Raw genomic sequence first — 69,188 nt, 5'->3', positions numbered from 1 at the left:
GCATTTTTCTTCTTGAGCATCAAGATCCTTTTTATTATCCTTCCATCATTATTTGTGAATAAGAAGATAAAAACCAAGAGGAAAGATTAATATTTTATTATTATTTTTGGCCAAAGTATCTAAATTAAGTCATTTTCATCATTCAATAGAAAATATAACATATTCCAGTAGTATATTTCCCAAACTTTCACATTTGAAAAATATACTTCCCATACTGAAATTGATTAAAAAAGAAATTACATTACCAATGGTTTTTTTTTTACAAAACTTATGCTGTCTTTACAATCTTTCTTTTTGATATATTCAACCCGCAATGTTAGCGCGGGTCTTTAAACTAGTATTATATTAACTATAGGCTATACAAAAATATTAAATTTATGAAAAATACACATAAATAGATTATTTACAAGATTTATATATACCAATGCATTTAGAAAAGAATCTGTTCATGTATATATACATTGATGCACTCTTTTGTTTCTTAAGAAATTGGATGGCTATTAACAAGCTCTAACATCTATTTCTACTTTCTTTGATAACCGAAAATGAGTTCTTTGATTATGAATCAAACTTCAGTTAACCTTGGACTAGAAAATAGTCTAGTTGCATATAGTTCTCAAAGAAAACAAAAGGGAACGAATATGAAAGATTGCTTAGGAATTGGCCGCTTTTAAAAAAGAGATTCAAAAATTTCTTATTGTCTCAACTTATAAAAATTAAACTAAAATGAAAACTAATTTAAATAATCCTATGTTATCTCTTTGAAATAAATCCTTTCTAAATAAAACTCCTAAACATAATAAAATAAATATAACTACGGCCAATTGTCAATTTGTTATATATTGAGCCACGATTAAAATTTTAATTTGTCCTATAATTACACCCAATTAAGCTCAAGATCATTCATATCATAAAAGGCAGACCCACACTCTAAGCTTAAACACCTTCTATTTTTATCTTCCAATAAAAATTTTATGAATTTCTAAATTTTACAGTCTTGCCCCTTTCCTTACCAAAACTCCACTTTTGAATTTACTTTGTAACACCCTATACCAACTATCGATACGATGCGCTACAAACAGTTACTATAGACAGTACCTGCACTTAACGAGGTATATTAGTTATTATAAAATACACTTACATGACATCAGGTACAAAAAAAGGCTTGGAGTTAATCCGTTTTCAAGACGGATGAAGTTGCCTATATATTCCCATAAGTGTATGGGGAATTTAAGCCCAACCTGATGGAACTTGATAGATTTCACAATGAAAATAATCCCTATGAAAAGCTAGGATCTTCTTGATTTAAAATTATTTGGGAATAAACAATAAATTGTGGAAGCGTACCTGCACTTGAATCCATTGATGCTAATGATTAGGCCTTGTGATTCTTCTAACGGATCACATGAAAAGAAAGGAGATGGGAACCCTAATTCTAATTCTCAAATCATTAGTGTGCTCAATCAGGACCACACCCTATTTATAAGAAATCTTTATGGGGCTAATTTTAAGTCTGACCATCAGAGACTTGATGATTTTGCCCCGATAAATTCTACACATCATTATTATTATTTAAATCCACGTATTCAATTTTAGATAATTAGGACCATATCCAGACTTTATTTAGATCACCACAATTGGGCCCATTTAAAAAAAAATATGATAAGATATAAACAATTATAAATGATATTTGTGTACGTCTACACAACTTGTGCACATAAATCTTTAGATCCCTACATAATATGTGGTCCAAAACCAAACAATCTCCCACTTGGACCATACAATTATGTATCTTCAGGAATTCAAAAATTTGTGTATAAATTACCATCAACAACCAAAATGTGATAACAACTGAAAAATTAGCTAAATCAAAATTACCATTAACCTCATAATAGGGACGCAAGTGTACGTGCCGATCATGAAATAAAGTGTGTGAAAGCAGGATGTTAGTCCACAGGAAAGACTGAGATTATTGGTAGTAATCCTAGTTCCAAAAATTATCCTAAACAATGAAGTGATATGTGTAACAAAAGAAAGTAACAGCAGGAAATATGAAATAAAGTAGGAGGAAAATCTAGAGAAGAAACGATGTCCGAGCATAGCAACCCTCTAGAGTTTTATAAATTACAGGATAAAGATTGTTTAGATATGCAATCCTATTCAGTAGAGGGTGAAGAGTAACTAAATCGATGCAGAGCTGATACAGTTATCCACACAATCGCATTAACACTTTATGAAACCACACCGTGGGCTAATGAGAATCTCTTAAGTAGGTAATCTCTCTTATGAGGAGAGATTCCCCTAATCCAAATACAGACTTGAGACATGATTTCTCCTAAAATCTACTCCATATGATTGCAAAGAGCATGAAGATACTCATTAACTCACTCGGGAGTATTGAGGAAGATGGTGTCTCCAAAGTACCCTATGTCTAGGTGTACTCATAATTCCCTCTAATAGCAGCATGTCTATGTTATGTGGGAATTTCTTCTCATCACAAAGCACATCAAGTATGATAACTAGAGCTTTCGCTATAATAGCAATCAAGCATTAAAACACGCAATTAGATTCAAATAGATTAGATTGCCATAAGAAAAACAAGTTATCACATAAATCCAACAACCAAGGTCAAAATATAAATCCTAGAGTTCACTATGCCCACACATCTAACAAATTAACCCTCCATTAATGGAGGGTAATCATTCAAACAATAAGACACCATAAGAGAAATTAAAAATAATAAAAACCTCCTCTCAATCGTGCTAGAGATGAATCACCAGAGAAACCCTAGGTAAGATTCCACGAACGCTGCCAAGATGAGCTTGACGGCTACGATCAACTCTCCCCTTAAATGTGGATCCTTTCTCCCCTTGAGTACTAGAGATTTGTCTCCTTTCTCTCCTATCTTCACCTCCAAGAAAAAAGTAAAAGAAATCCAAAGAATGCCCTAAAAATACTCATCAGATCTATTTATACTCGGCTGCTTATGGGGTGCTTATGGGCGTAAGGATGTGGCCATAAGGAACTAGAGAAGATGGGTCACAAGCCTTATGGGAACACTTATGGCCATAAGTCCCATCCGTAAGGTCCCACTACAAGAAAATTTCATTTTACCCACGGTAATTTACCCAGGGACACATTTCGTGGGTATATACACAGAGAATACCCACGGAATAGAAAGGAATTCATAAAATAAAATATATCAAATTTACCCAGGGAATAGATTGGGATTTACCCACAGATTTACCCAAGTAATAAACATCCTTGGGTGGTGGGTAATCCCTGGGTAAATTACAAAGAATTTAACTTTGCAATATTACCCACAAATTACCCAAACATGTTATTCGTGGGTAACATATTTGTGGATAATCACTGGTTAATCAACATATTTTCTCTTAATATATTATTTCAAATTTTATTTAATTGTTATATTTATATTTGACTTAACATAATATTATCAAAATTAAATTTTAGATTTATATTAACAATCATTATTAAATTAAAAAATTAAACATTATAAAATAAATATAAATAAATAATGTCATAATAATTTATTCTATAAATTATATGAACATCATGAAAATTAAGATGACAAAAAAAATCAATTGGATATATAAATTAATCAATTAATTTACAAACTTATGAGAATTCCTTAATTTACAAACAAATAAGATTATTATTTGCACTTCTATTCAAAATCTCAGTAGACAAACTATATAAAATATAAATAGTACATATATGAAAAAAATTAAAACAAAAACCAAGATAGTTAAACATATATAAACAAAAAAAATTAGAGTTAAGTCCTAAATAAATGCGAATGAAATCAATCAACTTGTTATTTTATATAAATCAAGTTATTACATATAATTTTTATGTGATTATATAATTTAAGATAAATAATTATGTATTAAAATAGGTTTTTTTAAAATATTAATATTCACTATTAACATTATTAAAATAATGAATGTGTATTTCTTTTTTGGCCAATAATTATTTTATTTTAATTAATTTTATAATATTTTTAATTGAGATCAGTTAAAAATAAATAAATAAAATTATTGTAATTATAATATTTATAATTATTATGCATATCAAATAATAATATGAATTTCATGATTCAAATTAAAAAACAAAAAATAGTAAAGATTTAACAAAATAGAATCAAAATATTTAATTTTTTTTTAAAATATAAAAATCACATTAAATATTGAGAAAGTAAACTAATATTTGTTTATAAGTTTCCTGATTTGGAACATTTTAATCTAAAAGAATATTCTTTTAATATTGATTTCATAATTATCTTTTATTTTAAAAATTGACCCGAGCAGTACTTCATTCCCCTTCTATTTGTAAAATCAAATAGTTTCTTGAACCAACGCTAAAATTTTAAAAATTTTTGAATAAAACATAATGATTTAAATACTTATTTCAAAAATTAATACTCATTTTATTTAAAAAAATAAAATTCTAAAATACCATAAAAAATTAAATTTAATTTAAATTTAAATTTTAAAACAGCATATAAATATACTCATTCAAATTTTGAATCTTAAAAAGTGTGTGTATATATATCTTATTATAAAGGAAAAAAAAGTCCATGATAAAATGTGATTTTTAGGAGGTCATATTAACAAAATAACCCACTTTTGTCCTTTTTTTTAGTTCATTAACCCCCCAACCAAAAACACTACCCTCAATTCGTGACTGCTTTACGGCTCATTTGCATCGCCTCCGCCGCAGACTCTTCTCTCTCGCCGGAGTGCCGCTCCGCCACCGCCTCGTCATCATCGAGGAAGACCATCATCGCCTCAGGTCCCTAACTCTCTAATTCCTAATTCCCTTACGTTCCCATTTATGAAAACCTCAAATCCCTAATTCCCTTCGCTATCGCGTTCTCTACTGCGTTCCTCTCTCTGTTTAGGACTCACAGGAGTCACCATCGGCATTGTCGCCTCCTCAAACCTCTCCGGCGTTGCCTCATGCCTAAACATTGCTTCAAAGCTCATCTGATTCCTGTACTTCATCGGCATCGGTGGTATGACTTTCTCCTTGATCTCTTCTCCTTCTTTTCTTCATTACTGATTCGCTAAACTAACCTAGCAATTCATTTAGCTTTCACTATCACGGAGAAGACGCGAAGAGGACTGGAGTTCATCGGAGTTCGAGAAGCCGCTGGTCGTGACTGGTGAGATCTCAATCCTTCTCAACAGTGTTTAATGTATGAATGAACTCAACGACAAGAAGAAATATTTTGCAATGAAACTGATGATCTGTTAAAATTAGCGAGGTTTGTCTTGGTTTGTTGATTAATGAATTTTATGCGTTGGGGTAGTTTTGATCTGGATCTTGGGGATGTGGGATTTACTGTTTTCCTTTTGATTTGGTTGGCTTTGTGTGTCTTCTTGTTTAATTCTTGATTTATTGATGTTTGTTCTGTGTTGCAGTTTTTTTTATTGCTATGATGTTTGTTCTGTGTTGCAGTTTTTTTTATTGCTATGATGTTTGTTCTGTGTTGCAGTTTTTTTTATTGCTATGATGTTTGTTCTGTGTTGCAGTTTTTTTTTATTGCTATGATGTTTTGTTACGTAGTTTGCGTTTTTTTATTGCTATGATGTTTGTCTCTTCAGTTAATTTTCATGAAATTAAACAACCCCAATGATTTTCTTAGATGAGAACTAACTATACTTCATGGTATATGTTTCTCTTCTTACTAGCATTAAACAAAGAGTTAAAAAAGAGAACTTTTCCTTTGATGAGCTATGTATGGTTTATGAAACTTGTGGTGGAAACAACTCTTTTCTTTTTCCCATTATAAGCAGCATCTTATAATTGAGACAGAGCAATTCTTCAACCATCCAACTAGTATTAGAATAAAGTTTTATTCTTTCCATTTTTTTGGTTCTGCACTTGACTTCAACTATTTCCGCAGATTGCTACATGCTTCCTCCGGTCTTCATTTATGAAATTGCTTTCCATCATCATATCTTGAGTGAGATCCACATAAATTCACTTAACATCATATTGACACAATTAACATGATGTTAAGTGACTGTTTTCTTATACATGACATGGAATTTATTCTTTTGCATTGTTGTCCAAAATAGTTTACTCAACTTTTTCGGTCTCCTCATTTTGAACATAACTGCAAGATTCAATAAAGTTCAAAACCTAGTGTCTAAGCTTTTAGTTCTATTTGATTAGTAGGATTTTGACTAAATCTCAATTGCTTTTTAAGTCAGGAGAATGCTTGTTCAGTCAGGTTTTATATTAAGAAAAAAAAATTTTATATCCTTTGATCAATATGAAAATTTGCATTTTTTTTTTGAATTTTGTAATTATAATCTTCACCAACAGTTGTATATGCTAATTTCTAACATTGCTTGGCATATGAGAGCATGTGATGAATTAATTAATAAAATCAAAAAGCCAAAAAAAAAAAAAGATCTCAGTACAATTAGTGTGATCATTAGCTTTTTGATTTTTGATTTTGAAATTCATACTTGTCTTTTTTTTCTTACAACTGGTGAGAAATAAGAAGACGGTGGCATATGCCTCCTAAAATAAATTTATGAAGTTAGACTAATGTTATATTGAACTCTCTGAGGTTTTTTTTAGTTCCTATTGCTCACTATGTCTTCCCTACAAATACCTCCTCTATGTTATAAATCTAACTCCAGTAAGAGATTAGCCTATGTTGGGCAGACCACATCTAAAATGGCATAACTAGGTGTATAAAAGATTAGTGATTTTATTATTTTCTTATAATTGTGTTTTGGTGTTTAGTGACATAGTCAAAGAGATTAAGCTGTTCCACCAACTCTACTTTAATCTCTGTTTTTTCTAAAATATTGCATTTAATTATGGTTTATTCATTTTATAAATAAAAAAATAAAAAAGACATATAATCCTTGTGATTATTCATAAGTTATTAAAAAAATAGAAAAACTAGGAAATTTCAATTTTTGGATATAAACTCCAATCTAATGGACAATATTTTAAATGAGACGAATAAGAGAACGCTAGTGAAAGAGTTAGGTGATCCAGGTGGCCATGAACCAACATTACTTCCTTACTATTACGTAATTGACTAATCTGAAAAACGTATTGCTTGTTCTTCTCTGTTGGTATTGGCGTGCACGCACAGCAACGTTTGCTATGATAGGCTTCCCATAATATATTCACTTTCTTGTCTTGCAAAAGTTTATATTTGTAACATGTTTGAAACTTTGAAGTCTAGTCCTAATCAATGAAATAATTAAATTAAATTTTTTTTTAAAAGAATAATTCGTTGGTTGTGATGTAAATAAAATAATAAATTTATTTTGTAGATCATGATAAAACTTTGATTTGGAATTGAATGAAATACTATCTTGGTTGGTGCCGTAGATTCTCATCTTGCTTTTTTATTTCATCATCATCATCATCATCATCATCATCATCATCATCATCATCATTATTATTATTATTATTATTATTATTATTTCATTAATGCTCACAGCTTTTTGTAAAAGTACGCCAAGTTGTTTTCATAAAATAATACATTATTTCAATGGGATCCAAATCAGTGGCCCAAAATGATAAGGATGCATTTGGCAGCAATTTGCCTTTTTTCCCCCCTGATTTCTTATTCTTATAAAATTATAATGGGATACTTTTTGCAAAAAAATTTAATATCTTGTCGTAGGCACTTGCAATGCTGGTGTGTCACAACACAAATAGGGTCAGCGTGATGACTGTAAGCCACATCATGTTACACACTTGGATAGAATAAGTTTGAACCATGAAAAAAACAAAGATGCGCGTTAGAGACAGACAACAAGGTAGGCAAGATCACATGCGCTCATATGCTAATTTCTTGCATTTAGCTCATACATAATAGAAGACTGGTTAGTTGTTGCAGAGTATTTCAACAACAATTACTTTGGGATGAAAGTTAGAAAGAGTTTTAAGAGAAGCCAATGTTTGTGACACTTAGTAAGGAATGACTAATCAATTTTACATACAAAAAATTACAAATTAGCTTTATAGGGCAATAATAATGACATTTCAAAATTCCTTTCCTTTTTTAATTCCTTGCTATGATCTCCTTGTCATATCATTAATTTCTTTTTCCTATTGCTTCTATATGGTAATACATTTACATCCAACTCAGTTTGTGAATCTTTAGAGAGCATGACAAATACATACAATTCATGAATTGTTTCTTTTTATTAATTACTCTCTCCAAATTAGCTTTTTTTTTATTTTTGTGTATGCTATAGGCATCTTCATTAGGCCGTATGCCTACACCACATGAGTTGTTTCTTTTTACTCACACTAAGAAACATGATGGACAAATTTTTATTGATGAAAAGTCTAAATCACTCAATGTAAGTTTTTAAAGTCTTTTAAATCATTAAGATTTTTCATTTTTCATAGTTTATTTGTAATTATTTATTTACATATTTTATATTATGCATATAGGATAAAGTATTGAGCTTGAGAGATGCACCTCAAACAATTTCTCGATCTAGAAATGTTAATTCTCAACCAATAGATGAGGTCGCACTTTATTATGAGGCAGTTGGTGGTGAAAAAAAGAGAAGGGTGTATGGTCTTGGATCTCAAGCATCTTATTATTGTGGTGGTAATACAAATGCAAGCAAATCAAGTACTAGCTCTTTTGAATCAAAAAATCAAGAGGAGCTTCAAAATGAGTTGGCAACTATGAAGAAGAAGATAGAGGCTCAAGATAATTTGATAGTTGATTTGCAAAGAACAATTGAGATGTTGTGTAATCACATTGTTATGCCTCCTCTACATGGAACACAAAATGCAAGTAACAATCAACCAGAGGAGAGTGAAGGCACAAGAGATGGAGATGGAGATGGTGGTGAAGATCCTGGACTTTTATAAATATTTGTGCTTTAATTGCTACTTTTTGCTTGTCTAACTTTGGGTATTTTTTTGTATTGTTACTTGTTGTTGATTTCTTACATTCTTATGTAGTGGTATTGTTGATATCCTAAATACTTATGGATTGCTATATTTTATTTATAGTATAATTTATAAAAATATTAGAGATTGCTATTTTTAAATTATATTGAATTTGGGATTGAATGGATGTAGGTTCAATTAATTGCTTATTGAATGCCCAGGAATTTTAAAATTTTAACATTAGAATTACCCAGGTATTACACATGGAATCTATATAATTCACAAAAGAGTTACCTAGGGATTACCCAGGGATTTTATATTATTAATAGGATACTTACCAAGGGATTTTCTATTATTAAAGATATATTTACCTAGTACTTACCCAGGGATGTTTCGTGGGGACATTTACCCAGAGGTTCCGCAGGGATTAATCCATGAGTAATTCCTGGTATTTTATTAAATCCCAGGAATTAATTAGCTAGGGATATCAATTAGGTACTCAGGGATTGATCCGTGGGTAATTTACCTAGGGATAAGAAATTTCGTGGGTAATGTTTTACCCACGAGCGATTTAGCTAGGGCCTCAAATCCCTGGGTATTTCCTGGGTAAACAGATTTACCCAGGGATTTTTATAGTGTTACCCACAAAATTATCCTTGGGTAAATTGTTACTTTTGCAGTCCAACTTACGGCCGCAAGTACTAGATAGTAAGCTTCACTGTGCTACACCTTGCGACCACACTTATGGGCATAAGCTCTGGTTATAAGATCCTCTAGTTGGTCATTATGGGTGTAAGTCATGCTCATAAGGTCCTCTGATTTGGCTCTAAACTCCTCCTTACAGGCATAAGCATGCCCGCAAAGTTCTTTGGAAAGTGCTTAGGGTCATAACCCAACCATAAGCTGCTTGTAAGCCACCCAGTTTGCCTTTTCCTTGTCCAAGTGATGCCAAGATAGCTCCAACTTCTTTGTTTAAGGTATGGAATGCTTATTTTATTTCTCTCTCATCTTTAAGTGATGCCCGAAACCTAAGAATGCAAGACACACTGGATTTAGCATCGCATTTCACTATATAATCCTAATACAAGCCAAATGAGTGTACAAAATGATATGAAATACATGAATGTTGTACACTCATCATCTCATCTATACATGGAATAAAGGGGCATTCATCATCAGTATAATGCAACTAAACCCATAATGATGGCATATATCGACTTAACTAACGACATAGATCAATTGTGGATGTCTAGCATGGAAATTACAAGCTAATGTGATCTACACTTGTCTATTTCCAACTGGTCCAACTTTAAAAAAAAAACCTTTATGAGATCATAGTTCATAGTAAAATAATGAATAAACTAGAAATTTCATAAAATTTATTTAAAAAAATATCATCAAATTAATACAAATATTAAGCTAACATAAATTCCCACTGATCAAAGCATCTTTACTTATGGTGACCATATAAGTAACATGCTTGTTAAAAACTATACGCACTAACGTAAATGGATCTACAATAATGGATTTTATTCCTATAAGCTCAATATTCATAGGACCACTCTGAACTCTTTCTCTTCTAAGAGCTTGAAGATGCCAAATTAGCACTATCAACCTTATGTTGTTTCATCCGATTTTCCTCTTATGCTAAATGTGAGATGAGTTCATTTCTTATCCATTTTTCCTTTTGACAATTATAATTCACTTCAAACCGACTAAATTGATAAGGAAGAAAAATCAACACCATATGCACTAGAGCATCTTCTAGTAGCTCAATTTTGAAACCCTTGAATTTCCCAGCTAGATGACACATAACAAGGACGTACTCTTGTATATTCTGGTCATCCTTATAGCTCATAGAGACTAGTTTTCTTAGGGTACACTAGCCTCTACCTTATCATTTCTTATGAAACATTCTTCTAGGGTGTCGAGGAACTACTTAATATTCTTTTCATTAGACATAATGTCCAGAAAAGCCTCTGGGATAATATTCTTCATGATAATTAGACCTATATGGTTTGATCATTCCCACCTCTCAAAGGCTCTCTTGTCATGATTAGAGCTTTAATTTGTCAGAGGTGTTGGACATGGTTCCCTTAACGCATAGTCTAGATCCATACATCCCAAAATGAGTGTTATCTTATTTTTCCAAGTCTTGAATTTTGTATAGTTAAGCATGGGAATGTCATTGAGTATTATAAACACATTATTAACAGTCATAATGTCAACTGTATAGAGAGCAATAATCAATAATTAGTTCAAAATTAATTAACCAAAGGTCTAATAATCAAAACATACAAATAACAACAAACTCATCTTCAAGTTAATTGAGTGACATCAAATCTAGTCTTTGGATAGATATTCAATTCACTAGGAATTAGCTTGTTGTAGTAATCATGTTTTATAGTAAGATCCAGTCAAGTATAAAGCCTTCCTTTGGTCTAACTAAATACTCATAATAGACACCTTATAAATATAAAAAAAACTTATTACACATATGTAAACAAATCTCTAATAGACAACAGTCTTCCTTTAGGCTGACATGTTGGTTGCATGAGAATAAGCATGCATTAACACCATGGTTATTCACAAACAAAAGGATTTGTAACAGAGGTCACATTGGTGATGATGATGCTTCTACCAATTGTAGTAAATAGCCAAGAAAGCTTATAAAAGCAACTCTAAGTTGTTATTTTCCTAATGATTATTAAAACAACCTTATAATCATTTACAAAAATTAGATTCATGATAATATAAAATAAATTCTCAATAATTAAACTAATAATTCAAAATTCAAATAAATTTAAATTAATATAAATTATTAAATGTTCTCCTGAACTTTGATTTTGATAATCATGAAAAATTAATTTAATTAAAATTTATATAAACATATATTGAAATCTGTGAGCATGCATGATCTACAAAAAAAAATATGATAATTTATAAATGCATATAGAAACTCCAAAGGATGATATTTTAAAGATTTGATCTCAATAAAAAAATATATACATTAATTAATTAAGATATACAGACATATAATTTTATCCAGTAGATTCTCAAAGTCTTGAAAACTTCCTGGGAGACTAAAGAAAATTAAATTTAGCATATATATATATAAATCAATCTGATCAAGAGAACCATATATATATATATATATATATATTAATCAAGAAATTCAAGCATTAAATTTTAATCCAAAAGATCTAATTAAATATAGATCTTAGATAACTCCAAAGTAGGATGGCTCTGGTATCACTTGATGGAACTTGATGGATTTCACAATGGGAATAACCCTATGAAAAGCTAGGATCTTCTTGATTGGAACTTATTTGGAACAAAAATAAATTGCGAAAGTGTACCTACACTTGAATCCATTGATGCTAATGATTGGGCCTCGTGGTTCTTCTAACTGATCATATGCAGCGAAGGCAGATGGGAACTCTAATTCTGAATCTCTAATAAGTGCTTGTGTCTTAAGAATGAGAAGTATTCTTTCCTTATGATGAGCATGACTTTTGTCATGTTTAAGCACTAATACATGTGTATTTGTGTTCTTTTGCGCATGTAAAGTTGCAAAGCTAAGTATTATAAAAAAAACCAAAAGTAGGTCGTGAATGCACTATTTGGTGGAATCTTGGAAGCATCAAAAGCGAAGACACAAGTGGGGCTCTAAGATACGTGAATGTGTGCCAACCTCCATGTATTCAAGCCATTATAATGAGTTGGAGGGGCATGAAGGCAGTCACATTTCCGTTTATGTTGCCTTGATGAAAAGTGGATTCAGGATTATTTTTGGCGAGGGTATTGTAGCAGGTTATTATAACAAATCATTGTAGTAATTTATTGTAGCAGTTACTGTTCACAGTCAGCCGAAAATCAGAATTCCAGAGAATCCACACTGGCGTGTGGAAATTCCACATGGGCGTGGGGAACATCCACAGGCTCGTGTAAATGCCCGATTCTAGCCTATTTAAAGCCATTTTTTAGCCCGATTTCAGCATCCTTTGTCTCATCTTTCTCCATCTTTTGAGAGCCCGACAGCTAGGGTTTAGAGGGGTTTTGGTAAGGCTTTTGGAGTGGTTCTCCGGCTTTGACACCGTGATTCTCTTGGAAAATAGTTATTGGGGGAGCTTTCGTCGACACCGATTCGGCGAGGTGTGCCCTAGGCTTGACAAGGGGACCTTTGGAGAGGACGAGGCCACTCCACAAGACCATTGACATGAATACTGAGGGGATTTTCCTATGGATTACTTATTTTTACTTTTGATTTCATTATTGATTGTATCTTGCTCCATGGAGAGCTAAACCCCTAGTGGGTATTTGAATTTTGTAAACCCTAGGATGTTATTGCTTCTCTGACCTTTTATTATGCTTTCCTTAATTGATGTTTTAATTGAGTTCCAAACTTGAATGCTTATTGAATGATTTTTCCCTTAAAGTGACACTAGGGTTGAGAATCCATGTTGGTAATCTTTGTGGATAAGTGACACACCATGAGGGTTAGACAAAGCAAGGTTGGAGAAGGTTGAGAGGGTGAGTCGAGAGGTAGTGGAGCGTCCCCTATCCCTTCCGATGTGATTTATCCTACCTCCACGTTCCAAGGGTTCTTTACGGTCATAGTAGAGTGAAAGGCTAAGGGATGAACTCCGCTGGGGCTTAGTTGTGCGAGCAACAGAGTGAAGCGTTGAAGTGACTTTAGCAACTGGGGCTTAATTATGACTAGGGATCTTTCGCCTGGACCAAAGGGTTAGATCTACACATAGGAATAGGGTCTATCACCTGAAATCCCTAGAGCGTCTTGCAACTTTACACAGTGTGAGGTGTTGAGACTGTTTAATTTCTCCACCGGGGCATAGGGTAGAGTTAGTCACGGTTGACCTTAGGTTTGGGACCGTGTATTCAAGTATGTCCACGACTCATTAAGCATCAATTAGGATACATAATAGTTGGTCTTGCACTTAAAACATTAGTCCTAGGGGGAGCATTATCTGAGTACCCCACTTCTATCGATTGCCTTTTCTCTCATTTTATCGTGCCTCTCTTTCTTATTTCTTTCAGTCTTTTCATATCAATCTTATTCACACCATCACTGATTCATTCTCATCCTAGTTAAATAGCAATCGTTGTATTTCTATTCACTATTCCCTGTGAATACGATACCCACTCACCTGGGATTTATTACTTCGACAAACCTATGCACTTGCGGGTCACACGCAAAGAGCATTGTCAATCTCATATCATTAGCATGTTCAATCAGGGACCACACCCTATTTATAAGAAATCTTTATGAGGCTAATTACAAGTCTGCCTATCATAGACTTGACGATTTTGCCCTAGGAATTCTACACATCATATTATTATTATGTAAATCCACACATCTAATTTTAGATAATTAGGACCATATCCAGACTTTATTTAGATCACCATAATTGGGTCGATTCAAAAATAAATATGATGAGATATACACAATTACAAATGTTATTTGTGTACATCTACATAACTTGTGCTCATATATCTTTAGATCCACACATAATGTGTGGTCCAAACCCAACACAACCTAGCTCTTACATTCAAAATACATTAGAACCCAATAACTAATCATGCATAAATAGTATCATAAGTTCAAATGTACTAACATGAATAACCTGACATGCGTTAAATCTCTCTCTTGTACTCAAGTCCAAGACCTCTACATGGGCGCTATGATATCCATATATGCATGTTCTACTAGCATAGTATTCCTACATTAAACCTTAAATGCCTTTACTAAGCTATATGTACACATGTATAGTATACAATGCTTCATATGTGTTTCATACATAGATAATGCTAATCAAATTGTCACAAATTGGGCATGCATGTATACCATGTAACTGATACAGAGATACCTATAAGCATACATTCATGTCATTTCCAAACTACATGCACTCTGCATATATGCATATATATCTTGTATCCATGTTTGGCATACAAAAAAATACATGCCCCTCATATTTATATATATATATATATATATATATGTATTATAGATGAACACCAACACACATATAGACATATACACATCTACACATATTCACATATACACATATAGTTTGACATATATATACATCTACATGGCTACATATACTCATACATGTCTATATGCATATACACATATACAACTATACATGTACACACACATACACATTCACATTCACATATACAACTATACATGTACACACACATACACATTCACATTCACATATACAATTTGCACAAGTAGATCACACATGCACACACGTATACACATAGATCATCTATGCTTGTCATATATGGGAATAGACATACACACATACACATAGACACGCACATGGGTACATAAATATAGGTACACATTCACATGTCAATACATATACAAATCACACCCATTTATACTACTAAGAATCTCGCATAATACACAAATATTATAGTATCTATCAAATGAACATTTAAACTCCAATCCGTACCATTTTAACCAAGGATGGATCCAACTTGGAATTAAATTTAAAAACCCAAACTTAGCTTCCTACTTGATGCCCCCGAGCTCTCTCCTCCCATATTCCTCTCCTTTCTCTTCTTTTCCCCTTCATCTTCTTCTTCTTCCTTCTTTTTTTCCACTCTCAAGGTTTCACTTATGGCAACCCTTACCTTAGTCCCTATGAAAATTAGGATGTTATATACTTTGACTCAAATCTCCAATTTATTCTATAAAACACAAAATATAATTTTAATCCATAATTACAATCACCTTATCAATCAAAACATAGGGAATTGATATGAAAAATGTGTATGCATGTTATTAGGCAATTAAATTTGGGCTATTTGAATATCCTAAGTCAACTAGATATAATTTACCACTTAAGATTTAAAAAGCTTTGCAAAGCTAATGTGGAAGTACACTCACATTATAAGTGGAGCTTTCCTAACTAATTTTTACATATACGAAATGTAAGTCAAAATCACATGCGCCATAACATTTAGGGATAATGTTTGCTTTCTATTTTGGTAGAGGTCTTGAAATTGTGAAGAATTAATGATAAGAATGTGTGTTCTATTAATGATGTCAACACAATCTCAAAAGAACAAACATGTAACATTTTGTTAATATAAAATTAGTAAAAAAAATTACATGAATGTATAATAATTCATAATATATATACCTTTAAAAATATTGAAAAATGGGAAAGAGAAAGTATATATGCTATTTTGAATAATTGATGATGTAATTGTCAACAAAGAATATATATATTTATAAGTAAGTTGATTGGCAGCCTTAAACACTTTCCTAAATAGCAACCAATTATTTCTACCAAATATTAATGTGGACCCCACCATGTTATTATAATTTTAAATAGCATGTTATACCTTATCCTTAGCATCTTTTTTAAAAAATGTTTTTCAAATTTTTTATATTGTTAATTCAAATTCCAGCCACGTCCCACAAGCCACTCGCTTCAACGACCACACCTTGGGATAAGAAAGAAGCACCTATAACGGTTACCCTACCTCTAGTTTTTTGATCTCATATGCATAAAGGAAGAGAGGAGTTTCTTCATTCACAGCATTGGATTTTTCTCCACAAATTTCTTCTATGGAGAAGAATCACATGTGTGTATGGTCTACATTTTTGCTATTAAATTCATAGTTATATATGTTAGGTTTAGGGTGGTATGGGTTGTAATTCATTAGATACGAACTAGTTTTTCTTGATCCATGCCTTTTTTTTATTGTCTCAACTTGTGCACCATGCTAGATTAGGGCTAGGTGAAGCTTGTGCTCATCTGCATAAAATTTCCTCTCTCAAACTTAACTAGGGCAATTTGATATTATTTTAGGTAGACAAAGAAAGGTAAAATTGCTAATAATGCATAGCTTTTAATATCATCTCTTCATTTCTGTGTTCAGAGCATTGTATTTTATTTCTGATTATCAAACAATGACTAGCACACTTATATCAAATCCATGATCTTTTCCTATAGGGTTAGTGAGTGCTTTGGAGTTTTCAATTTGAGAGGATATTATTTATATCTCAACAGTGAAAAGAGTAGGCACTTTGGACTCAGTTTTTGTTCAACATGACATTGCTTTAATTGTATGTCGTAATGGTGATATTTTTGTTGCTTAAACCTATGCCTTCTTTTTACTTTGAATGATACTCCAAACCTTCTTATATTCTTAAAGAATTGGTAAGCCTTAGGTGTAGCCTTTTCAAGCTTGATTTCATTTCTGAATGTTATTAGTTCTTTTGAATGTTTGGGCTTAATAGGTGGGACCAGTTCTTCATGGCTAAATAGTTTATTGCTGGTGATTTTTTAAAGGTGGCATCTATCCATCGTTACAGTGACCTAGTTAGAGTATTATTGTTTTGTTAAAAAATTCCTGGCAAGCATTCGGCATATTTAGATTGACATGGTTTACAGATAGTTGAATATTAGAAATATTGAAAATTTGGAATATGTTTTATGATCATAAGAACTTTCTCAGAGCTTTGATCTTAGTGTTCGAGTTGGGTTTTCTAGAATTTAGTTTCAAATTGGATTCGGAAAATTAGCGAGCATTAGGTAAGTAAACCACATATAAACCTTTATATATGTTTATATAAAAATTATGGTTATCGATAATGATTTACATATTATTTAATTATTTTGGGTTTTATTGTTTAAAACCATTTCTGATATAATATTGAAATGTTTTGGGGTTTTAAATAATATGTCTTTCATTCATTTCAAAACTTATAGATTTTTATCTATTTAATTGTTTATTTAATCTTTTGGTTATGCTACTTTACTTAATTTCATATTGTATGTTTAGTTTGGCAGCCACTATGCTTATGTAAATTATATTTTATTTTGTTTTCACTTGTGAACTTCTCGAAGCACTTGTTACTTTTGTTACTTAAGTATTGAATGGTTTGCAAAAATCATGATTTATAACCTTAATTATGCACACAATTATTGATTACTTATATTTTAATTATTATTGTCACATGCTTAATTAAATTCTAATTATTCTTGTCACATATTAGCATTATCTTATTTTAAAATAATTGGAATTATTTTCATTAGAAAAATGGGATCATTGAATTTCACTATTTTGGCGTTGACAATGATTTTAGACGCGACATATTTTGATATAGGAACTTGTAGTGCCCAAGTTAACTTGCAATAACCCTGTCATTGGGTATTAAACACTGAAGATGCCAACATGAACCTCTGGCTTCAATAAGAAACTATATTTTCACATCGTTCGGTTGGTGGAGAATAATGGCCTCTCATAATCTGGTTCGGATCACCGAGAATAAATAAATGAACTTTGAAAATCTGACTCGGGTCATCGACTTTAAATATATGAATTTTAATGTTTTGTTTTCGGCATTAGTTATTTGGGGGACATATATACTCATTTATTTGGAAAATTATAATTGTTTAAAATATTCTGAATTTTGGTTTTATTTCTGATATTTATTGTATGACATTACACTTGAGCTTCTTACTTTCAAGTTTTGAGTTATGTGATCCCGATAATTTTGTTTTAGTAGGTGCTTACTGGGCTATCAAACTCATATATAGTTGTTTCTTCCTTTTCAAATCATGAGTAAGTATGTGGTGGATTGCTTAGCAGGGACCATTGAGAGAACACCAGTTGGTTATCATGTAAATAGTTCTTCTATTTGTGAATCTGAAACTTGTTATTTGTTTAAAGCTTTAACTCTTGGACTTTTAGTTTTTCGCTAATCATAGTTGTAAACCTGGGTAATATACCCCTTGGATTCTTTTGCATTTGTGAAGTTGGTACTTTGTTATACTTTTTTTGTGTGAGACAGATATTGAGGCCTTGCATGCCCACTTGGCCTCAGCCTTGTGGTTATATTGTCGTTTGTCGACACATTGAGCGAGTGAGCCGAGTTCAAGGCGTGACAAATCTAAGTGGTATCAGAGCCTCTCAGTTAATTTTGACCCTAGTTTTTGAACAAAACCTTCTGATTTAGAGCATTAAGGCGATCTAACTTTAGTTTAGCATGAAATCCTTATAGGTTAGTTAATTCGACATAGTCATTTTGTTTGTCTGACGCCAATTGGGTTTACCTCACAAAATGTTACCTCATAGAGTTGCTAGCAGAAGTGTTTCCGAATTGCTGGGACAAGCATCTACTGCCAAGGAAGTTACTGCTGAAGGAGGGACAAATACAGTGAGTAACCAGGAAGTTATACTGGATTTTATGAGGGAAGTGGTAGTGTTGGTAGGTGAGCAAAGGTAACACCAAATACCAGCACTGCCCCCACCACCTCCTCTTCCTCCGGCTATAGAGCCAAAGGAGAAAACCATGATGGAATTCAAGAGATCTAGTCCACCACCGTTCGAGGGCACTACTAATCCCAATGAAGTGCAAGTTTGGGTAGAGAAAATGGAGTAGACGTTCACAGTGATGAAGTGTAGAAAAGAAGAAAAGCACAAGTTTGGGTGTACATGCTCAAGGGTTCGGCGAACCACTGGTACCAAGAAGAGCTTCGCATTCATCAGGGATAAGAGTTTGAATCATGGGAGAAATTGAGAGAAGCCCTCTTTTGTAAGTACTTTGCCCGAGATAAGATGGTTCAGTTTGAAAGGAAATTCATTAATTTGACTCAAAGAAGTATGACTATTGATAAGTATGAAATGGAGTTTGAAAGACTTTTCAAGTATGCTCCAAAGTTGGTAGATGATGATCAGAGCAAGGCCTTGCACTTTGAGGGAGGCTTACAAGCACATATTCGTAGAGGGTTGGCCGTTTTACACCTGACCAGTTATGCAGAGGTTTTGAGTCATGCCAAGTCCTTGAATACTGTATGGGGTGACACTAAAGATCATAATAGAAAGTTTCAAAAAAAGAGGGATAGATGCTTTAACTATCAGAAGACCCGTCAGTCTGGAAGTGGAAAAAAGCCTAAGTTGGAGGTGGAACAAGGTGCATCTTAGACTATCAATAGTCTACCAACACAGTGATCTCGAGGGTTGACACATGTTCCTTCCCATTCTTGCTAGAGATGTGCTACTTGTGAAGGTGCACATCTGACCGCAGATTGCAGATTTACTACTATAGCTTGTTTCATGTATGGCAGTTTGGAGCATCGTATTACCAAGTGTTTATATAAAAAATTTTCATGTCCTAATTCAAATCAAATCAAAATTTTAAAATCACATATAGCCAAATCATAATCGAATTAGGACAACATGTGGTTAAGATAAATACATTTCATCACATTTGGATATATTCAAGATCAGCCGAGAACACATTTCAAGATGATCTAAATATTCAAATCTAAAGATTAGCCTAGAGCACATATCTCGAGGCGATCTAAAATACAAAAAACCCAAGATCAGCTAAGAGCACAGATCTCGAGGTAATCTAAAATATTCAAATCCCAAGATAAGCCGAGAGCACATATCTCAAGGTGATCCAAAAAATTTAAATCTCAAGATCAGCCACGAACACATATTTCAAGGCGATCTAAATACACAAATATCAAGATCAGCCGAGAGCACAGATCTCTAGTCGATCTAAAATAGCCAAGAACACATATTTTGAGGCGATCTAAGTATACAAATCTCAAGATCAACCGAGAGCACAGTTCTCATGTCGATCTAAAAATATCCAAATTCCAAGATCAACCAAAACCACCGATCTCGAGCCGATCCAAAATATTCAAATCTCTAATCAACTATGAGCACCGATCTTGAGACGATCCAAAATATTCAAATCTCAAAATCAACTGAGAACACAGATCTCGAGGTGATCTAAAAATACTCAAATTACAAGATCAGCCAAGAACACATATCTCGAGTTGATCTCAATCCCAAAATCAGCCATGTATACAAATCACGAGGCAAATATATATATATATATATATATAATAAATTAAATTAAAAAAATTAAAATTAAATCTAAAAAATAAAAAATAAAAAGATAAAAAGTAAAATAAAACAAATCAAATAAATCAAATCAGATAAAAAAATATATAACAAAAAAACCAAATCAGATAAAAAAATTATATGATAAAATAAATTAAAATAAAATAAATAAAATCTGATAATATATATATATATATATATATAATAAAAATTGAATAAAATAATAATAATCATAAAATAATAAAATAAAATAAACAATCAAATCGGATAAATATATGTATATATAACAATAAAATAAAAAATTAAATCAGATATAAATTATATATAATAAAATAAGATAATAATAATAATAATAATAAAAATAATAACAAATAAATAAGTAAAATAAATAAATAATATAATATAATATTATATAATATAATATAATATAATATATATGATAATAATAATAATAATAAATTAAATATAAAAAAATTAAATAAAGAAAAATTTGTTTGTCATGTGGCCTCATGGTCCAACGCAACCGCTTTACGACGACGTAAAGGCCTCACGATCAACCTTTACGATCAACCACGACATACGGCTTAAAGATTATAAAAGATGAGGAGAGATCAGAAGAAGAAGAGGATGAGGGGAGGACCCGACGACTAGAAGAGGAACAGATCTGAAGAAGAGAAAATCAAGGGGAGGACCCGGCGAGTAGAAGAGGAACAGATCAAAAGAAGAGAAAGACGAGGAGAAGGAACTAGCAGCTGTGAAGCTAACAAAAGACAAAGAGTCAGGGGAAGGAGAGAAAGAACCATAAGATAAAGAGAGAGAGAGAGAGAGAGAGAGAGAGAGAGAGAGAGAGAGAGAGATTTAAAGCAGAAGATTGAAGAAGGAGAACGAAAGAAGATCAGAGGGAGAAGAAAAAGAAAAAAAAGAAGAAGTCAAAGTCAAAAAAAAAGGAAGGAAAAGTCGTTGATGACATCGCCGTCGCTGCTAAAGTTGCTGCTCGCCATCGCCGCTTCCAGCTCTAGCGAGGTTGGAATATCCCTCGCTAGTCTCCCAACTCGGGCTGTCAACTCATTGCTTTCGCACCTCCCTTTTGCTACTGCTTTGCCATTGGAGAATGGTTGCCACTACCATTGTCATTGTCGTTGCTTATCATCATCACTGTTGCTACCGTTTCTTTTCTCTTCTATTCTGTCATTGAGAAAATATTAAAGCTATTGGTACACCCTTCCCTCATTGCAATCGAAGACTGATAGTTAAGTGGACACTAATTGCTGTGATGACGTCTATTAGGCCAACATTTTGGTGGCACGAGCCATTATCGATGCCGTGCACACTAGCCTCAGTCCCCACGATATGGACAAGATGATCTGCTTCCCATCCGGAGACGTCATCATCACCAACAATGTCTTTGAATGGAGGTGATCATGCTTTAAACCCGAAGATACATATTCGTCGAATCCCTCGAGACAGAGAAAGAGGGTCAAAGCTGAGACAACCAGAAGAAGGATGGTAGTGCCTTTACTTGATGTGGGGGATGCAACAAGGATGTCCCTGTTAGGCATATATATATATACATAAAGTAGAAAGAAGATCGCCGCCGCATTCGCCACTATTACTACCATTGTTGCCGCTGCTCATCATTGTGAAGATCTATAAGGTACCAGTGGATGCATGATGATACCCATGCTGCTAAGATTGAGGCTGCCAATGATGCGGTAAATAAAGCTGAGGTTGAAAAGGATACTACCCATGTTGCTACTTTATGCGATCAAATAAATGGGATATTATTTTGTGTTGCTGTTTGATCTGTTGCTAACTAAGAAAACATTGGAAGCTTCTATTTAAAGCTGAAACTAGGCGAAGATGATGCAATGTGCTGCCACAATGCTGTCTGCTCCAAATGACGCTCCCACGCAAGCCTCGTTGGCTATGGTTTTTTGCCAAGCGGGTCAGACATTTGCACGTGGAGGCCAATGGTTCTACAACTCATACACTAGCCTCGTCAAGTAGATGCGGATGAGGGCGACAAGTAGGAGAGTTTCTTCACTTGCCTGGGCAGAGGTTCTATGATTTCTTGGATATTATGAGGGAAATCTAGGTTAAAAAATAAAAAATAAAAATAGAGAAGCAAGAGGAAATAAGGGAGTTCTAGACAAACAGATTCGTTTGAAGATATTCTCACCCAATGTTCTAAATATTGTTTTGGCTCATGATCTGCTTGGAATGACCAAAGTGTAAATCGGAGAGAGTGAAGAGACAAAGCAAAATATGGAAGGTTCAAGCTTAGTGCTCAAACTGAAGATGACTAGAAACTTGTATTAGAACTTGTCTTGATAAAAACATACATACAAACTTCAACCTAATATAAATAACAGAAGATAAAACAAATTGGCACAATACTCACATATTAAATATTAGCATAAGACAAAGGAAAAATAACTTTTCCAGATCATTTTCCATCCAATCATGCATGCCCTAGTGGACTTATCCCATGTATGTGCACATCAAGCCTCCAATATGCAAGTTTTCTGAGCGAGTCTCAAAACAAAGTGCTTGTTGATGACCAACCAAGTGATATCGAGTGAAAAATATGAATCATGATTACAACCTACATCAAACATGAAACTTACATAATCCTAGCGGTTTCACCATCAAATGCAGATTTACCAAATTCTAATGTACTCCAAATGGCAAGGACTATCTATCCAAATGGTTCCCGGACTATCGATGTCATTACAAAGTTGGATATAATGGACAAAGGTACTAATGCGCGCAATTTCTTAATGGGTAAGGTGATCCCTCTAAGACTTGCTTATAAGGATCGTAGTTAACATGATATTAACCAGAACCGAAGTATCAAAGAAGCATTAGCCAATGAAGAAAGCCTCTTTCGCAGTCATCCTATATATCATGGCCTGCCTCATTATTATGGATCCCATGGTTAGCAAAGAAACTGAGAACCTAGTTGATGGACCATCTTATAGTGTGCTACCGAAGAAGGAAAATGGCTCATGAGATGGAGGTAAACTCAGGACAGTGGAATCTAAAGGATTTGGGGATTGTAGATGTTTCTCATTGATGCTCAAATTTTCATGTTGTATAGAAATGAAATTTCTCTTCAATAGCAATATACAAACCTTTAAATGAAATTTCATTAATATAAATATATATATATATGATAACACAAAGAGAAGATGCTTCAATCCTTCCATTGGATAAAGAATGAAGCTATGAAATTCTGCACTAAAATCTTGCCCCTTAGATAATTATCCATTGTATTATTCATATACATCACAAGTCCAAACTATATATATATATATATATTCAAAATGATCAAGGCTGTAAAAGATTAATGAGAAGACTTTGATGTTGAAGTTGAACACTACTATGATCGATTGCAGAGTAAAGATTGATATGTTAAGGGAGCAATAAAGTTAGCAAATGATAAATGGGGTTGTTTCAAGATTATTGTGTTAGAGAGAGAGAGAGAGAGAGAGAGAGAGAGAGAGAGAGTGGAACAAGTCCTCAAGTCCTTGAACAACTATCATTGATGATCCATGTGTTTACATATAGGAACAAATTGATAGCATATACATACAAGTATACATATACATCTAACATATACATATACATATAAGAATAAATATACATATACATCTAACACCCCCACCACTCTTCAAACGTAAGGTGGATCGTACGCATTGAGTTTGGATAACATGAAGAGATGCTGATCATGCATCTACGCTTTAGTGAAGAAATCAGCCACCTGAACCTCTATGGGAAGATAATGAAGTGCCACTATCTGAGTGCGTACATGACATCGAGTGAAGTGAACATCCACACCAATGTGTTTGGTTGTGTTTGGTCAGCTCATGCTTAACTGGATCGACAGTAATCTAAAGAGCACCTATACTGTCATAGTGAAAAGGAGTGGAAGAAGGAAGTAGTACACCAAAATCTTGTAGGATCGAACGAAGACAGAGTACTAGATCATGTATGCTCCGGCCCTAAGAGGAAGAATGAATAAAGATTACTAGATCATGTATGCTCACAATGAAACCAGCAGCCTCAACTACTGTGCTGAACCGCTCAAACCAGGCCCTTGGAGCCTGTTTGAGACCATAAAGAGCACGGTGAAGGCGACAAAAAAACCCTGGAGGCACTCAAAGGCCGGGAGGAGGAGTCATGTAAACCTCCTCCTTCAAGTCCCCGTGAAGAAAAGCATTCTTCCCATCAAGCTGATGAAAGACCCACCCACGAACAACCGCAACAGCAACCAAAGTATACAAAGTGTGCATGTGGGCTACTAGGGCAAAAGTCTCCTCATAGTCATTGTTATACTCTTTCTGAAAGCCATAAGCAACCAAACATGCTTTATAGCACTCGAGAGATCCATCAAAATGAGTCTTCACCCTATAGATCCAACAACAAGTGATGGGAACAACATGAGAAGGAAAGGGAATGAGATCCCATGTGTGAGTCTGAGTCAAGGCATTAAGCTTCTCTGACATAGCAGTCTGTCACTCAGGTGACCAAACTGCTTCCTTGTAGGTATCTGGCTCAAGGACATCTGAAACGCTAGTGTTAGCGGAAGCATAATGGACAGGGAGATACAAAGTGAAGTGATAGATAGACAATAACTGGCTACGGTGAGGCATAAGATAAAGCCATGTGAAGCGAGTGTAGTCATCTATAAAAAGAACATAATAGCGATGACCACCTTTAGAGACAAAAGGAGTGAGACCCCAAACATCAGAGTGAATAAGTTCGGGCAGTAGTCTGAGACACACTCAAAGGATTAGGATATTAGAGCTGCTTACCTAGGTTATATCCAAAACAGACAACATCAAAAGGAAGAGAAGAACTAGGAGTGTATCATAGCAAAAAAAAAAGCAAAAGGTCAAATGATTGGGGAAAGGAAGAGAGGTGTACTCACCGCCAGAGTCAGACCAAAAGGTTTTGATAAAGGTAGAGAATTAGGTGTGTATCATAGCAAAAAAAGAGCGAGCAAGTAGATCTCGAGTGTAACACTGCTGAGAGAGATAGTAGCCATCAAGATGAGAAGTGACTCGAAGGAGGAGAGATAGGTCCTAAAACACCATGATGAACAAGGGACGACATATGAAAAGGACATAAGTGGCCAAGACAATGATGGCACTTATAATGAGACTGAACGGTAGTATAACAGTGTTGAACGGGTCCAACTGAAGATGGAAGATGAAGGGAATCTAACGCATAAACTCTATTATGACGACGGACAGCTCCAATCACCGCTTTACTGTGATCTTGCACACTACACGAGGTACGATCAAAGATACCCTGACAATCATAATCAATGAGCTGGCTAACAAATATAAGATTCATGGATAAACAAGGAACATGAGAGACCGAAGGGACTGAGAAAGCACTATAAAAGAGATTACCAGTAGAGAAAACAGGAAGAAGTGTGCCATCAGCAGTGTGAACATGGGTGATGTGAGATGGGGAATGAGACTGGTGAAGATGAGTGATATCAGGGGTCATGTGAAGGGAAGCACCAAAGTCAAGAAGCTAGAGAGGACAGAAACTACCTAAAGCAGATGGAGTAACTTGAGCGGAATGCGCATCACAAATAGAAGGGGAAGAGTCCGCTAGATGGGATTACTGGAACTACCGTAACATCGCCAACAGCTGTTGATCTACGGGGGCATGTACAGAATGTGTATGGGGAGAGGGAGACTTGTGAAGAAGAGGTGGAGCAAGTAGAGAAGTACTAGGGGAAGTGACGCGTGGAAGTCCACACTGCTTCTTCCAACAATCACGCGCAAGGTGGCCCAATATGCCACAATAGAGACAAGTTATGATCCTCTTTGCTCATGAAGAATGCCGAGATGAAGCAGGGGCAGGAGGCGGAAACCAAGTAGATAAGGATACCGAAGGCACAAAAGTAAAGCTAAAGACAGCAAGAACACTGCCCTCCTTGTGAATTAACCCAAAATATCCATATATATATATATTTAATGTATATATATATATATATATCTCACTATATAAAACAGTACAACAATGTCAGTAATTTTTTTTTTTTTAATCAAGCTATGTCTGCCATTATCAAGTGTTGGCTATCATTTGGTGTAGGAATGTAAGAAAGTGGCATAGGAATGCATGCATGTCCACTAGTGTATGTAGCCATCAAATAAGAAATTGGCAACTTCCGCTAGTAGATATATATATCGGCCATCAAATAAGAAATTGGCATTGGAATGCTTACACATCTACTAGTGTATGATGGACATTGCTACATTGGATCGGAGTTGGCTGACAGTGATTGCAGTGATGAGATGGTGACAGGCTAGTAACATGGCATGGAGAAACTCTAAGCAAGGTCACATAAACTAGCGATACAAACTAGAGATTTGGAAGCATGGATGAATGAGAGCTTGAAATCATTGTTGCATGTGGGGGCGCCGTTATGCGGCGGTAGGTGGCCCATGAAGGAGGTGACCGTGGTATCCAGAGAAAGAGGTAGCTTGAGGTCGAGGCCTGAGGCTACGCAGTGACCGGGTTGGGCAAGGGCGTGGTGGTTAGCGCAACGCGAGTGTGCAGTGGTCGGGCTGAGCTCAGGGTGGGTCTTTTTTGTAAGGGAAAATAATGGGAAAGAGTAAGAGAGGCTGGGCAGTTTGTAGATTTGGCTTGAGAGAAGGCCGGTGACAAAGAGATTGCTTGCAATGAGAGAGAGAAGGTCTATGGCGCAGCTGACGGCTGACCGCGGTGACTAGAGGAACCTAGGTCTCTAATACCATGTTAGAGAGAGAGAGAGAGAGAGAGAGAGAGAGTGAGTGAGTGAGTGAGTGGAACAAGTCCTCAAGCCCTTGAACAACTATCATTGATGATCCATGTGTTTACATATAGGAACAAATAGATACCATATACATACAAGTATACATATACATCAAACATATACATATACATATAAGAATAAATATACATACACATCTACCATATTGAATCTGCAAACTTTACAATTAAAGAAGATAACAATTGGTCTCTGGTAGAGTATGGGTTCATGAACGTTGTGGAATAATGAGCAAGAGTCATTGATGGAGTCCTTTTGGTAGACTTTAGTCTCTTTTCATCAAGGCTAAGTCTCACCATGACATTATTGTAAATTTAATATAAAGTTTCTATGAAGCTGACTATGCATTCCTCTTTTTCTTATTAATATATATATATATATATATATATTCACGCATGAGCCCTGTAAAAAAAAATCCAGAGCCTATTTCAGAAGGGCTCTAAGTGATGCCTTTGCTATAGCTCAAAGTCTCAAACCAACAACTAATAAAGAAAATAGGAGCTCATAAAATACAATAAAAAAAAAAGAAAAGAAAAAAGCCCAAGAATGCATCTTTGACTTAAGATGAAACATGCACGGAAATAAATAAATGAAAGGATAAAATGGGAAACATGTAATGGCATGCATGCACATATACTCATGTCCATCATTCGTTGAAAGGAGAATTTTCAAAAAGGCAAGCCCCACCATGCACATGGGGATGAATATGATAAGCATGGATTTATATATATATATATATATATATATATATATATATTCATCCCGAAACAATGGCAAGAATATTCATTTTAAGTCAACGGCAAAATTTTAAAACAATGAGATATATATATTTAAGACGACAATAAGGCATGTAATGTGGTGATGAAGCACATTCAGCGACTATGTTCAAATATACATATATATATGATGTGATAAATTTATATATATATATATATATATATATATATATATATATAATCAAAGCCAAAACAACCAAGCCAAGACTCAAAATATAAAAAGGGTCAAGATTTGAAAATTCATATAAGTCAATAATTGAACTCAGCAGTCTCAAGATATTAGAAGTCAAAGACCCAAAGAGTTTCACAAGTCAAGACTGGAAGCATAAAAGCCGAAGCTTATGGAAAGTCAAAATCAAGTTTATGGTTCATCAACATAGAGAATTCATAACTTGAAATTCAAATCAAACATAAGATGCAAATCAAATTCAAAAATGCAAAATGTCCAAGACACATGTTCAGACACAAGTTCATAAATTAAGATGATTTCACACTCCTTGCATTTTTAATGAAGTCCATGAATTCATATTTATTGAAATGAATGAAATTTATTGTCACAACTTGTTTCCTTATTCACACTTATTACTTAATCGGAGGTTCCTGCGACAATGTCCAAGGTAATTAACATTAAGGGCTTACCCCTTATGGAAGTCATGAACCCATAATTTCTTGAAGTTATTAAATAATAATAATAATAATAATAATAATAATTTGATTTTTGATCCAATATTTTTAATCGGTCTAACCCTAATTAAAGGCCGGGTGAGAAAAAAGGAGCCCACACCGGGTGTCCACAACTGTCTTCTGGAGAATATAGAACATCTAGTGTGCAGGATTTGAGATATATGTCAGCACCTAAGCCTCAAGCATCTTCTGGTCAGCATGTCGGGAAGGAGATAACTAGTGAGCAACTAGCTTCCTACAGAAAACAGGAAGGCCAAAGACCCAAGGACATGTTTATGTGATGACTCAGGAGGATGCACACGCCTCTAATGCAGTGGTGTCAGGTATCTTATCATTTTATTCTATATATGCTTGTGCATTATTTGATTATGGAGCTATGTATTTGTTTATCTCATTTGAATTTATTCGTAAGCATGCATTATCTATTATAGCTGATGTTCTTGATAGGGCCTATGAGAATTTTTCGATTATTATTGCTGGTCATGAGTTGATAGCTCGTCTGTATGTTATGAGCATGAGTGATTATGATATTATTTTGGGAATGGATTTTCTGTCCGCTTGCCATACTGTAGTTGATTGTCATGCAAAAAGGGTAGTCTTTAAAATCCCTGGAGAAGCAAAGTTCACCTTTCATGGCAATAAGTCTGCATCACCACCTTGTGTGATTTCCACCTTACAAGCTCTGAAATTACTCTTAGGTTGGTGCTCGGGATTTTGGTTGAAGAAAACTAGAAGGGCCAGTGTTAGAAAATATTCCTATAGTCAGCGAGTTTTTTGATGTTTTTCCTAAAGATTTCCCTTGTCTACCTTCAGACATAGAAGTGGAGTTTGTTATTGATTTAGTTCTGGGAACCAGCCACATCTCTAAAGCTCCTTACAGAATGGCACCTACTGAATTAAAGGAGTTGAAGAAGCAACCTGAGGAACTTTTGGAGAAGGGTTTTATTCGGCCCAGTGTTTCTTCTTGGGGTGCTCTAGTGTTATTTGTAAAGAAAAAAGATGGCACTTTGTGGTTGTTCATCAACTACCGAGAGCTGAATAAGGTGATAGTGAAGAGCAGATATCCACTACCACGGATTGATGATCTTTTTTATCAATTGCAGGGTTCTCAGCTATTTTTGAAGATTGATCTTCGATCAGGATACCACCAGTTGAAGATTAATTTAGAAAATGTGTCTAAATCTACATTTTGCACTCGTTATAGGCATTATGAATTTATTGTGATGCCTTTTGGGTTAACGAATGCCCGGCAGCTTTTATGGATTTGATGAATCGAACCTTCAAGCCTTTCTTGGATAGGTTCATGATGGTGTTTATTGATGATATTCTGATTTATTCAAAGAGCTGGGAAGAGCATGAAGAACATTTGAGGATTGTACTAGGCATCTTGAAAGAGAAGAAACTGTTAGCAAAATTTTCTAAGTGTGAGTATTGGTTGGACAGGGTAGCTTTCCTTTGTCATGTGATAACCAAGGATGGGATTTCTATTGATCCCAAGAAAATGGAAGCAGTTGTTGAGTAGAAGAGGCCTACCAGTGTGACAGAGACTCATAATTTTATGGGGCTAACTGGTTATTACAGACCATTTAGGGAAGGATTTTCAATGTTAGTGGCACCATTGACTAAACTCACCAAGAAAAGAGCAAGTTTTCAGTGGTTAGATCAGTGTAAGCAAAGTTTCCAAGAGTTGAAACGTCAATCAATGTCTGGACCCATTCTCACACTCCCATCTCCAGATGAAGGGTTTATCATATATAGTGATGCTTGCAAGTCTGGTTTGGGATGTGTTCTAATGCAGAATGGACATGTGGTGGCATATGCCTCAAGGCAGTTAAAGCCTTTTGAGGTAAATTACCCCACTCATGATTTGGAGCTAATTGCAGTAAATTTTGCTTTGAAAATTTGGACGCATTACTTGTATAGAGAGGCCTGTGAAGTATTCACAGATCACAAAAGCCTTAAATATATTTTCACTCAGAAGGAGCTGAATATGAGACAGAGGAGATGGCTGGAGTTACTGAAGAATTATGATTTGACTATCAATTATCATCCTGGGAAGGTAAATGTAGTGGTTGATGTACTTAGTAGGAAGTCTTTTGGAAGTGTAGCTACGTTGATTACTTCCCAAAGGCTAATCCTTGAGGATATGAGGATGATAGGATGATGGAGCTACAGGTGATCTTATAGGGTGCAGGTGATTCTTTGCAAGTTTAGTGGTGAGGCCTATGCTTTTGGAGAGAATTAAAGCATCACAAGCATAAGATAGCTATTTCCAGAAGATTCAGCAGGAGATAGAAGCTGGCACTCAAGTTCAGTTTAGGATCCATTAGGATGGTCTAGTGAGGTTTGGAGATCAGATTTGTGTTCCAAATGACTAAGATTTAAAGAAGAAAATCATGGAAGAAGCATACTACACCAGTTATTCAATACATCTTGGCAATACTAAAATGTACAAGGATCTGAAAAGTACTTTCTGGTAAAATAACATGAGATGGGAGATTGATCAATTTATGGCACAATGTTTAACCTATCAGCAGGTTAAGATGGAGCATCAGAGACCAGCAGGACTTCTTCATTCTCTTCCCATTCCTGAGTGGAAGTGGGAGAATATTGCAATGGATTTTGTGTCTAGATTTCCTCAAACCACTAAAGGTTTTGACAGTGTGTGGGTGGTAGTGCACAGGTTGACCAAGTCTGCTCATTTCTTGGCTATCAAGACTGGCATGACTTTAGAGAAGCTAGCTGAGTTGTACATTGATCAGGTTGTAAGGCTTCAGAGTATTTTTGTTACTATTGTGTTAAATCGAGATACTTTGTTCGTAGCTCACTTCTGGAAGAGTTTACATAAAGCCTTAGGAACCAAATTGACATTCAGCACGGCCTTTTACCAGCAAACTAACGGGCAATCTAAGAAGACAATTCAGATTCTTGAGGATATGCTTCGAGCTTGTATGCTTGATTTTGGGGGTTCTTGGGATTGACACTTGCCTTTGATAGAGTTTTCTTATAATAACAATTATGAGGCAAGTATTCAGATGGCTCCTTATGAGGCACTGTATGGCAGGAGATGTAAGTCACCTATTTGTTGGGATGATGTGGGAGAATGCAAATTGTTAGGGCTAGAGATTGTGCAGTTGATAGTGGAGAAAGTCCATTTGATTAGAGATTGACAGTGAGCAGCTCATAGTAGGCAGAAAAGTTATACAGATAATAGAAGAAGAATCTTGGAGTTTCAGGTCGGTGATCATGTGTTCTTAGGAGTAGCTCCAACTAAAGGAGTTATCTATTTTGGTGTTAGAGGGAAGCTTAGCCCTTGATTTATCGGTCCATTTGAGATCTTGGAGCGTATTAGTGATGTAGCATATCGGCTTGCTCTACCACCATCACTTTCTCAAGTGCACGATGTGTTCCATGTTTAAATGCTAAAGTAGTTCATTTTGAATCCTGACCATGTGATACAGTTCTCTGACTTTGAACTTTATAATGATATGACATATGAGGAATGACCAGTTCAAGTGGTGGATTTCAAGGAGCAAGTACTTACAAGATGGATCATTAATTATGTCAAAGTTCAATGGAGCAATCACTTAGAGCGCGAGGCTACGTGGGAATTGGAATCAGAGATGCGCAAGAAATACCTGTATCTTTTCTGACAACTAGGTGAGAGTTTAGAGGACTAAACTACTCTCAAGGAGGGGAGATTGTGGACCCCACCATGTTATTATAATTTTAAATAAGACGTTATAGCTTATCCTTAGCATCTTTTAAAAAAATGATTTTAAAATTTTTATTTTGTTAATTCAAATTCCAGCCACGTCTCGCAAGCCTCTCACTTCGACGACCATGCCTTGGGATAAGAAAGAAGCACCTATAACTGTTACCCCACCTCTGGTTTTTTGATCCCATATGCATTAAGGAAGAGAGGAGTTTCTTCGTTCACAACATTGGATTTTTTTTTCCCACAAATTTCTTCTAAGGAAAGGAATCACAGGCGTGTATGGTCTGCATTTTGGCTATTAAATTCATAGTTATATCTCTTAGGTTTCGGGTGGTATGGGTTGTAATTCATTAGATATTAATTTAGGTAAACTGAGAGAGGTTAAATTGCTAACCTTGCATAGCTTTTAATATCATCTCTTTATTTCTGTGTTCATAGCATTGTATATTATTTCTGATTATCAAACATTGACTAGCACAATTATATCGAATCCATGTTCTTTTCCTGTAGGGTTACTGAGTGCTTTGGGGTTTTCAATTTGAGAGAATATTATTTATATCTATATAGTAAAAGGAGTAGGCACCTTTAGACTCAGTTTTTGTTCAATATGGCACTGCTTTAATTGTATGCCGTAATGGTGATACTTTTGTTGGTTAAACCTGTGTCTTGTTTTTACTTTGAATGATACCCCAAGCCTTCATATATTCTTAAAGAATTGGTGAGCCTTAGGTGTAGCCTTTTCAAGCTTGATTTCATTTCTGAGTGTTGTTAGTTCTTTTGAATGTTTGGACTTAATAGGTGGGACTGGTTCTTCATGGCTGAATAGTCTATTATTGGTGATTTTTTAAAGGTGGCATCTATCCATTGTTACAGTGGCCTAGTTAGAGTATTATTGTCATGTTAAAAAATTCCTGACAAGCATTCTGCATATTTAAATTGACATGGTTTACAGATGGTTGAATATTAGAGAAATATTAAAAAATTTAAATCTGTTTTATGATCATAGGAACTTTCTCAAAGCTTTGATCTTAATGTTCGAGTCGGGTTTTCTCGAATTTTGTTTCAAATTGGATTTGGAAAATTAGCGAGCACCAAGTAAGTAAACCATATATAAACCTGTATATATGTTTATATAAAAATTCTAGTTACCAGTAATGATTTGCATAATTATTTAATTATTTTGATTTTTAGTGATATAATATTTAAATGTTTTGGGTTTTAAATAATATGCCTTTCATTCATTTCAAAACTTATAGATTTTTATCTATTTAATTGTTTATTTAACCATTTGGTTCTAACACTTCACTTAATTTCGGATTGTATGTTTAGTTTGGCAGCCACTATACTTATGTATATTATATTCTTATTTTGTTTTTACTTGTGAACTTCTAGAAGCACTTGTTACTTAAGTATTGAATGGCTTGCAGAAATCATGATTTATAAGCTTAATTATGCATTCAGTTATTGATTACTTATACTTTAATTATTGTTGTCACATGCTTGATTAAATTCTAATTATTCTTGTCACATATTAGCATTATTATATTTTGAAATAATTGGAATTATTTTCATTAGAAAAATGGGATTATTGAATTTCACTATTTCGGCGTTGACAATGATTTTAGACACGGCATATTTTGATATAGTAACTTGTAGTCCCCAAGTTAACTTGCAATAACCTTATCATTGAGGGTTAAACACTGACCGTGTCGACATAAACCTTTGACTCTGATAAAAAACTATAGTTTCACATCGTTGCATCGGTGGAGAATAACGGCATATGGTAATCTAGCTTGGGTCACCTAGGATAAATAAATGAACTCTGAAAATCTAACTCGGGCCACTGAGTTTAAATATATGAATTTTAATGTTTAGTTTTCGGCATTAGTTATTTGGGGGACATATATACTCGTTTATTTGGAAAATTATATTTGTTTTAAATATTCTGAATTTTGGTTTATATTTCTAATATTTATTGTATAACGTCACACTTGAGCTTGTTTTTTTAAAGTTTTGAGTTATGTGATCCCGACATTTTTGTTTTTAGTGGGTGCTTACGAGCCTATCAAGCTCATAAATAGTTGTTTCCTCCAAGAGTAAGTGTGTGATGAATAGTTGAGCGGGGACCATTGAGAGAACACTAGTTGATTATCATGTAAATAGTTCTTCTGTTTGTGAACCTAGAACTTGTTATCTGTTTAAAGCTTTGACTCTTGCACTTTAGTTTTGCGTTGATCATAGTTGTAAACCTGGTTAATGTACCCCTTTAATTCTTTTGCTTTTGTGAGTTGATATTTTGTCATACTTTATGTTTGTGAGACAGATATTGAGGCATTGCGTGCCCACTTGGTCTCGGCCTTGTGGGTATGCTGCAATTTGTCAAGACATCTAGCCGGTGAGCCGGGTGCGGGACGTGACAATTAAAAATACCATTTATGTCACAATTATTAGCATATAATGTGAAAACACTTTTGTATGTTATAAAAATTATAAATATTTCTAATTATTTTTTTAATATAGTTCGTTTTGAATTGAAAAAAAAAAAAGACTCTATAACAAACTTTTTTACACAAATTCTTTTTACAACGTATCGTATGTTTCTCTAAAAATTCTTATACATATGTAGCATATTTAAATATGGAATGAATGTTTAGGAGCAGTTTTTAAATTTACTGAAATAGACTCAATAGGATGGTCAGCATAAATTCATTTTTAGTTTTTTACTTTCAATAACCCTCTCCCATTAATCCAAATTCATGTTAAATAAAAGATATAGAAATGTTAAAATTTACAACCATATGCGAATGTTTACAACGTATTGTATGTTTCTCTAAAAATGTGAGAAAGTAAGAAGGGTGGTAAGACGATGAACCTCCTGCGTGACCTCTGGTGAGGTTTCGGCGACGGCGAAGGTAACAGGGACGATGGTCAGGCGAGGGGTACGAGTGAGGATTGGGTGCATGCTTCCCAAGTGTCAAAGAAAGAATTGTCGAGCGGCATCCCCAAAAGTCCGGCCATGTCTTATGTCCAAGCGGTGTCTTCGTCTTCCTCAGGTGATCATCCTCCGGCAAATCGAGTAACGGCTAAGAAGAACTCGAAGAATGTTATTTCTGATCTTTGGAGTGGGGGCAACCTATCAAGTATTAAACGCCCCCGCTCTCCGAAAAGTCTGACGTGCAATCGCTGCTTTCGAACCTCACACTCAACGGTGGAATGCAGGCACCAGGTGGTGTGCCTAAGTTGCTCGTGTGTCGAGCATATGGCAGCTAGGTGCCCAGTGGAACCGTGTCACAACCCTCACCGCAAATGGTTGCATATCAGATCAAAGAGGATGTTGAACGAGTAGGTGGGTCAATTAGGCAGCAGGCTTTGGCCATGGCCACGGCTAGGCAACGGGCTGGTCAAGTTGCTATCTCTCTTCCGCTTACACCTAAAGTTTCGGATATCCGAGAAGATTTAGCGAAGGTGGCTATTCTCACTCGTTGATGGCTACGTCAACGAGTCAAGTATACTAGAGGTTGCACCATCGATCATCAACCATGCCCTCTCCAGACCTCTCACTCCTTTGAACGATTGAACGTATTTGGTACTGCTAAAAAACAGGGATGAGGTCAAGGACGTTTGTAAGTTGGGAATGTTCAAAATGGTAACTAAGGATGGCCCTTGTACATTAAAACTGGCTCCCTGGTCGACGGAGCTGGGGGTAGATAGGAGAGCGTCCGGTGAGGGTCAATGGCTCCTCTTATGAAATCTATCTCTGCACGAGTGGTGCTGGGGCATTATAGCTGAAGCCCTGCGAGCACCCGGGGGGTTGGTGGCTATCTCACAGGTGACTGTCCCACATAAACGGTTCCTATTGGCTTTGGTGCATCGGCGGGTTAGGGTCTCTCTTCCGCTTGAAATTAATTTCAGTTTGGGAATACAGAAATATCATGTTCTCATCATGAAAGATCGCGGTGCGTTTCCGACTTTCCATCGTGGGTATAGGAGGTACATTTTACTGGTGGAGGGGAAGGAGGCTTTGGCTGTTCCTTCAGCTTTGGGTCGTGCTACTCACAAAATTACGCTGGAGGGGAAAAGAAAGAAGCATCTTTCATATCCTTTGGATGGATCTCATAGCAATTCAACAGTAGAGCGTGGCTCCGGTTCTAGTGACTGGAGCGGGCACCTGAAGTATAGTGCTGAGCAGGAGCAGCAGGAGCGTGGTGCTGAGCGGGAGCAGCTGTCACTGCCCGCCGGTGCGGGTATTATTGTTGGAACAAAGGGATCGGTAATTGAGCCTTGCTCCCATGATCGGTCGCCGGTGGTGGAGCCTCGCTCCCACAACGACGTTGAGGAAACCATCACTCGTCTTTGGACCAATGTGCGATGGACTGATAGTCATTCTGATTATCGGCGTCGGGTTGTTGGTCGAGATCGGGCTCAGTCTCCCGGGCATGTACGTTCAGAGAAGCTTGATGCCACCAGGTCTCTAGGTTCAAGACACCGACGTATCGAGCAGTGGAAGGTTCGGACTCTGAACGAGTAACAGGTACGAGACAAGGCAGATGTAGGGTTGGGATCGTCCGAGGATGTTGCCTCCGAGGTTGCAAAACCGAGATCAATGTCCATGACCAAGGTTGCCATGCAGGGCGACGTAGAGACCACACACACACGCCATTTGATTTGGTGCCACATGAGAGGCCAAATCTACCTATGGGTGATAACTTGATGGACTTTGAAGTTTGGCTTAATTCAAAGTTGGGCCATGATTTTGGGTCTAATAGCAATGAAATGTTGGCTGGGGATCCGATCCTAATCTGTGAGGTGGGCCATGTTGTGGGTCGGAATTGGGAAGATAGTGCTAAGGCAGATATGCACACTCTTGGGCCTGAATGTGGTCCTGAGTCAAACCTTCTCCGTGGGCCTAAATTGATGTTAGGGATTGGGCCAACTTCAGAGTCACATTTGGGTAATGAGAGCTCTATGTCAAAGGAGGGTTTAAATTCTAGGCCTCCACATGTTAACATTTCAGATTTACCCGATGAGTCTCCTGGCACAATTGTTGCTATGCCAACTATGGCACCTCCTCTGGGGTTTATTTGGCAATTTTTGGCAAGCTTATGGGCCTTGGTCCCGATGAACATTAACCCATCGTCTGAGGTTAATTCTTTGGTTATGGACTCCAAGGAGGTGGAGAGGTCTGAGATGCAAGCGGGGGACCTTGATTCACCATATCACAGTTCTGAATCAGATGACTCGATGGCAGAAATTGAGAAAAATCTCCGTGTTCTTTTGCCAGACTTACCAGTGGAGAAGGATGCCTCTATTGCAGTCCAAGCTAAAGAACTAGAAGAAGTGAGAGATTGAAAAAACCTCCTTCTAGATTCAACGAGGATACTGAGCCACTAAAGTCAACTAAGAAGAAAGTGTCAAAGGGGGAGCACTTGGAAGAGGGTGCTCAGGAAAAGTTAACTGACTCCATGACGTCCATCCGTAAAAGTCTGGAGTTCTTAGGATGTTCAGGACTTGGGTACGGGCTAGAATTCATGTTGTGACATTGGGTTCCTTCAAGGGTTGTTGGTCTTCTCGTTGCTATATTTTGTTTTTGGCTTTCTTTTGTTTCTTTACAACTTCTAGTGGTCTATTGTAGTACTTTCTGATCTCCAGGTCGTTTCTTAGAGGATTGTGTTCTATTTTTGTTCTAATTGAAGTGAGTTATCCACATTTAAAAAAAAAAATGTGAATGTTTGTGTATGTTGCCAATGAGATATATTATGCATAAATAAAGCAAAATCATTAAAAACTAGAATTACAAGCACCTTTTAACAATTTTCTTTTTCAATATATATTTCACAATGAAAATTATTTAACAGCTATTTTTTTATTATTAAAATAATTTCTTTATATAATTTTAATTATGTTTACTAAACATTTGTTCTCATATGATTCATTTTTACCCTTTACATAATTAACTTATGTTGCATTTACAAATGCTTTAAACTCTAATATTCAGATGATAAAATAAACATGACTGAAATTTCTAAAAAAAAATTTATTTATTTATTTATTTTTTTAAATTTTCTGTGGGGCTATGGACTCCGTTGAGATTGTGTTATGATCCAACGGCTCAGAGCCGCTGAACAAAAGCACGTGAGCCGCGCGTGATATCAGCCCCAGTATATAAACCCTTGGGGTATCAATAGGAAGAGATAGCGCCGCCATTCTCTCTCTTCCTCTCGCTTCTCTCCGTTGGTGATGCCGGGGCCGATGGTACAAGAGGAGGCGGAGAAGCTCGAGGAGCAACTCAAGAAGCTCGACGTTGAGGAGCCTATCGTCGAGGACGTCAAGGAGGATGAGGCAGATGACGATGATGAGGATGAAGATGAGGAAGATGCTGAAGGTATTGTTTATTCTCTGATTCTCTTTTTGTGATTTTTACTGATTCTCTGATCCTCATCTAATGTTGTTGTTATTAATCTTACGGAGTTGAAATTAAATGAAGAAAATCCATGGATGTGTTCTTTTTAATTTGTATTCTGTATGATCTTTGCCTTGTTGGCTTGGTATGATTGTGAATTGGAGATGCTTAATCTGAGGGAGTGTTTATAATTGAGAATTAGACATGAACAGTCTGAGTTTTTCAATTTATATTAAAAGTTGAGATTTGGTGAGTGATGAACCAAATAACTGATTCTTTTTATTGGAAGAAAGGGGAATCATATATTGGAAGTTCAAATTTAGGTGTACATAGTTTAAAGTTATGAACTCTATGTTGAAAGATTAAATTGTATTGGATGATTTAGTGCTTGTTTGTTTTCGTTGAAATTGGAGAAGCCTAAACTAGGGTGGATGTTAGGAGTTTCTGTGAGAAGGGCATGGTATATTTGGCTAAAACAAAAGTTCTTAGATTTACCCTGCCTTTTAGGTCTTGTTTGTGTTATCGTTGTCGTCTCTTGGGAATGCATTATGAATTTTCTTAGATTTACCCTGCCTTTTTAGGTCTTGTTTGTGTTATCTTTGTCGTCTCTTGGAAATGCATTATGAAAGTTCTTAGATTTACCGTCTTTTTAGGTCTTGTTTGTGTTATCCTTGTCGTCTCTTGGGAATGCATTACGAAAGTTCTTAGATTTACCATCTTTGTAGGTCTTGTTTGTGTTATTTTTGTCGTCTCTTGGGAATGCATTATGAAAGATCCTTGGTCATGCCATCTCTAGGGAGTGCACTATGAAAGTTCCTTTGTCACATCATCCCTAGGGGATGGATCGTCAGAGTTTCTTTGTCGTGCCATCTCTTCAGAATTCATGTCAAAGTTCCTTGTTGTTTGGTTCGAGGGAGTGCATTATGAAGTAATATATATTATCAGGGTAGACTAAATGAAAATTGAAAACTGGTGAAGGCGTCTAATAATGAATTTCTTGTTGTGTCTTTTACTCTGCTAATTAACTAATAGAAACCAGAAAAGACACAACATGGAGTGAATTATAAAGTTCTAAAGCAGTGGTTTATTGTTCCACTTTCTAAAAATGCGTTCATGGGAATTGAGTTTATTGACTTAAAAGTGGATAAACTAATGGCTGTGTTAGTCCCTTCATTACTTATTATGGTTAAGCTTCTGTATCCATAATTGCTTAAAGTAAGATCTGATAGAGCGTAATGGATTTTATGGTTCTTACAAGGATTCAACCTGCCAGACGGCCTTTTTGTTTCCACCTATGGTTTTTGTTTGGTTTGCCCATATAATGGTCTGGAAAATTATATTTCCATATAAATTTTGGGCATTTGTGTTCATTCTCCTTATGTTTTGTGATATGTAAGTTTGCAAAGTATATGAATATCCATAATCTCAAACAATTGCTCATATCCAATGTTCGAAATGTTGCGTTTTTTCTTTCCTAAGATTTTCAAAGGTTTGAATGACATTAAAATCTAAATGATTTAATAGGGGTTCGTAACTTTCCTCTTATATAACTTCTTGAATTTCAAAAGCAAGATAGCATTTTAGTGTTTGAGAAACTTTCGTGATGTGTGCTTGGTATTCTTAGCCTAGCTTATTTGTTTAACATTTATTTTAATAAAGCTTAATCTTATATATGTTAACTCTGAAGTGAACAGCCTCCATTCTTTGTTTCTTCTGATTTGAATGGGTTACTGTGTTGATATTTCAAAACAAAAATTTAAAATCTTGGAAAATAAAGTAAATTCCTTGTCTTAATGGATTAGATAAATCAAGGGCCAAGTGCTAAAATGAATTTTAATATTATACTAAATTTTATAATTAGTTTTTTTTTTTTGGTTCTTGATAATACTAATGTTGTAAGTGACTTCACCCAAAAGAACCATATGTACAAGTACAAAGCAAACTATATTTACTCCTTCATTGTTCATTTTTTAAGCATGTGGCAGTGTTTTCAAGATGTGCAAAAAAGTTTTTGTTGGCAACATCGCTGAATATCAGTCCTGCCTAGCCGCAAACCCCATAGTAAAACTTAATGTTTGCTTCAGTATGTGGACATTTGCTGAAAGGTTAAAATGGTGACTCCTGTTGATAAGGCTTACTAATCGTTAGAATGTCAAATACGTCAACAAGTTGCATCAAATTTATTTTACAATACTATTCTGCATGCTTGCATTTTTAAGACTGTTAAGGTCCTCTTCTCATTTTTCCATATTCCATTTATCTTCTTCTATAGGCCACCTTCCTAACAGTATATGATTAGAATGCTGCTGTATGTGAGATGAATGTGGGTTGCTTGCTGGGACAGTTGATCCTTTATATGCGTAAGTCAACTTTGTATCAAATTAGATTAACCTCTAGTCTCCACAGGTGACAAAGAAACTGGTGCAACTGAGGGCTCTAAACAAAGCAGGAGTGAGAAAAAGAGCCGTAAGGCAATTATGAAGCTCGGACTGAAACCGGTCACAGGTGTCAGCAGGATTAATATAAAAAGGAACAAAAATGTAAGTTATCAAAGTTCTCGCTAATCAAAGAGTTCTGAGTATCGTTTCCTGTCAAATGTTGTCCTATGACCCATAGTCAAGTAGCAATGTAGCTCTCATCTCATGTTACCATGTTTGATATAATTTGTTAAAATTTCTTTTGTTCATTGAACTCTCATTACAGATTATGTTCGCTATCACCAAACCAGAAGTCTTCAAGTGTCCGAACTCTGACACATATGTCATATTTGGTGAGGCAAAGATCGAAGACCTGAGCTCTCAGATACAGAGCCAAGCTGCTCAGCAGTTCAGGATGCCAGACTTAAGCAATGTGGTGGCCAAGCCAGAGGCATCTGCACCTGTCGAAGAGGAAGAGGAAGAAGTTGACGAGACTGGAGTCGCTCCTGGAGATATTGAGCTTGTTATGACTCAGGCTGGAGTGTCACGAGCGAAGGCTGTTACTGCTCTCAAAGCACACGATGGAGATATCGTTGGTGCCATCATGGAGCTCACTGCTTAGAGAGTGAGATTGTCATCTGACCTTTCTTCATTTTGTCCTGCAGACTGTTCTCTTTCTTTGTCTAGCTAATTAAGGTGCTTGAATGTTATTGTCTTCAATAATCTATGTACTTTTAGGGACTTTAGGTCTATGAACCTGTCTCACTAAAATTCTTATTTTTGTGAACTTTTTGGTTGATGGTGTTTGTCCATGCTTGCTTTTTTATTCTATGAATAGCAAAATTGCACAAAGCCCCTGCAGAGTTTGTAATTGCGTACCTTTTGGAAAACAAGCGATCCATGCTTTTTTTTTTTTATTTTATGAATAGCAAAATTGCACGAAGCCCCCTACAGAGTTTGCAAGTACGTATTTTTTGAAAAACAAGGGGTCTTCGGGATAGTTACATTGATGGTCGCAAATGTGTTTTAGTTATAACGCAGTGGCCACAAATGTTTTTAAGTTATTATAATGCAATGGTCAAAAGTCTTTTTTTAATAACCTGATGGTCACAAGAATTTGTTCTGGGTGCATGAGAGGCCATATGGGCCTCTTTTTGGGTTGTTTTCGGTGATAGTGTTGATGTGGTTACCAACTCAAAATATTTAATTCAGATCCATGTCTTACGTGGTAGTCCAGCACACCTTCAACTTAATTAGTGGTATGTTTTTACCTCATCATTGCCAGCTCAGCGCACTCTTATTCACCTTGTCCCAATCCCAACCAGCATGTCCAAACTAGGGCATCACTCCGGCCCTAATCTGAAGGTGCCTCATCTCTCCTTGGCAGTCCAAATGCATAGGTTTCTCGAGCTTAGGCCGGTGGGATTCGCTCCTTTGCATGCATTTATAAGGGTTGCATTTGTGGCTTCTTTGCCGGCGAGTGTTTCCCTTTCTTCTTTTTCTTTGTATCTTTATTTTATGATCCATTAAATTAAATGATTGTAATAAAGGTTGTAATTCAGTTTTATAGTGATGAATATTATGAAGTTGTAATGGATTTCATTGGACTAATTAGGAGATGGCAAATACAGCCTGTACACAGGTAATGATTTAGTAATGTATTTCATTGGACTAATTAGGTTGTGCATCATTTGCAGCATGATCAAGTAATGTATTTCATATGTATTTCATTGGACTAATTAGGAGATGACAAATACAACCTGTAGACAGGTAATGTATTTCACTACACTAATTAGGAGCATGATCAGGTAATGTATTTTATTGGACTAATTAGGTTGTGCATTATCTATAGCATGATCAGGTAAAATATGCTTCATTGCATTTAAAACCTGTACACACACATATAATGACCATTTGCAGCATAAATTAACCTCACAATCATTTAACTAATTAGGAGATGGCAAATACAACCTCACATTCATTTCATTGGATAAATCATACAACATAGATACAAAGTAAATCAGTTAATTCCATTACAACTTCACAATATTCATTATAAAACTGAATTCCAACTCCATTACAAAGAAGAAGAAGAAGAAGAAAAAGGTGAAACACTCACCAACAAAGAAGCCACGGATGCAACCCTCACAGATGCACACAAATGACCGAATCCCACCAGCATGAGGCTGAGAAACCTATGCATTTAGACTGCCAAGGAGAGAGGAGGCACCTTCAGATTAGGGCTGGAGTGATGCCCTAGTTTGGACATGATGGTCAGGCTTAGGACAAGGTGAAGAAGAGTGAGCTGAACTGGCGATGATGAGGCGATGATGAGGCGATGTCATGTCCACTAATTAAGTTGAAGGTGTGCTGGACTGCTATGTAAGACATGGATCTAAATTTTATATTTAGAGCTGGTAACCACATCAACACTCACCGAAAACAGCTCAGAAAAAGACCCTTGTGGCCTCTCGTGAGCCCAGAACAATTTTTTATGGCCGCCAGAGAGACTTGTGGCCATTGTGTTATAACTTAAAAACATTTGTGACCACCAATGTAACTATCCAAGGGGTCCTCTGAGAAAATGAAGGTAGTAAAAATTTGCTTATATATATATATATATTTTTATAAAAGTGGATAAATCTTAATTTATTAGAAAAAAAAAGTAATACACGGAACAAAAGGAAGATTACATGAACTAGAACTAAATAACTTGAAACTAGAAGCAAAAATTAAAACAAACAAAAAAAACGAGAAAAATTAGTTCCACCGGTGGTAAATTAGTAAGCTTACAAAGAAAAAAATTATTTCCGAGGCGGAAGATTCTCTAGGTTCTAAAGTTAGGGTTGTCACAAAATTAAGACTCCATTAAATTGTTGGGGGTGATTCGTTGAGTATAGTTTTTTTGGAATTATGAGCTGCATTTATCCAAATAACAAGCATGTAAGCAATTTTACAGATAATTGAAAGATAAGATGATGTTGTGTATGAAAAAAATGTGATTATTCCATTTGATCCAAATAGATCAACAGATTGGGCAAATAAGGAGATTTCCTAGGCCGAAGGTATTGAACATTGCACGGTAATATACCTATTAGAGCTAGATTCTATAGTCAGTATCATTTGACACCAGTCAAGATGATATGGCAATGATGATGACTTGGCAAGGTTAGTGACATGGCAAGATGATTTAGCAAAGGATAATGATGTGGCTTGAAGACTAGAAAATCATGGTTGGTGCTATATTTGGAGGATCTCTCAAGAAAGCATATGGAGCTATCTTTAGTAAGAGCTTATATTTGGAGGATCTCTCTCAATGAACCAAGTGGAAAAAATCTATTAAAGCTGTCTTTGGTAAGAGCGTCAACTTTAGAAGATCTCTCTTAAGGAGCACGCAAAAGGCATGTGAAAAATATCTACATAACTATTTTTGGAAGGAGATCTATTTGAAGACACAATGATATCTATGGCCACAACTAATTGATGAGATCAAAGCTATATTTAGAGAAGCTATATAAGGCAAGTGGGTTGCAACTTCAAGAGCAAGCAAGCAAGATCCTAACCTTATGAAGTTAAAGACTAAATGAAGACACTTATATATTTGGCAAGTGAATCTATCAAGCAACCACTTGGAGACAAAATCTCATCAAGACCATATTTGGATACAACTAAAGATTTGTTCGAATTTGGAGGGAATTTAAATATGGAGGCAAAGCTAAATAGAATCACATCTATTGTTGGCAAGGAGCATCAAGGTTAAAGGATCTCTCTTGAAAAGCAAGTTTATCTAAAGGTATGATTTAATCTACCTTTGATAAGATCCAAGATGATAAGATCTATCTTTGGTAAACTCTTTTCTCATGAGAGATTTATTTCTTGAAGACCATGTGGAGGATATTCTAAAGAAAGAAGTAATCTATTGTTAGCAAGTATAAATATCATTACTTGAAGACCAAGGATTGCATGGTGCTTAGTTTGGTGTGAAGCTATTTGAAGACACAAACTAAGAAAGGCTAGGGTAAGCCAACATAATTCTCAAGAACATAATTAACAATGCAATTTGAAGAAAAGATCCAAAGCTAATTATGGGTGGAGTTATTTGAAAAGACAAGCTATTCAAGGGCATAAGCTATCTTTGGCAAGTACAAAAATTTGGAAGATGATTGATGGCCCAAGCTTGGATGAATAAAAATCATGCTTGGAAGATATTAAAGAGCTAAACTTTACTGGGATGAGATCAAGTTCAGTAACAATATATTGAAGACCAAACTTGGATGAATGAAGACCATGTTTGATGATTTTGTGAGGACCAAACTTGGACCAACTTGGATGAATGATGATCAAGTTTGATGATTTTGTGACGACCAAACTTGGACGAAGTTTGAAAAAAAGATTGAGGAGATCTTTGGAGACCATCTTTGGTGAGATGGATTCACGCCTTAGTGGGTGCAACTCTCGGGAGAGGGACCTATTGATATAACCTGAGGAAAGAGGCTAGTTGCTGGGGGCAGGAGCTTAGGAGATGCCGATTGCATCGACGCAAACTGAAGCAACTAGGAGGATTGGAGGTGTCATAGGTCTTGTTACAACGGGAGCTGGGACTTAGTCAAGATCAGTAGGTGGGTCGCATTGCAAGCTCGGTTGCAACTAGAGTTGCAATGTCTAACTTTGGAAGGTGTCCAAGTTAGAAAGCCGTAGAGAGTCTAAAAGAGAAAGCTTTGTTGGGACGTAGAGACGTACATATAAGATACCATACTTTGAGATTTAGAATAAGCCACAAGTGAGAGACCCTAGCGTGGGTTGAAGAGACTGGGTATTAGGCAATTAGAAAGGGTTATTCTTTGTCATTGTGTGAGTGAGAGTGAGTGTTTTACTCTTCATTCTTTACCTCTTTTAGTAGATTGTTCTCTCCAGGCTCAGCCACCAGACGTAAGCAAGGTTGCGCTGAACTATATAACCAATTCATGTGTCTCCTTTCTCTTGCATGTTTGATTGAGTGTGATTGCATTAGATAAGAGGTTGAGCGAAAAATTATCACATTTCTACTCCTCTGGAACTAACGGTACCCAAAATCTAAAGGCAAACAAGCAGTTGAAGAGCAAGTTATCTGGGATTTTCCACTATTTCATGGTAAAGAATGCAAGTAATCGTGGAGATTCTATTGCAACAACATTTTGTCAGATTGTCCAAATTTAAACTTTTATTATCCAAAGCATGCCAAAAAAATATTTTAACTTTAAGAGGGCATATCCCATCCCATAAAGTTTTACTAAGGGAGCATCTAAGGCCACCATCATCAAGATATTGTAGAAGAATTTAATTGAAAATTTCACATTTTTGTCCCAAATGGCCAAAGACTTTTAATCCAAACTGTTAGTTAATCTTGTGATAAGTTTTCTTAAATTTTTCGGAGATCAGAACTAAGGGGTAGTTGATGGTAACAATTGGAATTCAAACACTGTGAGGTAGGGGTTCTGTCATTCATATATATATATATATATATATATATATATTAAAGCAAAAGACAAAAGTACGACGTGTCAAGCTCCCATAAAAAGTTTTTCCAAAACATAAATTAAATATAAAATAATTATCTTACAAATTTAATTTAAAAATACAAATAGATTACTTTTTCATGATAATAAAACTTATCTCTCTTATTTAGTTAATGTTTTTAAAATAGCTTTTTAAAATATTTAATTAATATTTTTAAAATAATTTTTTTTTTTGAAATTTAAAATATGAAATATGTTAATTTATATCATTATAAATTAAAGTCTTTTATTTGTTAAATTATAATAGTATTTATCATATATCATATATCAATTGTAAAATTATTAGTAATAATATCCTATCTTATCTAAATTTAAATATTAGATTTTTTTTCTATATATAAATAAAGATTATGTCAATTTTTATTAATATTTTTAAAATATAAATTAATTCATCTAAGGATAAATTAAAGTTTTTTATTGAAGAATTAAAAAATTTACAATGATAAATATCCTACTTTATCTAATTTTTAATATTATTGTCAAGCCAAAGTTCTCATTAATCAATCATTCATTTAGTTTAATATTTCTTTAATTATTGTTTCTGTTAAGTCTGATGACGTAGGATTGGCATTATATGACAAACCAAGTGATGACATGGCAAGAAGATGATGACATGGCATGTGGTGACTCATCAAAGGAAAAGATGACTAGGATGATGATGTGGCAAAAGATGTTATCATGACATTTAATGGAGATCAAGGTGGAGATTTGATTAAGATCTATATTGAAGATATTTCTCTCAATACAATCATGTGATGATAAACTATTTTTGGAAAGTGCATCAAGACTATAGGGTTTTTTCTAGAAAGGCAAGTTTTATTTTTGATGTGATTATCTATCCTTGGTAAGATCCGGGATGATTATTCATATCTTTGATAGAGCTCCTTTTTAGAAAGATCTATTTGAAAAGAGAGGAATATTCTATTATTGGCAAGAGTTCAAGATAATAAAGATTATGTGAAGCTATTAGAAGACACAAGTTAAACTTGGTATGAAGTTATTTGAAGACACAAAGATTTAGTTTAGTGTGAAGCTATTTGAAGACACAAACTAAATAAGGTAAAGACATACCAAGGAGATCATCAAGACCATATTTAGCATTACTATATTGAAGGAAGATTCAAGAGCTATCTATGGGCGGAACTATTTATGGAGACTAGTCATATGAGGAGATTGATTGAAGATTACATGTGATATGATTAGAGATTTGGAGATCCAAGCATGGATGATTGAAGATCATGCTTGAAGATATTGAAGACTAAACTTGGATGAAGACAAGATCAAGTTTAGTAACAATATTTCCATGAGTCAAACGAAGATCATTTGGAAGACCAAACTTGGGCCAAGTTTGGAAAGGAAGATCGGGAGATCTTCGGTGGCTATCTTTGGTGAGATGGTCATGTGTGCCTTGGTGGGCACGTCCCTCGGGAGAGAAAGACCTTCTGAAGTGATGTGAGGAAGGAAGCAGCTGCAAGCAGGAGGAGCTCGGGTCGAGTCAACTGCTACGAGGTGGACTGAAAGAACCGAGAGGTTGAAGGTCGCAGATTCGGGTGCATCTGGTTAGAACTCAGTCATGTTCAGTAAGGTGGGCCATGTTGCAACTAGGTGTTGCAACATCTAACTTTGGAAGGTGTCCAAGTTAGGAAGCCACGGAGAATTCTAAAAGAGGTAACTTTGTAGACGTCGGTGCGTCTATATAAGACATCTTGCTCGAAGATTTAGGATGGCGCCAACAAGTGAGAGACTCTTTGGTGAGAGTTGAGTGTGTGGCCGTCGGGCAATCTTGAGAGGATTTTTTTTTGTATTGAGAGAGTGAGTGAGTTTTGTACTCCTTGTTCCTATACCTCTTTTAGTGGATTGTTTCTCCGGGCCTGGCCCCCCAGATGTAGGCAAGGTTGTGCCGAACTGGGTTACCAATTTGCTTGTCTCCTTTATCTTGCTTTGATTGTGTGTGAGTGTTTAATCTTTGAGTGAGTTTTTGAGTGAACTTAACACATCACACCCCCTCCGGAACCATCAGTTTCATTTGTTATTGTTGTTAATTGTGTGATAGTTTTGATTGATTAGGTTCTAGGTTCAATTGTTATTGCTTCAAAAGCTAAAGTTGTTGTCGGTTTATGAGTGCTTGCAACTATTGCTATGATGGTTCAATTAGAGTTGATGGCACTTCAACTACTTAGATATCAAGCAATAATAAAAAAAGATAGAGTAAGAAAGTTTTTTTTTTTAAGTAATTCATATAAGGTGACTTTATTTGTATTAATTAACTATAGATTATCATTTAATTTCAATGAAAATGATATAATTTATTGATATCATTTGCTATAAATAGTAATACTACAATCATATATATCATTTATATGCATATTAGTAATTTCATTAGGTATATCACTAATCATTTTAATGTGTAAATAGATTGCGGGTTGTTTTTTTAATTAACTTGCTTTATTTATTCAATGGATAGCACAAGTTGGCTTATACTTAATTTTTAATTGGAAAACAAGAATCAATCTCGACTAATCCGGATTATGGAAGAAAATTAAGTTGTAGGTATCATACAACATATGTCAAATTGTAAAATTAATAATAATAAATATCCTATTTTATCTATATTCAAATATTAGAGATTTTGTGTATATGGGTTAAGTTAATTCATCTCATAATAAATTTAAGTCTTTTATTTATTTTTCAGGTTTTCATTAATTTGTCAGTTTTTTATATTAATATTTTTAAAATAATTTTTCAAAATATAAATTTAGTGTAATTCATCTAATGATAAATTAAAGTTGTTTATTTGTCAAATTATAATATTAATAATGATAAATATTATATTTTATCTTATTTTTAATATTATAGCTATAGATAGGAAGTAAGTTCATTAATCAATCAATTATTTGATATATTATTTGTAAATTACTATTTTATGTGTTATATTTGTTAATTGCGTGATGGTTTTGATTGATTAGATTTAAGGTCCGATGGGATTGATAATGCTTCAGAAACTTTGAGTGCTTGCAGCTATTGGTAAAACTGTTATTGTTGAAGATGATGTTTCAATTAGAGGAGAGGTGGTTCTTCAATTACTCAAATTTCAAGCAATAAGATAAAATTAATGAAGTAAGGAAAAATGTATCGGTAATTTATTATTTTATTGTTTTAGTAATTCATATATGACAACTTTATTCGTGTTAATTTCGTGAGTTTAGCTTCATTAGATTGAAGATTATCATTTAAATTAAATGAAGATATTATAATTTATTTATATTTTTTTGCTATGAATAATAAAATTATGAATCATCATTAATATGGATATCAATAATTTTATTAAGTATATCATTAATCGTTTTGACGTAAATAGTTTGTTGGTTTATTTTATTAATTTACTTTATTATTCGATGGGTAGCACGAGTTTGTTTATATTTAATTTTTCACTGGGAAACAATGACCAATCCCTACCAATTCTATAAATTAATTTCAATATAATATCTGTTAGTGATTGTAATTATTGGTAAAACTGCTATCGTTGAAGATGACGTTTCAATTAGAGTAGATGACACTCAATTTTCTCAGATTTCAAGCAAGATAAAAAAAAATGAAGTAAGAAAAAGTGTATTATTTTATTTTATTTATTAATTTATATAAGACACTTTATTTATGCTAATTTTCTATCCGCCAAAAGATTGGAAATTATTATTTAAATTAAATGAAGATAATATAATTTATTTATATCATTTGCTATGTATGTTAATATTACTAATTTACTACGCATCATTTATATTGATATCAATAATTTCATTGGTATATCATTAATCTTTTTAATATAAATCAATTGTGAATTTCTTTTATTAATTTGGTTTATTTAATTGAGTGGGTTGCTTAAGTTTATTTATATTTAATTTTTTATTGGAAACAATAAATCTAGATCATTCTATAAATTAATTTAAATTATATTATAAAATTGTACCGAACCTAATTTGTGAAGAAAATTAATTCGGGGAAATAAAATAAAATTATTTAAAAATGAGAAAAAAAATCTAATTTTATTATATTCTCTTAAAACTAATGTGTTTACTAAATTTATTACCATTTACTTATATATATTCATGAAATTAATTTAAAATTTACTAAAAATTAAATATTTTTAATTAATAATTATAAAAAAATCTACTATTAACTATCGTTAAAAAAAATCTTATCATATCATTATTATGCTAATTAACTTTGAAAAAATAAAAAATAAAGAATTATTTATACTAAAAAATTTCTAATATATATATACACAAATATAATTTAAAAAATAATTATTGATAGTTTCAAAAATGGATGAAATTTTGATATAAAAATATCGTTGAAATATGAACTTTAAATAATTATAAATTATTAAATGGGTGTATTACAACAATAGCATGAAAAAATTTGTAATTTAGTTTTAAATTGATTACAAATTATTAGAAGGATTGCATTGCTAAATCACCAAGGCATTTATAATTTGGTTTCAAAATAAATATGATTAATTGAAAATCAATAAATTATAAATAACATGCCGACCATTGAATTTATAAATAATTTATAGGAGGTCTTTTAAAAGAAAAATTAGAGAATCATTAGATGTGTCAAAAATAGAAGAATTAATAAGTAATTTTTTAAAATTTAGATTAAATGGGTATTTTAAAAAAATTGAATAAGTGAAAATTTAAATATCATGATAATTATGTCTTATTATGTCTTATTATTATTATTATTATTATTATTATTATTATTAATAATTTCTTTTATCACATAAATTTCTCTTTTGCGAATAAGGATTCTACGCAAATATGATACATATCAGATTGTGTCTCATTTCAATAAAAATTTACCAAATCAGATTTATAGTCACGTCCGCCTACCTAATCACCCACTAACACCTATTATTAATTCATTTTCTGTATTTTTATTTTGATTCTTTTTTAAAACTCTTATCTTTATCTTATCGTATCATTTGAAATCAAATTTTCAAATCCATCATGTGCCCCTTTGCTAGTTTGCTTTTGTATTTTTATTTTAAATTTTTAAAAAAAATTTCATCTTTAACTTATCATCTTATTTTAAATTAAATTTTTAAATCTAACACGACGAATACCAGTTCGGACACTGGAGATCGAACATCGAATGCTGACTCCCCATTCTCCCATTTCATGCCCTGTTCCCCCTCTCCTATTTTAAAAAAAAATTAAAATAAAAATACAAAAACGAATTAATAATTGGAGTAAGTGGGTGATTAGGTAGACTGACGTGACTATAAATCTGATTTAGCAAATTTTTATTGGAATGTGACACAATCTAATGTGTTATTACTGTTGCATAGAATTTTTACTCCCTTCTGCATAGTACTGTCATAATAATAATAATAATAATAATAATAAAAAACAAAAATAATCTAACGATATTTCTAACTCCATTTGGACTTTAGAAAATAAAATAGTCCACTGGGAAATATCTCAGCTATTATTCCGTCCCCTATCAAAACTGTAAGTCAACTTAAAAGTATAATTAATAATCAATGAGAGCTGTTGCTTGCACACGAAGCATATATTTCTTTATTGACAGTGCTTGGAGAAATTTTCAGCAAAAGCGGGCAAATTAGCATTATTTATATATTGCTACATAAAATCATCTATCACTATGACCTCAGGTTAATATTCCAATAATTTTTACAAAAAGACAGTTCTACCCTTAACATTTAAAACTTGATTTAATTTATTAAAAAAATCTGAATTTTGATGAGCAACCCTATCCAATTTTTTTGTGTAACAAATAGATGACAAATGTCTTTCATTTAAAAAAAATTAGCTTTTTGGAGTTTTGGCAAAAGGCATGCTGGCTAATTAATTTTTTTTTTCAATTTGATATTGGATTTTGGAGTTTTGGTTATTAGGAAATTTAATATATATATATATATTATAAAAATTATAGCGTTGCAAATTTTAATTTAGATTCAGTAGCTTTTTTACTTAATTTCAATATTTTTAAAACCGGACCGGATCGCGAACCGATCTGATATTTGGGTCATTGGTCAATAATAAAATAAAATAAAATAACCGATTCATGCCCTAAGTCCTTTCTTAATAAAATAAAATAATAAAAAATAAAAATAAAAACTGAAAACCAGGTTTTATCTGATTTTATCCGTTTTGGTCCGACCGGAGTTTGGCCGGGTTTGACCGGTTCACAAATTGGTCAACAATTATACTAAAACCGGAGCGAGTTATGGGCCGATTCTTGGTTTTTCCTGTTGTCAGTCCGGTCCGGTCCGGTCCGGTTTTAAAAACATTACTTAATTTACATATTATTATTATTATTATTATTTGTTTTTATCTCTCAATAAAAACAAAATAAATGTTCGATTGTAAGCCTCAATTAATTAGTTTTATTCATTTTGGTCTTTTTCGCTGACATTGCACTAATCTTACTTAGAGATAAATGTTACTTAAAACTTAAATTGATAATAATTGTTAAAAAAATAAAATCTTAAAAACGTAAACCATATATATATATATATATATATATATATATAATCTATGTGCTCACATTCCCACTCCAATTGTCCTATAGATGCATACATTTTTATAATTTTCAAATTCATACGCATCCCTTACCAAAAATAATAATAATAATAATAATAATAATAATAATAAAAATAATAATTTCTTTCTAAAATTTTATATAATATATGTCTCTAATTAATCACCCAATCATATTAATAATAATAATGATAATTATTATTATTACTATATATGGATACTTCAGTTTAAAAACATTAGTAATAAAGAGATAGAAACAAATGAATTTTGAAATAGACGATACATACTTATCTGTATATTGTTGTATTTCAATCTAATGATTCAGCAAAAACGTCTATAAATACAATATCTATGGACATTCATAGATGGCGCGGCATACAATCATATGTAATATAGATATATATATATATATATATATATATAATTTTTTTTTAAAAGAAATAAAAATGTCCAATATATCTCACTACTCACTAGTAGTGTCACAATGGGAACGCAATCATAAATTAGTAGTAGTGTAGTTGAGGAAAGGAGTGTGGGGCCCAATCAAGCCATCGAGGGGCCCACCAAATCCACGTCGGCTCTCCGCTTCCCAACGCCCCTCCTGCATCGCAACTTCACCTCCTTTTCTATTTCCCCCCGGTTTCCTCCAAAGCGCCCCAAAAACCCACCCTCCAAAACCCTCTTCGTTGGGGCAAATCGTCGAACACTTGTGGCGCTATCTCTCGCTCCCAACCGTGCGGACACCTGAGACGTAGCAATGGAGGAGCTTGGTGGCCGCCTCATCGGCGACTACATGCTTGGCCCGAAGATCGGGTCTGGCTCCTTTGCCGTCGTCTGGCATGGCCGCCACCGACACTCCGGGATGGAGGTCGCCGTGAAGGAGATCGATAAGAAGCAGCTCAGCCCTAAGGTTCATGATAGCCTTCTTAAGGAGATCGACATCCTTCGCCATGTCTCTCATCCTAACATCGTTCGCTTCCATCACGCCGTTCAGGTCCTTCCTCTTGTTCTTGTTTGTTAATCGGTGTTTTTTGTTAAATAGTGTTGAATCTGTTGATGATTGTGTGGTTTTTTTTTTTATTGCAGACTGATGAGAGGATTTTTCTTGTGCTGGAGTACTGCGATGGGGGCGATCTTGCTGCGTATATTCAGCGTCATGGCCGGGTTTCGGAGGCCTTGGCCAGGCATTTCATGAGGCAGCTCGGTATTGTTGTTTATTTGCTTACTTTTGCTTTTGGTTGTGAGTTTATTATGGATTAATTGCCGGGGTTTTGGAAAGTTATCGACTTTATTTTTGGTGCTGCTTGATTTGCAGCTTCAGGATTGCAGGTTTTGCGGGAGAACAATCTCATCCACAGGGATTTGAAACCACAGGTAGAGTCTTCTCTGGCCCTGCTTCTGGAGTCTGAAGGCATCGTTTTTCTTTATTATTCTAAGTTCTGAGCTCTTGCTTTGGTTGGAGCTTTTCTGTTTTTATTTTTAATTTTAATTTTTATTGTTTGTTTTTCCTTAAATCATTGAGCTGAAAAGCACTTGCCTTGTTATGGTATGCAAAAGGCTCTATAATGCAAATCAATTATTTGGATGGCTTTATGCATCCTACATAATTCAAATGAATTTGAAGATTGATTTATGCAAATTGAACTGGAATAGCCAATAAATTAGAGAAAAATGAAGCAATCTATGATGTGGGAAACTTATAGGGTGTTTCTTTGTCGGTTTGTTTAAGTTTTACAACTGGAGATTGGATCAACTTTTGGCGTTTCATGGTCAATGTCGGGTGATGCTTTGTCTGAACAACAAATACATTTTTATCTATATACATACACATGCACATTGTCTCATTTTCATATTGTATCCTTGCTTGGGAAACTTCTCTTGCTATTGGTTATCTCTTATGTTTTGAAGGAATATTATTTAGTAAGCTCTATCACAGGCATTAACCATGCGGACTCAAATCTGCAGAATCTTCTCTTGTCAACTAATGGTGATGCCCCTGTTTTGAAGATTGGGGATTTTGGATTTGCAAGGTAAGCCATTAAAATACTGTGATTCTATTACCTAGATATCATGTGATGATTTGGTCTCTCTTTCAAGTAGAAAGTAGAAATGTTATGACATATAATTAACTGCTTATTGTGAAAACTATTTTTTTCCCCATCCTTTTCAAGAAACATTGCACAATGCAGCTGGTAATTTACATTTGCCATTTTTAGATCTTGAAGTTGATAATTTTTGTTTAAGTTACATTATTGCTGTTTGGTATGTATTGAGAAGAAATTGTAAACCATATAATAGGTTGATAATGTACATAGAAAGCTTTGTGTTTATTGATCTCAAAGACAAGAACTCATCCAAATTCCTAGCCTCCACAAAATATTGAAGATAAACCACATTTGATATTGATTATTTTAGACATGTGAGGTCAAAAGCATTATGTTCTCACTTAATATTGTCAGACTTGATAATTGCTTTTATGCATCAAATAATGAAGCTTTCCTTATTTTCAGTCTGCTAGTAAGAAAGTTAGGTTGAAGCTTGTCTCGTTTAAATTATTGTCATGTCTTTCTTGGCATGTAGGATCACAGTTTATTCTTAAATTCAATTTTGTCTCATATTAAAATAATTTCTTTTTGTTTAAAAAAAAAAAGGAGATATCATATAAGTTCAGCAGAAACTTAAAAGTGATTCTGATTGCCTTCTAACTGTTTGCAAAGTGATGTTTATGTTGGTAAAAGTCTCTTACTGGTACTACACTGCCATTGTAGTAGTATTGGTAAAACCAACAACAATAATTAATCTCGGTTGTTGATACCTATGAAGAGTAGAAGTTATAAATCATGTTATTTATCTTCTGAGTTATCCAATGTTTTGATCTCATAGTTGCTAACAAAAATTATATTAACTCTTATTTATGATGTTAAGACTTTAGAGAATATTTGATGGTTGAACTTCATGTTTTTATGCATTGTTCTGTTATAAAAAATTTAGCATGAAATAGTTTAAAAGCCCATGGTTATTTTGAGAAGATAAATTTTTTTACAAAACTTTATATCATCAATTTTCTTGTGGCATCACATCCTGTATTTCTTTAGACCCATTGACAAGAAAACCTGTTGTAGTCTTAGGAGCCATTGCTAAGGCTGCTCAGACCTGGCTGTTTCAGGTTATTCCTTATTTATATTCCATCATGGATAAATGTTTTTAAGCAGAATGCCATTTTTCTAATGACTGATCCAAATGATTAATTGCTTGTTGACAATAGAACCTTTTTCAATGCTCTACTATATTTTATAGGCCTAATACGAGCAGTACTTTTGTTGATGTGTCATATTTTATTCCAATAAAAGTAATTTTCTCCTTGCTACCTGGTGCCCTTTAACTCTACTTAGTAATTTCTCATTTTGGGGTTACCAGCTGCTGCTATAATGCATTATGGCCTGACATTTTTTATTGTTGTTTCTTTGATTTGTATTTGCTCAGGTTGTTGCAAGTGGGATCAGTTATTTTGCTCCTCTAGCTTTCGTTTCTTCAGATTATTACTTGCTTTTCAATGTTCTCTGTGTAATATTTAACGTTTTATGTTAATTTATTTCAATAACATTAAAATTCGGTGCTTAGAATCCATAATCTGCAGGTTGCTCTTGACCTGCAGATTTTAGTACTTCTTTGTCTTGTCTATGGTAATAGTTGGATTTCCCTTATGTTAGGTACCTGATGCCGCAAGGATTGGCAGACACATTATGTGGCTCTCCATTATACATGGCTCCAGAGATCATACAGAACAAAAAGTATGATGCCAAGGTATTTTCAGAAGGCTAGTTAATTGTAGGAGTGATACTCATTCAGTCTCTTCAGATCCATGTAAGTTGCTTGATCTTTTTAGTTTGGTACTTTAGGCTGACTTATGGAGTGTTGGAGCAATTCTTTACCAACTGGTGACTGGGAAACCACCTTTTGATGGCGCAAGTCAATTTCAGGTTAAAAATTATTATGGTTATCTACTTCTATATACAACACTTCATGTGATTGATGATTTAACTATCTTTTCTTCTACTTTTTATAATAGCTTTTCCAAAACATATTGGCTTCTAGTGAGCTAAAATTTCCACAAGAGGTTTTGGCAGATTTGCATCCTGATATTGTTGACCTCTGTAAAAGACTTTTACGTCAGGAACCAGGTACATCATCTGCTTGCTGCCCTTTAATATTGTTTTTTTGTGTCCAACATTATCATTCATGGCCTAAGCAAGAAAGTTGTTCTGGTTGATTTACTTTACTCAGAGTGTTCCTGTACAATTGATCTTTCAATTACTTTTGCAGTGGAAAGACTAACTTTTGAGGAATTCTTCAATCACAAGTTCCTTGCTGTCGAAAGGTGAGTTTGATATTCATTTGCACAATGTGGTCCAAATTTTTTTAGTGTGTTTGCATTAATTTCATGTCTATGGAGTTATGTAAGCTGAATGTTCTGCATCATTCTTTTAGAAGGCCTTGGCTTAGCTGATTTATTTCACTTGAAAATTGTAATACTTTTTAACTCTTATTTTATCCAACTATTTTATTGTCTCTAATATTAGTAAGAGCTGTTCCTAATGATTAAACATTAGCCAACAATGTTATTCTCCAGGCCAAGTGAATGTGTTGAATCTGTACAAGGCACTGCAAATGATAAGGTAGGAATGACACCTGATTGTGCTCCATCAAGTTCATCAAATGCTCGGAGTGTGCAGGCTGAAAGCATGGACCATAAGCTTTTTGGCTTAGTCACATCAAAAGGTTGGTCTGTACTGTCTGTCTCCAATTATAAATCAATGTGATTGTAATGAATTTCTATTTATCCAGTTACAGACTCATTGGAAGGCATTGAACAAGAATATGTACTTGTTCACCGTCATCTAGCTTCTTTGGAGACCTTAGCCTCTTCAATTGAGGAGACATCATGGAAGGACAGTAGTGGAGCCAAACTTCCTAGCAAGGGCACTTCTGTTCAGTTGCAAAAGGATGAAACATACATTACCTCATTATGTCAATCTGAAAGTGGACAAGACAATCTGCCTTCTCATTCATCAGTATTACAACAATCCTTTGCAGCGGAAAAACCACAAGGAGCACCATCATTGCATCCTTCTACTAAGCTTCAGTTTTTATATCACTATATTCGTGCTATAACAGACGTAGTGCAAGAAAAGGTAAAAAAGTTGAAGCCGCATTAAGTTTTTCTTAACATTTTCATATAGTATGATTTCTCAGTAGCTGTAATTGCAGCAGTTCGAATTGTTGAAACAGCCACATTTATCAATGAATATATGATTTGTTGTTTTTGTAAAATGCTAACGTAGTTGGCTGATGTTTGATCTTCTGGATTTTAAGTGTCTATCAGTACGTGGGTACTGTCTCCAAAACCCACAGTGCTAATGCCTTTCTTTTTGCTCAAACCATATGCCACTTAACATTTCTTGGAGTACATATGCCTGAGACAATAAGAGCAATCTAATTAGTCATTTGGAGTTAGCTAATATTTGTAGTCTGTGCAATATGATAATCAAGAGAAAAATTTGAGATATGTTAGCTTTGGGCTTGGCTACTGTCATGGCACAACAAAATAGAACTAGATATGAGTTCCTTTACAATTGTTTAGGAAGTGAAAATAAAAAATTCCCTAGGTGATGATCCAACTAAAACTGTCCTTTTATTTTAATTTTTTTTTTTTAATTTTTTTATGATTATCTACAATGAGGGTTGATGTCTCTTTGGTGGGGTATCATTTCTTTTATGGAAATTTGAAGACAAGCAAAATGGAAATAAGCTACATAAAAAGGAAAATGCCGCAGATGATTGTTATTAGGGGATAAGAAAAAAGGAAGCCTCAGTTGTTTTCATCTTTCTCAGTCTCTGTATTTAAAAGTTGACTGAATCCCTGTTTGTCCCATAAAATTGGTAGTTAATAGAAATTGACACATACCTCCTCTGTCATGCATAATTTTCTCCCCTTGCATTCTTAACAGAGGAAGATTTATGTAAAGCTTCATTTTGTTACAAGCTTTCTTTCAAATGCGGTCTGCTATTTGAATTGCTTACCATGTCTATTTTGTTATTATTAACTTAACATCACTTGATATCATATTATTAATTTGCTATTTAATGGTACCTTTATAAGCTATTTTGCACTAAATCTTCACCTTGGACAAGTGGTCACCACTTATGGTCCCTTTGTCAGCTTTATTTCCCTGCATTGTGGCTTTGCTTCCTATAAATTGATCACGAATCAATGTCTTGAGATGTCTGATGACAGATTGTTTGTAATGATTACAGCTTACTGAAGGATTGCATTTGGAATCATTTTCAATTGAACTTGTTGCTTTAGCTGTGTGGAGAGAAGCTCTTAGAATGTGCACTTGCTGGATGTCGTCAGCCAAGGGAAAAGCCCTCGATACCTGTTTGCTTAGCATTGCACCTCAAACAAATGATAGTTCATTTCCATATACTGTTCAAGAGGTTGATTTCTGGAATCCATCCTCTGTGTGCTCCTGGGTGGAACATGGATTTATTAATGCCTATGAGCTTGCAGAAAAGATAGCTGACAATTTTCAAAATATTGATGGTTTGAATATTTTCTTTTCTTTTCTTTTCTTTTTTGAAATTGTATTCCTCTGATCAACCTCTGCCAACCTTCTCTTTTAACTTGTTTAATGATATTTTTCAGGTGATATCATGATGCCAGATGCTATGGAAATTTTATTTCAAGCAGCTTTGTGTGCTGGGAAGAGTGGTGCTGTAAGTGGCTAAGTCATAATTCTAGTACTGCTTTAATTCCAAGGAAAGGAAATATTTCACGTACTCGATACCGGCTAGGGCTAGCTTAACTTGATGCTAATAAGTGTGCATTTTTTGGTTATGGATTGTCTTAAAACGTTTAGTATGGACACATCACATACATAGAACTAATTTTGATGCAAAGGTTCTGAAGTCATGTAGAAGTTGGGATTCCCATATCATGATTTCTGAGGTTTGAGTGGTTGCAAGGCCAAGCCACCTTGTGTATATGCACCGGTCCCTAGTTCTTGAATTCCTAAATTTTAGAACATGGTAATTGATTCCCAAAGATGAAGTATTATCATCACCTATTCAGATCAGACAAATGAACCTATCTAAATGCCATCTCTTTATCAAACAACTTACAAACTTAATTTTCTCTGGGGTTATATGTGCCTTGTCATCCCCAACCATGAAACAGAGCATCTCATAGCACTTATGCATGCAGCCTCTATTCTGTCTTCCTAAATCTTTTGTCTTCTTTCTTTTAGGCTGATGAACTTATGGGCAACAAGAGCAGAGCAATGTCATCATACTCAAGAGCAACCACACTGTTTACATTCATTCTGTTGGAAGCCATGTCCCTGCCTTTGAACCCTCCATTTGTTCTCTCATCTTCGGACAAGCAGCGCATACAAAGGTACATAATGAACTTAAGAGCTCATATGAATCGATCTCTAATGGGCGAACCAGTTACTGATCAAACCAAGGACTCTACTTCCAAGTAAATATACCTTACATTATATAACTGACTGACAAATTCACGTTCCATGGTCCTGTGACATTTTTCTTCTTTGGAAACCATGCGAAAATATTAATATCGAGTTCGAGGACATGCCGCTTTTCCAAGAAATATGGCTATGAGTTCGCTGACATGTTTTGTCTGGGTACATGAATTTTTAGTCAGATAAATATCTCTAGTGGAGAATGTAAATAATGTCTGGCAAAATCCACAACATGTCTGTAAGCCTGTGAGTAATAGAAAACAGATATAATCTGTACAGATGACTGATAAAAGCAAGCTTGCTTCTATAAATTAATTTACATCTTTGAAGAAATCTATTTTGTGTTTGCAGTAACTTTTGAGTTCTGGTTTTTATGAAATGGTTCTTTCTGCTGATTTTAATTTTATTTATTTATTTTTACTGGTAAAAATTGAAATCTAAATTGAATAAAATGATCCTTAGATCATGAATACTCTCATGATATACATCTAGAACTAGTAATTTGTTTTTTTTTTTCTTTTGCATGCCCCACAAAAATAAAAAACTACTTTTATGGCCTCATTACAATGAGGAATCATTTTTTTTTTCTTATTATTTACCTAATATTAACTAAAAAATTATTTTTTAATCTCGTTCTCAATTATTATCTATATTTTTCATAAAATTTATAAGTTGTTTTCTTTAAAATAAAGGTATATAAATGAACAAAAGTATATTTGAATTCCATGTTTTTGGAAAAAATAATCTATATGCTAGTGTAAAGGTTTGTGCTAACGTTGCGGGTGTAATTTATCATGAAGAATGGTTATAAAAATAGCACAAATTATATCAAAAAAGACATCGGTCATATTTTTTTTTAAATCATTTTCAGTACTATTTCAATAAATCTTCTCGGCGTAATAATTAAATATTCAATACAAAGCATGTGTTTATTCTTTTCAATTTTTTTTAAATTTTTTTTAATTATTCTTGCTAATTATGTCACTTCCAAATATTCATTTTCAAAATTGTATGAATTATAGGAAATATTTTTAAGATTTTTTTTAATCCTTTTGAGTAACATTGTGAAATTTTGATATACTGAATAATTTTTTTTTATTATTATTTTAAAAAATCCTCTCAAAAAAACATAATTAACTGTTGAATGGGGTGAAAAAAAGTAATCCTCTAAGACAAGATTAATATATGATATATATTTTACTTTTTTCTTTCGTAACTTAACAGTGGAGGGTTACATGACTACATCTCATTTTTTTATTCAATATTTCAACATATACTAACTAATAATTAACAGTGGTCATTTTCTCATATTCTCATAGTAAACATTTTCTATTTAAATCATTTTATTGTGGATATTAGAGTGATGAGAGAAAAACATAGTGGCTCAATTATTGGGGTGTATAAGAGAAAAAGTGAGAGGGAGGGTTGATGTTTTTAACATTATTTTTTTTTAAAGTATCCTGAGGAAGTTCTTTTCATCATTCAATTATCTCTCTCTCTGTCTAAATTTATATATTTGTATGAAAAAAAAACAATATCTAATATCTTTTCCATCTCAAACATACTAACTTAATCCTCACAATCTCAATCACCGCCGTCCATGCATCCATCAAAATTCACAAATTTCATCCTCATTGGACTCATCAGCAGACTCGTCTACATCTGGTTTTGGTATCTTGGCCCCTTCTGTTTTTTGGGATACTATTTATATACAATTAATCAGTATGATTTGTTTTTGATGGTATAACTTAATGGAATTTAACACCTATATGAATATTTTATCATTACCCTTTGATCATTAGCGTTCTATATAAATATTATAAGGGGAAATAAACTAATATAAATTACTATAAATATTTCTAAAGATCCGCTCCACATCATTACCATCTTCCCAATCACTATTTGGCCTAAACTGGACATCATTGGTATTCATTGTTTTTAAATTATTATATATATAGAATTTAGTTGTGAAATAATTTATTGCAATTTATTTAAAAATAAAACACATTATGTAAAAATATAGATAAATTGAATATAATTCATAACATTTGAAGTTGGAAGCTGCAATAGTTTTTGTGATTTAAAACCTAAGTTAGATATAATTTTAAATATAAATTATAGTTTGAAAAATAGATAAAGTGGACTTTGGTAGCTAGTGTGGCTCTTAGAAATGAAATCATAGTCTTTATCATTTATGCACTCATTGACAAATATAAACGCAAAGTTTAGATTCATTCTGATTCATCTATGCTATATATCAGTGATCTAACTCCATTTTTGAACATCTGATTAAATTAAAAATATAAAAGACTATAAATTTTAAAATCAAATATGTCAATATTGGGTCTACATTTGAAAATTTTGGCTAATTTAGATATTTTCTAATAATATATAAATCACTATACATATAATATTAGATAATAAATAATGTGGGCAAACAACACATGTTGCAATTTGAAGTATTTGTTAGTAAGAAAGATAAAGGAGAGATAGTGATGGAGCAATTATTGAGGCACACTTGAATAGTATTACAAGCAAATGATTTGATGGTAGCAATGCAGAATGAAATAGTGAGAAAATTGTGGAGGGAAGTGTGGTGGTGATTGAAAAGGCTATTGTATGAGTCATGTTGTTTAGATATTTGTTGCAAGGGTTGAGGGCGAATCCAATGGCGTGAAAACAATGAGTTAGCAAAAAAATGTCATTAATGTATAAGATTGCAACGATAATCAATGGACTGCCATAATATAAATATGCTAGTCTGCTCAACCTTTTATTTTTTTTAAATCTATTTATTATTTTTCTTAATAGATAAATTTATTTCCTCTACTAGATAATTTTGAATTCTTATGCAATTGAAAGATTATTGCATGGAGCTACCCACTTCGATCAATTAGCCAAGATTTTGACCGGATACGAAATCACTGGTGCTCAATCTAGTGGTATTTTGATGGGGATTCTTTCTATCGTTGTAGGATCCCTATTCAAGATCACTGCAGTTCCTCTTCGGGCGGCTGTAGGACGGACGTCCCCCTATAGGTAGTACCGCTCAGATTGCGGCCAATCCTCCTAATTGCGCACAGGCCGGGCTTAAAGCGCGTGAAACTCATCACTACCTCGTAAGGGCGTTGAGACCATAGCATGTTACACAAAAGCGCCGCTTTCTCTGTAATGGAAGAATTAGGCCCAAAAGAAGGAACTGGAAACTCCATTCATGCCCGCCGTTCTTCCCGGGTTCGACTCCCGGCCCGAGCTGCCATCTCTTTCTCCTTTCGCTGCTACAATTGACTTGGAAGGCATTGCTATCTTATTGTAATAAAAAGAAAAAAAATCATTTTAATTGAATTTGTTTCTACACTAGTTATTATGTGAAAATTTTTGGAAATAATTTTCTGGATGTGAAAGAGACAACACGTTTAATGTCAGTTAATGATTAACCCAATTTATATCTATCACATAATTGTTTGGAATGAGTTATCGATAAGTAATGAATTTTATAAGCTTAATCATTTGATTAATCAAGTTAGACAATAACCATCCAACAACCAACTTTTCAAAGCAAAGATCACTGCACCATTCACATGGCACCTTTGAAAAAACCTAAAAAAGTTTTTTCTTCTCATACCTAACACTTCTTGTTTTTTTTTTCTTTTTATTTTTATTTCTGATTAATCAAGAGAGTTAGATAATGACTTTCCAACAAGAAGCTTTTGTAGCCATGGATCCATGCATTCACATGGAACTTTTGAAAAATCTTATCTTCCAATCCTAACATTTCTTTTTGTTTTTGTTTTTGTTTTTGATTGTCCATATTCTATTTTTGGGACTTGCTAGATTGTCATGTAGATACGAAAAAGAGGTACTAATGAAAATGAAATTCATGATAAAATTTTTATAAAATTTAAATTTATTCATGTTTAAAATTTATCACTTAATTTGGGTTTGATCATATAATTGAGAACAACCCATTTGAATTTATGTGTTTGAGAAGAAGTGGATGAGTTTATCATAGAATTTCAATATATTGATTCATGTTTAATAGTTATCATTGATTTGACTTTGATCTTATAATTGAGATTAACCCATTTAAACATGGGGGTTTGTTTTCTTATATATATAATTGTATACGTTAATATATTCAAAGTTATAAACATCACATGTTTACAACTTTATATATATATATTGATAATTATTTTTTATGTATTCCAAAAACCATCTCCTCATATGTAAATTCTACCTTTACAAAGCATTTAGATTATAAGAAATAGATTTAAGACTTGTATATTTTAATTAATGTAGGTTATTTAATTTATCAAGGGGAAAACATCTATTTCGTCTCCCAAGAATGTATTTTATATCATTTAAAATTAAAATAAAAAATAAAAAACATCCAATCCTAAATAGTTTCCCCTCTCATATGTGTACCACTTGACGTGAGAACATAGCATATGAAATTAAACATATTAGTACCAAATCACAAGCATTAGGATTATTATAAGTGGGCACTATGCAAACTACATTTGCTTTTGAATGAGATTGTTTTTCAGAGACATTTAAGCAAAATTTGATCACATCAGGCTTTTTCCCAATGCAAGTACTCTCTAGCTCTTGGATCGGTAGCATAACCTATTAATGTTGATGCCGCAACAGTGCATGTCCACCAACCCAAAACCAACATCAAAACCAAATCTCATCACTATACTCATTAAACAATCAAAGAAAACCAAAAATCTCCAACCATATCATGAAGACTGAAAAGTCATGGGAGTCTAAAAGAGATATTGCTACTGTTAAGAATATGATTGACGGACAAATGTCCCTCACACAAAAGGCTCGGAAAGGGAAGATATTTGGGGTATAAAAAAGAATTCATATTCTAAATCAAGAAAAGTATAAATTAATATTTTAAAAAATACAACATCTAAAAATAATCCCAAATGGAAGAAGTACATCCTCTTTTCTACATTAAGCATGCTAAAACACCAGCATAGGGCAATTCTTACAATAAATTGAATAAAAACAATGAATCAACAAGTCCAACAAACCAAAGCAGTAATCAAAACCAAAAATTTTAGAGAAACTTAATAATAATAAACCTCACCAAGATTATAAAAATTAGCATTCTGTTGAATAACGCCTCCCTTCTCATCACCATACTCGAATCCCTTGGTTTCCAATCTCCCATGCTGATTTTGCAGCAAATTAAGCACCACAGAGTTTGAACCCAGTTGCACATCATCCCTATGCAATCTTACAACATCAAACATAATTTTTGAACTTTGTCAAAGGTTAGCATCAACACAAATGTTGAAAGCAATGTTTTAATAACCGGACCGGTTGTCGAACCGGTTAGGCAACTAATTCCGGTTGAACCTGTTGAACCGGCCGGTTTAACCGGAATTATTTTTTTACAAATAAATAAATATTTAAAAATTAAAAAACATTAAAAATTAGTAAAAAATAATTTCAAAAATAATAAAAAATAATAAAAAATACAAAATTACATATTGCAAAGTTGAATTACCTTTATAAGGTCACAAAGTCTCAATTTTACATAAAATTAAAATTTTCAAAATACAAATATACAAGGATACAACTATACAACAAATATTGAAAATAAAGAATTAAATAAAATATAAGTATACAAGTATACAACAACAATAATAATGATTAAAAAATAAAAACCAAATCGTTCAAATGTTTAATTTAACATTTTAACTTTAATGATTTAATTATTGAATAGTGTATATTTATAAGTTAATCATGATAAATTAATGATAATAAATTCTAATATACTAATATTTTTATGCATCTTGCTTTTTATTTTTAATTTTTAATTTTTACTTTTTTGCCTTTTAAAATTTGGATTGAGTTAATGAGTTTATTAACTTTATTTAAGTTTTTAATCATAAATAAATAAACTAATTAAATAATTTAAATTAATAAATTAACCCACCAATCTGGTTCAACCAGTTTATTGGTTCACCAGTTAAACCGGTTGAACTGGGTGGTCAAGTTCTTTAGTGGTTTATATCACTAATCAGACCGGTTTACCGGCTGGTTACCGGTTGAATCGATTGAACCCGCCGGTCCGGTTCTTTAGTAGTTTATATTACTAATTGGACCGGTTTACCGGCCTGTTCCCGGTTGAACCGGTTGAACCGGCCAGTCCGGTCCAGTTTTTAAATCATTGGTTGAAAGTATTCTTTCTTATTAATAGATTGATACATCTTCTATTAACTCTTCCTATTTCAACAACAGCCATTAGAAAGGCATTTTGAATAATGAAAATTGTAAAAACAAAGCTTTATGCATTTATGTTTCTAAAATCTCTATATTGCCATCAGGAAAATGACCACATGGCTGTTGGGTTGTGAACCACACATTATGTAAGGATATACGGATTTATGTGCATAAGTTGTGTAGTTGTACACAACTAATGTTTATAATTGTGTATATCTTATTGTATTTAAGTTTTGAATGGACCCAATTATTGTGATCTAATTCAAATTTGAATAGAGTCCTAATTATCTAATTTTAAATGTGTGGATTTACATATTAATCATATGTTATGTAAAATTCCTAGGGGCAAAATCGTCAATTCTATGATGGACAGACTTGTAATTAGCCACATAAAGATTTATTATAAATAGGGTGTGGTCCCTGACTGCGCATGCAACGATTTGAGATTCAGAGTTAGGGTTCCCATCTCCACTTTCTGTGTGTGATCAGTGAGAAGAACCACAAGGCCCAATCATCTTCATCGTAATCAATGGATTCAAGTGTAGCTACGCTTCCGCCACTTTTTTTGTTCCTAAGCAATCTCCAAACAAGAAGATCCAGGGTTTTTACAGTGTTTATACCCATTAGACCTATCAAGTGGTACCAGAGTTATCTTGTTTTGGAATTGTTTGGGATTTATTTTGATTAAATCTTGAATTTATTAATTTTATTATGCATGCTTTGGTTGATACTTTTCATGCTAATATGATGATGGTTATATATACATATATTGGTATGTCTAGGATGTTTCATTGATCTATATATATATGTGTGTGTATACACTAATCCAACAGAAATTCAAGTGCTGGTTTACCCGTTCCTTTATAATTCATCCAAATCCAATAGATTGAAAATCTTGCTATGTTGTGGTTTTTGAATCATAACATAGATTGGAAACGTACATGATCAGATTTAAATATTTCATTTTAATTAAATTTATTTGATCTGATATTAAGATTATGTTGTTTTTGTGTGAATGGATTTATTCACGGATTACAATATATATTTTTAAGATTTATTTTAATATTATATATATTGATTACTTCACAACAATAGAAGTGTAGATGGATTGATTTATAAGTCATTCATGTTCACAGTTTTTGACACGTGATTAGGTTTATTATTATTATCATTATTTTATTACGATAATCTTGATGATTATAAAAATCAAAACTCTTGAATATAATTAATAATTTATATTACTTTGATTTTGAATTAGGATAATATTCAGATTTTAGTTTAATTATTATGAATTTAATTTTTGTTTATAATTATAAAATCATTTTAATAATCATTGGGAAAATAACAATATAGAGTTTATTGTATAAGCTTTCTTGGGTATTTACTACAATTGGTGGAAGTAGCATTGTTACCAAAGTGACCTCTGTTGTGGAAACCTTTTGTTTGTGAATAACCATGGTGCTAGTGCATGCTTATTCTCATGCAGATAACACATCGCCCCAAATGAAGACTATTGTTTGGGAGAGATTTGTCTGCACATGTGGTAATAAGTTGTTTACAGTTATTAAGTGTCTATTGTAAGTATTTAGTCGGCCCAAAGGAAGACTTTATACTTGACAGGATTTTACTATAA

The 69,188-nt window shown here is 33.8% G+C and overlaps 2 protein-coding genes, 1 long non-coding RNA gene and 1 pseudogene across 4 annotated transcripts; all 4 read left to right on the top strand.

Moving 5' to 3' along the window:
* The first annotated feature begins 4,706 nt into the window (after positions 1-4,706).
* On the top strand, positions 4,707-9,064 carry LOC120250588. Its single transcript, XR_005533039.1, has 5 exons — positions 4,707-4,815; positions 4,925-5,038; positions 5,116-5,188; positions 8,265-8,372; positions 8,467-9,064. It is a non-coding gene; the product is annotated as an uncharacterized LOC120250588 (long non-coding RNA).
* A 12,725-nt stretch (positions 9,065-21,789) lies between these two features.
* LOC120284143 lies at positions 21,790-23,768 on the top strand (annotated as a pseudogene).
* A 15,262-nt stretch (positions 23,769-39,030) lies between these two features.
* Positions 39,031-42,452, top strand: LOC120283289 (nascent polypeptide-associated complex subunit alpha-like protein 2). Its single transcript, XM_039289930.1, has 3 exons — positions 39,031-39,218; positions 41,643-41,776; positions 41,940-42,452. Exons 1-3 carry the CDS (start codon positions 39,074-39,076, stop codon positions 42,273-42,275), a joined length of 615 nt encoding a protein of 204 aa, XP_039145864.1. The 5' UTR covers positions 39,031-39,073; the 3' UTR covers positions 42,276-42,452.
* Positions 42,453-54,307: 11,855 nt separating this feature from the next.
* LOC120250045 (serine/threonine-protein kinase ATG1a) lies at positions 54,308-61,666 on the top strand. Of its 2 annotated transcripts, none has more exons than XM_039258792.1 (13): positions 54,308-54,765; positions 54,858-54,975; positions 55,087-55,145; positions 55,737-55,801; positions 57,482-57,575; positions 57,671-57,751; positions 57,841-57,952; positions 58,095-58,149; positions 58,402-58,550; positions 58,623-58,963; positions 60,087-60,375; positions 60,478-60,548; positions 61,079-61,666. In XM_039258792.1, the coding sequence occupies exons 1-13, from the start codon at positions 54,529-54,531 to the stop codon at positions 61,313-61,315; spliced, it is 1,908 nt and encodes a 635-aa protein (XP_039114726.1). In that variant the 5' UTR covers positions 54,308-54,528; the 3' UTR covers positions 61,316-61,666. The 2 variants fall into 2 exon arrangements, with proteins under 2 accessions (XP_039114726.1, XP_039114724.1); XM_039258790.1 differs by having other exon boundaries at positions 54,310-54,765; positions 58,617-58,963.
* The last annotated feature ends 7,522 nt before the right edge of the window (positions 61,667-69,188 follow it).

Source organism: Dioscorea cayenensis, chromosome 19 (assembly GCF_009730915.1).
Source record: "Dioscorea cayenensis subsp. rotundata cultivar TDr96_F1 chromosome 19, TDr96_F1_v2_PseudoChromosome.rev07_lg8_w22 25.fasta, whole genome shotgun sequence".
NCBI classification, from domain to species: domain Eukaryota; kingdom Viridiplantae; phylum Streptophyta; class Magnoliopsida; order Dioscoreales; family Dioscoreaceae; genus Dioscorea; species Dioscorea cayenensis.
This window is presented reverse-complemented; position numbering and strand designations above follow the sequence as displayed.

Bases quoted from the DNA above. Each gene is read 5' to 3' on its own strand.
- LOC120283289 (XM_039289930.1), top strand. From the start codon at position 39,074: ATGCCGGGGCCGATGGTACAAGAGGAGGCGGAGAAGCTCGAGGAGCAA. The intron at 39,219-41,642 runs GTATTGTTTATT...TAGTCTCCACAG, and splicing joins AGATGAGGAAGATGCTGAAG to GTGACAAAGAAACTGGTGCA. The intron at 41,777-41,939 runs GTAAGTTATCAA...CTCTCATTACAG, and splicing joins ATATAAAAAGGAACAAAAAT to ATTATGTTCGCTATCACCAA.
- LOC120250045 (XM_039258790.1), top strand. From the start codon at position 54,529: ATGGAGGAGCTTGGTGGCCGCCTCATCGGCGACTACATGCTTGGCCCG. The intron at 54,766-54,857 runs GTCCTTCCTCTT...TTTTTATTGCAG, and splicing joins GCTTCCATCACGCCGTTCAG to ACTGATGAGAGGATTTTTCT. The intron at 58,150-58,401 runs GTGAGTTTGATA...GTTATTCTCCAG, and splicing joins AAGTTCCTTGCTGTCGAAAG to GCCAAGTGAATGTGTTGAAT.